Here is a 60,948-nt window from a genome sequence, read left to right as displayed (position 1 = left end):
CCAGAACGACTCCATCAGGAATGAGTCTCTTGGCCTGGGTCTGGGTCACCTGGCTCAGCGCCCCACCCTCAATCCTGCCCTGGCCCCAGTTCCCTGAGACCCTCCCTCTCCCACACGGCCTGCTGGGCTCAAGTTCCCTTTTTGGTCCCCCACTCTGGCCTCCCTCCCACAGTTGTGCAGCGCCCGCGGTCCTCCCTCCCCAGCGCGCCGGTCCTCCGGCACCCGGCGCCGCCTCCCTGCTCACCCGCGGCTCCCCCTGCGGCGGCTGGTGGGGGCGGGGCCGCCGGGATGATGCTGCACGCGGACGGCGCGGACCCGCCCCGTGCTCGGCGGTGCCCGGCGGCGGTGATGGAAATCCTGGAAACTCAGCGCTCGCGCGGGCGACGATGATGGGCTGCCATGGCCCGGGCTGGCGGCGGCGGCGGCGACGGCGGCGCGGCTGCCCCGGAGCGCGCGGGAGCGGCGCGTGGCGGCCCCGGAGCGCGCGGGGGCGGCAGCGCGGTGGGCGCCCTGGGAGCTGTCCCTGGAGGAGGTGCTGAAGGTGTATGAGCAGCCCATCAACGAGGAGCAGGCTTGGGCGGTGTGCTTCCAGGCCTGCCACGGGCTGCGGGGCGCCCCCAGCGGCCGGTGCCGCATCCGCGACACCGCAGACAGCCTGCTGCACCGGGTCGGCGCGCGGCAGGAGCTGGGTGAGCGTGGCGGGCGGCGGGGTGTGTGGCCCGCGGCTGCCAGCGGCGGCCGGGACACACCCGCGGCTCACGGGGTGGGTCCCTGGTGAAAGGGACCGCGACCTCCTTGGCACCCACAGCGCCATCCTGCTACTGGACCCAAGTCCTCCTTCCTGACTGGCTGCTGGACCTGGAGGCCCCCTGCCCTCTGGATCCGGAACCTCCGCTGGGCCCGGCACTGCCCTCCTGGCCTTTCCAGACCTGGGGACCCCTCATCGTTCCCTTCTCGTCCTCCCATCTCTCCTGGCATCAAGGCCAGCTGCTCTGCGGCGGGGCACACTTTCCTCGGCTGAGAAGGGGCTTTGGCCAGATTGCTAGTACCTGGGGTGAAGTCGGAAAGCAGGCATTATGCCATTTTGTTCCCTGCTCTCCCCTGGGCCACTCCTCCTGGCTTTGGGTTCTGGAGCCCTCAGTATATGGCTCATACAGGGCTTTGTGGGTACAAAGAGTCCTTGCCGCTCTCTAGTGACACGGAGAGGACACAGAATGTCCCCAGGCTAGCTCTTTCATGGAGGATGTGGGAGGGGCTTGCCTCCTGGGAATCTGTGCGGAATACACACCAGTTTCCTGGGTTTAATTAAGAGGGAGCAAGGAGAGTGTAAAATCTGCTCCTGGTTTTTTTTTTTTTTTTTTTATCCAAACGACTCAACAACTTAGCCCCTGAAATATGTTTGAGGTCTATTGAAAGTGGTGCGTTTACCTGGTTATGTACTTTCCCCTTTAAGTTGTTTTCTTCCCTGGAGAATGGAAGGTTTGTATATGGCACATAGGATATTACCCCAAAGCTGAAACCCTTTTGTGAGCACAAAGGTAGGCTGTGTTTACTGGTTGAAGCCTGGCCTCCCTCCAGTCCTCAGCTATGGCCTTGCACTTGCTCTGGAACAGGCTTCTGTGGAAGACGGGGCAGGAGCAGGGCAAAGCCCAGCAGAGGCAGCAGACAGTGGCTGCCTTTTACAGTGGGGAGGGGCCTGCTGTGTCCCCCCAGGAGCCTGCAGCTTTCTCCCTCAGCTTCCTCTTCCTTCCAACCCCTGCCTGTGACGCTTGCAAGTTGAATTTTGCACAAAAAGCATTGATACATTGATTTGATGGGTGGAAATAGTAAGCACCGATATTCCCACTTTACTCTCAAATAAGCTGAGGCCCAGGCCTCAGAAAGTCCAAAATCACTCAGAAAGTGGCAGAATTTGGACTCTGCACTCATGCTCTGAACCACTGTGCTGCCATGTCTTTCAAAGACTGGGCAGAGGGGCAGGTGCACAGTGACCTGCTCTCCCCTGGAGTCTGCATACTCACAGAGCTTTTCTCCTGAGGCTCTGTTCTCCTGATAAGATGCTCCCCGGGCCTACCGCAGCCCTGGAGATAAGTGATACCCTAGGGTCTGGCTCCCAGCTCTGCAGAGCAGGACAGGACTGCAGGGAGTGTATAGTCTGGCCTCTGATTTTTAAGGATGGGAAAACCCAAGCAGAGTGGGAGTGGTGAGTTGTTGCCCACAACCATAGCAGCTATCCCTGGGGTTTCCTGGTGTCTCACTGAACTGTGGGCAAGCCAAGCTGGGCTTCCTATTGGTTCTGTCCCAAATATCAGAGGGTCATGCTTGGGATGTGGGATATCTGTTTCTCTCTCTCCCCCAGGATTCTATGTGCTGCTGATTCCCAGCCATTGCCCATGTGGCTGTCATCACAGATCTAGTGGCACTTCCTGGCTGAGGAGTCAAAGCTCAGTACAGGCCTGTGCATTGAAGAGCCTTATCTCTGTTTGAACAGGGTCTCTGGTCTGGTTTCTGTTCATAAACATTCCTCACAATGGTGATGGCTTATGACTTCTGTCTGCCTTTATTTTATTTTTGGTACTGGGGATTGAATCCACGGACACTTAGCCACTGATCCACATCCCCAGCCCTTTTTTGTATTCTATTTTGAGGCAGAATCTCACTGAGTTGTATAGGGCCTTGCTAAGTTGCTGAAGCTGGCTTTGAACTCGAAATTCTACTGCTTCAGCCTCCTGAGCCACTGGGATTACAGGCATGTGCCACTGTGCCTGGCTGCCTCTCTTTTTTTTTTTAAGTGGAAGAATGGGAAATGTGTTAGACTGTGGGGTTATTTTTCAGAGGCCATTATTAAAACCTCAAGATCGGGAAAGGATTATTTTTTAAAATGGACTCAGGAAACTCCATCAGGTGAAGCTCTGTGGAGCTGTTCCATACACAGCACAGCCAGTGGTCAGATGGCCTGCAGCGCTCTCAGTGGATCCACCTCCTGCCATCCCAGGGTGGCTTGCCCCACGGGAAGGTGCTCTGCAAAGAGGGACTTGGGCATCGGCCCCTGGAGCATCCAGCTTCGGGCCCAGCTTTCTTCCAGGAAGATGCCCAGGAGACAGTGGAGGCTGGTGCTAGGTGCCCCTGGGGTGAGGGGAGCCATGGCTGTTTACTTCCTGACTTGCACTCACACTCACTTACACAGATATATTTCTATTCGTTTTTATTGGCCCAATTTTCTTTTTGGTGATGGGGTTCAAATCCAGGGACTCTTGCATGGTAAGTCCAAACTCCACCCTGGAGCTCCATCCCCAGCTCTTGCCTTTTGATGCTCCACATTTTCAGTTAGGCCCCACTCTTTATGCTTGGGGTGGACTGTGGGTCTGAGCCTGGCTGTCCCCAGGATTCTCTGAAGCAGTGTTAGGCTCCATTGCTAGTTCTTCGTTCTTGAGTGGATACAAGGCCTTCCCTTTTTTTTTTTTTTAAAGAGAGAGTGAGAGAAGAGGGAGAGAGAGAGAGAGAGAGAGAGAGAGAGAGAGAGAGAGAGAGAGAGAATTTTTAATATTTATTTTTTAGTTCTCGGCAGACACAACATCTTTGTTGGTATGTGGTGCTGAGGATCGAACCCGGGCCGCACGCATGCCAGGCGAGCGCGCTACCGCTTGAGCCACATCCCCAGCCCAAGGCCTTCCCTTTTTATGTTGTAGCCCCAGGTTCCTAACACAAAGACCATTAAAAGGCATTTGTCCAGGCCAGGTGTGGTGGCCCACTCCTGTAATGCCAGCGGCTCAGGAGGCTGAGGCAGGAGAATCATGGTTTCAATGCCATCCTCAGCAAAAACGAGGTGCTAAGCAACTCAGTGAGACCCTGTCTCTAAATAAAATACAAAATAGGGCTGAGATGTGGCTCAGTGGCCAAGTGTCCCTGAATTCAATTCCCAGTACCCCACAAATAAAAAATAAATTTATCAAAAGACACCTGCCCAGAACTGGACCACAGTGTCCAGAGGGCTGACTTGTCTTTCACTCTCGTCTCCCCCCAGCAGTGCTCAAGAGCAGGCTCTGGCCTCAGGGGGTCCGCTGCGCCTGGGCCCACAAGTCACAGCCAGGCTTGCTGCTGCTGCATGTGTGAGCTGGCCTCTGTGCCAGCCACAGACACTTCGCTGTGTGTCTCCTGGCCCAGCGTGCTCCTGCCAGGTGCTGAAATGGGACCCTTTGCTATTGAGGAGTGTGGTTGGACTTTGGGATCAGGAAGTGCACAGCTGGCTCTCTCTGCTGCTGGAGGTCCCTGAGTTCCACCGGTGGCCAGAAGAGTCTGTTGAGCTCATCTTCTTTTCACCTTCCCCCCTGCCCAGATGTGTGCAGATGAGCTTTGAGTGGTCTTGCCTTGGCTGGTGTCCTTAGTTATGCTGGGGAGAAGCTGGAGCTGGTCAGAAAGATCAGATTCTGCTTCCAGAGAGAATTCCCCTTCCCAAGTCTCCTGGCTGCCAGAACATTCCTGGTGGTTCTTATAGCTGGGTCCTTGCCAGTCCTGGCCATGGCTGGAATTACCTGTCACAGCTATGCCACCTGCCTGGCTATTGCAGGCGCTCTTGCAGCTGTGCTCTTTGCCCTTGAGGGCCACTTAGTCCAGTCATGGTGAAGGGTGACAGAGGCCATCCAGGAGGGTGGGAGCTTTCCTTCCTCACCGTGATGGGAGCCAACCTTGAGAGGTGCTTGTAGGACAGGTGCTGAGGTGTTGGGGTCACTCCTCCTGGGAGAGCTATGTTGTTAAGAGCCTCTTCCACAGCCGAGAAACCCAAAGTCACAGGAAAACAGCCACCTGAATTGACAGTTGTGGGTGTGACGATGGCCTGTGCCTTAGAGGTGTGTGACTGACCATCTTAGCCTTGGGGGTGCCAGTGGAGGCCTGTGCTGCTGCACTGCACATTTCTTGATGGTCAGCGCCTGTCCCTGAGCTCTGCTTTCTGGAAGAGAGCTGCCAGACAGTCACTGTGAGGTGTGTAAGGGGGTGAGCAAGGTGTATTTGCAGACAGATTTCTGGAATCCATCTTCTGAGCAAGCCTCACCTTGCAGGACGATCACCTTCTGTGTGTGTGACCTCTCTGACGCTGCCCATGCCAGGCTGGCCCTCCCATAAATCCTGGACATGGGCGGCCCAGGTGCCTGTCCTAGCTGGTACCACCCAACCTGTGCTGTGACTTTGGAAAGGGCTCCACATGTCCAGGAGCCTGAGGGGCCCCACGTCATGCATGAGGTTCAGCTTGCTGTCTTCTTCCAGCCGCACCCTCCACACGCTCACCAGCTGCCTGCCTGGCATCCATGGGGGGTTTCTCTGCCCCACATGGGACAGAGCTGACTCTAGTGCAGCACCAGGAATCTTGGGGCACTGGATGGTCTGGCCCTGGCATGAGGCCTGGTTAAACCCTGTGGACAGGCTGCCAGGGTTTAGCTCTGACCCTCCAGAGCGATGCAGAGGCCCGGTTAAGAGGGAGGAGAGGGGCCTGGAAGTGTGTCTGCTCTCCAGGCAGACCAGCACAAGGGGCCCGGGCAGTGGGAGGAAGCTCCCAGCCACGGTTTCGGCTTCTGTCCACTCCCAGGGAATCCCACTTTACCCCTGTGCATCTGCCTTGGTCCTTCTCCAGGGACTGAGGGGTGAGCAGAAAGGAGAGTGTGGGCATCTGTGGCTTCAGGACAGATCTCCACGACCTTCCGGCTCAAGGTGACACAAACCCATTCTCTTCTGTCTTAAGAGGGTATAGATCCAGAATAGCCTTTTCCTTAGGTCAGCTGTTGGCTGTCCTGCCTACATCTGCCACCTGTGTACCCTGGCCATGCCACGCAGAAGTCAGGGGGCCTGCAGGTGTGTACGCTCCCAATTCCACCCTCACATCTGGGAGTCATGTCGCTCTCCATTTTTTCTTCTTTTATTTTTTTCCTATTTTTAAAAATTATTTTTGGGACAGGGTATTGCTGAATGGCCCAGGTGTGCCTGGGACTTTTGATCTTCTTGCCTCAGCCTTCTGAGTGGCTGGGACTACAGGTGTGTGCCTTGGCACCTGGCTCATTCTTGATGTATTTCCAGGAAATTGTTGTATACACATCAATCTACTTCCCCTAAATACTTCAGCATGTGTGCTGTTACCAGAGCTTAGCGTTTGTTTGTAATTCTTTCTTTTGATGTGAAATTTACATATGATGGAACATGAGTCCTGGCACACCTTCCTCAATAGGTCTCTGCACCCCACCCTCTGCTGTCAGGGCCCCACTATGCCTGTTGAACAGTCAGAACCACCCCAGTGGTCAGAACCACCCTGTGCTGGTCCCTCCCACGGATTCCACTTCAGTAGATCTTTGCTGGGGCCCAGGAATGTTCCAAGTGGTTCTAGAATCCACATTCCACCCGAGGTTCTCGAATCCCCTGACTTGGGTCTCCTCTCAGATCCTTGCCCAGTGGACTGAGGGGAGCCCCTGGGGAGCGTGTGGAGAATCATGCTGATCTCAGCCCGAGGATTGGCAGAAGTGACCCAGGAGGAGGGACACACTTGTATCCCTTTGACCCAAAGAGCTCTGTGTTTGCTGAACAAACAGAGCTTGCGACTTCTGAACCTGCCTGTGGGCGTCCTCCAGCTCCTGAAGGCTGACGCTCCACCGAGGGCCCGACTGGGTCTTGCAGTTAGAGTCTTGACTGTGGAACGAGCTTTTGTGGAGAGCTCTGAAATCACCGACACTGGGTGTTTTTCACTCACCCTGACAGTGACCATGGGGGTGGTGTCTCCCCGTGAGAGGGGACCGAGGTGGTGGAGACCCTGGGCTGCTGGGAGCACACAGGGTGTTTGGGTCCAAAGTCTGCTGGCTCTGGGCTCCACCCCACCTCTGAGACAGGGCAGCACTGCACGTTGAGTGGCACCCTTTTGCACGAATTGATTTCTTGACTCTGTAGTGCGTCCACAAGACCCAAATTCAGAACTTGCAGAGAGAGTAGCATCCCAGAGCCCTGTGTTATGATCCCCACCTACTGGCCTCTTAGCCACAGTGTAAAGTTTCACGCACACCAGCACACGGGTTCTGCTCTGAAACGTAGAGCTGCCCTCTGCCCTCCCACTCCACTCCAGGATGCCCTGTTCCTGTCTCTGTTGTGTGTGTGTGTGTGTGTGTGTGTGTGTGTGTTTCCAGTGTCTTGTGGTGAGAAGGTGCTACAGTGAGTGGCAGGTGGCGTCATGCTGTGTGGCAAGGCTTTGGGGAGCAGACCTGCTACCTTGGAAGGCCGGGGCCGTGGTTTTGAGAAACTTTGGTGGTGGCCTTGCTGGGTTGCGGCCAGTTCTCCTGTCTATCAGGCTCATGTACATTGTGTTTCTGCAGCCTGCTGTGGCCACAAGATGCTCTGGGCAGGCTGTCCTGACTCCAGGCCCTGCCACAGTGCAGAAGGTGCTCTGCATACCCTTCCACCTCGGGAAGCTTCTCTGCCTCTGTTGCTGCACCTCTCTGAGGTGACACTGTTAGACGTAGGTGTCACCTCTGTCCTGCAGGTGAGAAAGTGAGGTCCGAGGGAGGACACCCAGAGCCTGAGGGCCACAGATTGGCCAGGATCTGACGTCTCCAGTCCTCCCAGGGCAGACGGGGCAGAGGTGCAGGTACCTCCTCTCACCTGCCACGCAGGGCTGTGCGCTTCCTCTGGAGGCAGCTGGGGGCAGCTGCGAAGGTCCTCTGGGCACCTCTCCTCCAGGTGCAGTCTGTCCTTCCACCATCGGAACAGTGTTCAGAGGAGTGCCGAGTGCTTCAGTTCTCCTCACTCGCCATTCCACGCAAGAGAATCTGGAGTGGGTTTCCTTTTCCCTGGTGAGGGTGTCCTTCCTGCAGGAGGAGGTGCCTGAGAGGTCCCGCCCACGGCAGGGATCAGGGAGTGATGGTGGGAGCCTGTGTCTGGCTCCATCTCCCCTCTGGAGGTCTCACCATAGACACGTGATCTCCTGGGTCCCGCTGCCTCTGTCTGCTTCTGTCTACTCCAGTGAGGGCAGCTCCGGGCAGTGGTACCTAGACTGTTGGGTGGGTGGGTCAGGAGTGTGCTTCAGCTTGGCGGGGACCCAGCTCTGCCGTTTATTAGCTGGGTGGACTCAGGCAAATCTCTGAGTCTGCCTGAGCCCCAGTTTCCTCACCACAGAGGGGGATTCCTGGCACCACCCCTACCAAGTGGCTGACAGAGGCTGGAACTTGCTGGAGTTTTGTGACCGCCTCCTGGAGGCCCCAGCTTGGCCTCCCTGACAGATCTCCTTCACCCCCCATCTCAGCAGGCGGAGCCTGCTCATCAAACCCTGGAGAGCTCCTAAGCCTTGCAACTGAAAACAATTAAGATTCACAGACACTTTAATTTTGGCATGATTTTTTTTTGTTGTTGTTTTTGCTAATATATGAACTATTTGAGACAGCAACACAAGCATTGAAAGCATTTCCACAGAGAGCTGGCTGCAGAGCTAGACTGCGTGTGCCATCAGTGTGCAGAGAGCTGGGAAGGGCTGGCCACCCTTCTCGGTCAGCCCCTCCTGCCCTTCCCGACCAGCAGCATGACCCAGGCACTGGCCTCCAGGAAGCACCTTGCTCCTGGGTCTGATGCTTCTACCTCCCCACTACTTGGAGCCAGCTGTGGCTGCCAGCTTCCCTGACTGCCTAGCAGGCAGAACGCTGGCCCAGGACAGGAGCCTGTGGCCTGCTGCACACTGCTGGCCTCTCCTGACCTCACCGATGCTGGCCTGGACTGTTCCCATTACTGCAGTGGGTGGCAGTCTCCTTTATCTTGGGCAATCCTCCTGGCTCTTGATGGCATTTTGAAAGTGTTTGTGGCATTAGCAGGTTTGTGCGGAGACCGTCCTGAGGTCTGTCTTCCCATGTCTCTCCTCTTTGTAGTAGGAGTGAAGGCAGTGAAGCTCCCATTCCCACTCTAGTGCCCCTGCACGTCGTATGTGTGGGTAGGTTTCTGCATCTCATTCCGTGGCATCCTTGGAACCTGGGGGACGGGGGGCTTGGGCAGCAACTGGTGGTCCAGATTATGGGATTCCCTGCCTTGCTCTGGCACTATCTCCCCGCCACTAGCTGTGATACCTTGGAGTACAGGAGGTCATCTCTGAGCCTCTGTCTCTTCATCTGTGAATGGGTGCCTGAGCTGCCCACTTCCTGGGTTGGATTCGGCATACATGGATGAGCACCTGCAAAATGCCACTCACTACCTGCCACCACTCAGCATCACACTGAGCTTGTACGTGGGCCTCAGATCCAGGAGTCGCAGTCCGAGGTGGACATTCCCAGCTAGGCAAAGCCTGTCAGCTCCTCTGAGCCCAAGTCTCTTCCGACAGTGTAACTCAGAGGCAGGCCACCTCAGTTCCCAACGTCACAGCTTCTCACTTCAGACCACGGCTTCTTGCCTGAAGCCACCACCTACCTGAGCTGCTCCCTCCTTTCCCTCTTTCTCCAAGCAGGCCTGGACCCCAGCCCCTGGACCCACTCACCAGCACTGCTGACCACTCTTCAGAGCAGGCCCTGGGGAGCACTGGGGTCTGCCTTCTCTAGTGCAGAAAGGGACAGTCACTCTTGGCACCCAGGTGTCCTGCCCAGAGCTGGCTCTTGAAGGGCCTTGCAAGTGACCTGGTGGCTCAGCTGGCAATGAACTTTCTGGGGTTCCTTGGGAGAGTGGGGGGATTACTGTATTTTCCTACAGGGAAATGGGCCGGGGGCGGGGCGTCCCACCTTCCCGTTGGCTCAGGTGGCCATTGCAGCTGCAGGGGTGCTGGGGAGCTGCCTGTGTGTGGGCTCCTGGGGTCGTGGTGAGCTGAGACAGGGGGAGCAGACTGTTCTTGGGTCCTGGGGTGGCTGGGGGAACCTGACTCGCTGTCTTTTCTTGCAGAGCCCATGACCACGATGGTGTCCCCAGCCAGCTCAGAAGCTCAGGTACTGAAAACAGTTTTAATGACGACTTGATCCTGTGAGAGTGAACCTGCATTGCGTAATGGACACTCTGACCATATTAAGTAAGTCCTGTAGCTGTTCGTCAAGGCAGGACAGCGCAGCACCCAGAGGGCCTCACGCGGCCTGGGAGGAAGCTGTGCATAGAGGACAGGTGGTGAGGGCCCAGCAGGGTGTCAAGGGCTCTGGGGCAGGAGCAAGGGAAGAGTTGCTACTGACCCAGAGGGAAGTAGGTGATGACCTCTGCCTGATTGGCCTCACAGGCACAATGCTGGGGGCTGGGTGTGAGTTTCAGGAGCAAAGAGGAAAACCAGCCAAGGACACAAGCCAAGGAATTCCCACCCAGCCCACATCTCCAACCCTTTCCTCCTCCACCCACCTGCCCCGAGATCACGTCCTGGATTTGTTTCTTCTCTGTGTCTTTAGACCACTGCTCTAATATAACACCTGTTTTACAGTAAACACAGTGGCACACTCAGGGGGAAGTGGGCACAGACCAGAAGAGGATATACCATCTGTTGTTGAGAACCCAGAAACTAGCAGTGTGTCTCACCTCCCATAGTCCCTCACCTTGGAATACTGCCATTCAAGTAGCACATCGCCGAGTTTATTTACCAGCTCTGTTCTTGTCCTACATAGAGATTCCTCAAACAATTGTGTGTTTCCAAGACTCCTTTGCATTGCCCTGTGGTGGTTAGTCATCCCGTTTCATGGCTGCATAATATTTTGGATAGTTTATTTTTCCCAAGTGCAGTGCTCCTGGGTGGCAGCTGGCCCCTGCTGTGCAGAGTCCCCAAGTAGTCTATTACTTGAAAACTTTCCAAAGTTTTAAAAAGATTTATAAAGAGGAGCTAGGGCCATAGTGGTGGAGCGCTTGCCTAGCATGTGTAAGGCACTGGGTTTGATCCTCAGCACCACATTAAAATAAAGTTATTGGGTCCATCTACAACTAAAAATTTATAAATATTCACAACAACAGTGTATGGGAATAGTCCAGTCAGGACTGTTGTTCTCAGAGGCCCCAGGTGCACTTGAGAGTGAGTAGCCTCAGCAGGGGAGCTGCCTGCACCTCGTCTGGACTGGGGCTACTCGGGCTGAACGAGGTGCCCACAGACCCCTGCAGCTTCTGACCACCCCCAGGCTGCTGAGCCTGTCCAGTGCTGGAATGCCCGCAGGGCTAGAGGTTCTGAGCCTGGCCAACTGCCTAGACTTTTCCTTATGGGGAACGAGCATTCTTGACTTCCAGAGAGTTCCGATGACTGGAGGCACAGAAGACCTTTCATTGACGCAGCTGTCAGATAAGACTGGACTGCAGTTGGCACTTTCCCCAGTGTGGCACTAGCTCGGGGCCAGGCGGAAGAGGGGGCTCTCCTCCTGTGCCTTCAGTCTGTCCTCCTGTCCAGGGATGGGCGGTCTGCATGAGAAAGACCGTCAGAGCCAGCCTGGAGCTCGAGGCAGATGGAGTAGGAGTGAGATGCCCTTCCGACCTCCTCGCTCATTCTTGGCCCCTACACAGAGGCCAAAAGGATCACCGGGAATTCGAGGGGACTGTAACTCCTGACTGCCCCCATCACCATGGTACCCAGGAGGGGCCCTGAGGCCCTGCTGGAGCCCCCCTGACCCTGGGCTTCGCCTGCCTGGGCTGGGTTCAGGCTGGCACCTGTCAGGTGTGACCCTCTGCTAGAGTTTCGTGGCTGTGGCTGTTGCTCTAGAGTCTAGGGTGTGGCTTGGAGCTCTGTCCCTGATGCTCATCTGCAGAAGGCACAGACATGCTGAGGTGGCCTCCAGGGGCCACCCTCGGCCCCACTGCCGCCCTGCACTCCTGCTGGCCCTCCGCCTGGCACTGGGTTGGCCACCTGTTCTTGCTCGGCATGGCGCAGGCCCTGCCTCCCCAGGCTCCCAGAGGTGGACACACAGGAAGCTAGAGGCCCTGAAGCAGGTGACCCAGAAGGTTCCCGGAGAAGGCAGTAGCCTCCTTGTGAGGGACAAGGCTGAGGACTCTACACAGCAGACCCAGGCCTGGCCAAGCAAAGGCCCAGCTCTTTGCAAGCTGTGCCCAGGCAACCTGACCTCTCTGTGCCTCTCTCCCCAAACTGCAAGATGAGAGATGGTGTCGGTGGGTTGTCCACAGCCAAGCAGAAGAGTGACACCAGGCTCAGCCCAGGCTCTGACTAGGAGAGTGTCTTTGCGTAAATGCATCCTTGTGATCCATGACATAAAAGAAAAGCATGAAAGTCCGTTAGCACTAAGAGCAATGCCCAGCAGATCACAGGGAGGTCGTATGCTGGGGATGAGCCCGGACCTGTGCAGGCTAGGGAGTTCGAGCCACCGAGCTGTACCCCACCCTTTTCATTTCATTGTGAGACAGGGGTCTAACTAAGTTGCCCAGGCTGGCCTTGAACTTGTGAGCCTCCTGCTTCAGCCTCCTGTTTGGGATTATCAGTGTGGCCACCACACCTGGCAGGAGTGTCATTATTTATTTGTATTTTTTGCATGATTTTCTAAATAAACAGAGGTTTATTCAGGAAGTAGATACCCATTCAGGGGAGAATGTGGGCTCTCTAGATGAGAAGTCCCGCCTTGGGCCAGGGCAATGCTATAGAGGGCTGTAGCTGGGGCTGGACTGCAGGTGGCCCAGGGTGGAGCTCTGAGCTTCCTCCTTCCACAGGGCATGCTCCAAGGGCGTATGGCTCAAGACTTAACAGCTCTGGTCCCTGCTTCTCCTGGATCCTGGGCGGTTCCTTTGAGACTTAGTAGATATCTTTTTTTATCCTAAATTTTTATCTTATTCCCCCAGAAACTTTGCACCCTTTGTCTTAAGGGCTGTGAGAGGTGATGATCTTTCTTCCTCTCTATTGGCACTGGAGATCTGACCTAAGGGCACTTCACCACTGGCTACACCCCCAGCCCATTTTGTTTTTTTCATTTTGAGACAGGGTCTCACTACGTTGCTGAGGCTGGCCTTGAACTTGTGATGCTCCTGCCTCAGCCTCCTAGCTGCTGGGATTCAAACATGTGCACCGAGCCTGGCTAAACATCGGTCTTCTGTGGCTGCTTCAGGCTGGCAAGGGGTGATAGCCATGCCTAGTCAGGGATCAGAAGTCTCCTCCTTCACTCATCTGAAGGAGGCAGCCACTGGCCTCAATTATGGGACTCTTGCCATCTTCTGAACATGGAACTCGGATGATTTGCCAGTCCTCCCCACCCACCCAGATATCTGCAAAGTCAGTACCTCTGAAGATCCCGTGCAGGTCACCAGGAGATGTCACAGAGAAGATCGTCTTTGGAGCAAGGTCTGAGGAGTCGCCAGAGGGAAGGGGGAGCTAGACTTGGGACCATGGGTTTCTTCACTTACCTGATGGAAGCGAGTTTCAGCAGGAGTCAGACAGGGGCTCCCTGGGGACGTGATGCGTCCAGGGGAGAAGGTGGGCCACCTTGAGGCTGAGGCTGGGGTGGCCCTGCTGTCCACTGCATTCAGCAGAGCTGTGGCCTGTCACAGTGCTGGGAGCACACCCAGCCCTCCAAGGGAGCCCGTGGGCCAGGGCGAAGGGGGGAGAGAGTGTAAGCCAGGGATAAAAGTTGGAGCCAGGCAGGGAGACATGAGAGTTCACTTGTTAGAGCTGACAGATAATGGCCATCTCGATGGGGGAGGGCAAACGGGCTGGGGTCCTGGGACTTTCAGGGGGAAGGCTCGGGAACCAGAGCCTGGTGGGCCTGATGAGGGTGGGCATGAGGGTTGGTGTGAGGAGTGGTGAGCCTTTCTCAGGAAGGTCCTGGGGCAGGAAAGCAAAACTTTTCTCTTAAAATGGCGGCCGTCACTGAGGATGGCCTTCCAGATGCTGAGCAAGGACCTTGTGCAGGGCAGGGCAGTCCCCATGCAGCGGTGTCAGGACCCACTCCCCCTCCACAGACCTCTGGTCCCCAGGCCCCTAAAGGCAGACTATGGAAACAGGGTTCCCTGCCGAGAGGCGCTGAGCCCAGAGGCCTCCACCACGAGACCTCTCGGATTTTAAAAATGAGCTTAAAAAACAAACAAACAACAAACACTTCCTGTGGGCAGGGGTGTAGCCGAGGTGGAGTGCTGGCCTAGCATGCTGGAGGCCTGGGTTCAGACCCAGTGCCACAAACCAAACCGAACCAACAGGTGAAGAACTCGGAGAGCCTCAAGCTTATCCAAAGCAGGCAGAACAGCCCGGGGTGCCTGGTTCACTGGGCACCACGGCACTGGGTCCCACCCACCCTGCCCGGTGATCCCCTCGTCTTACCCACCACCCACTCCAGTGTGATGACTTTTCAGGTCAGACTTCACCATGTCTGGCTTGGGGTCAGCCAGCTTTCCGCCTCTGAGACTCAAGTACCTGGAAAGGTTCATCTTGTATCACAGTGTCCGAGTTTCTGTCCATGGCAGTTGGCCCTGTGGCTTTGGGCCGGTGTAGCTCAGGACTTCATGGTGGGAGCACAGGGCAGAGGAGGGAAGGGCTGGGCTGCACTCTCCCTCCGAGGGCACACTCCAGCAGAAGACCTTGCAGTGGAACCTCTGGAAGGTCCACCCCTCTCAGTGGCACCCCAGTGAGGATGCCTGTGGGGAGCCCCTGACTCTCTGCATCTGATCAGGCTCAGCTCCCCGAGGCTCCTGGAAGGGACGGTGTGTCCTGAAGGCTCTCTGCCCATCCTGTCCCTTGGATCAGCACGTGGGACTGCGTTTTGGTTCCTCTTTGCTGTGTGGTAGCATTCCCTGTGAGTGTCCCAAGTGCGCTCTCACTCTCAGCTGGAGAACGTTCCAGTGGCCGCGCTGGGGACCCGTCAGTTCAGCATCTGGAGAGAGCTGCTGAGGCACTGGTCCCGTCTGTTGGATTGCGACGGGCCAAGCTGTTCTGCAAAGTGGTGTGCCACAGGCAGTCCCTTCAGTCACGCACCTCACCGTGTTGTACCTGGTGTATCCCCTCAGTGGGCCGTTGGCTCCTCCCTCCTGGCCTCTCACTGGGCCTGGCCACTCCCCGCCTGTGAAGGGGCTGGCAGCCTCCCAGCTCTGGGGCGCCCTGCACTGTTCCCTGCCGCCTGCCGCCAACCCCTCTTTGTCCTGCAGATGGTGCAGTCGCTGGGCTTTACCATCTACCGCGCACTGGACTGGGGCCTGGACGAGAGCGAGGAGCGCGAGCTCAGCCCACAGCTGGAGAGGCTCATCGACCTCATGGCCAACAGCGACCTCTAGGACAGCGGCTGTGGGGCAGCGGACGAGGGCTACGGGGGTCCAGAGGAGGAGGAGGAGGTTGCAGACAGTGGCCCCTGGGCCCTGCGCACCTTCTCCCAGGCCATGCGGCTGTGCGCTGCGCGGCTGACCGACCCTCAGGGCGCGCAGGCCCACCGCGCACTCTTTGTGGAGACGCTGGAGCTCCAGGCCTTCCTAGCCAGGGTGCGGGAGGCCAAGGAGGTGAGCTTGGTAACACAGTGCTGAAGGTGGGGCCCACGGATGGCCAGACCCGAAGGGATCTGGGGGGTTACTAGTGGGTACCTTGCCCCTCAGGTGGGAGTGCCCCAGCTGCTCTGGGCTGTGTGCTGAAGCCTCATATGTTTTGGCCAGGTTTTTGGAGAAGGGAACCAAGGCCTAGGGAGGCAGCAACTGGCTCCTAGCCTCTGCCTGAGCCTCGTTCCTGCTGCCTTAAGCCAGCTGTCATGATTCTGTGAGGGAGTCCTGCTTGCTGCCCCCACCTGCTCCCCAGGTCCCAGTTTCTTCTGAAGACAATGCCAATGGCAGCCCCTTTCCACCTCTCAGAACCACACAGATCCTTCAAGTGGGGTGGGTGGGCAGTTCCGTGGGGGTACCTGTGGGTATGTGCTGTGCCTGGCCTTGCTCTCCAGGTACCCCTCTAAGGTTGGGCCCATTTTGCAGGTGGGCAGATGTAGGCTCTGGGAGGCTGGATCCTTTCTGGGAGCTGCAGAGCCAGTATAGGGCAGGGCTGGTCTCCCTGGGCTCCCAAGCCACAGTTCTCCTCTGGGGCTGTCCTGATCCCCCTGGACCTCAGGGATGGTATGCAGTCTGCTCTCCCAGCTCTCAGCCCCTCCTGGAGGAGTTGGTGCTATTCAAAGGGAGCTGATGGGTTTGTTTGGCAGTGTCCTAAGTGCAGCAACCCTGGGCCCATCAGCTTTCCACAGAGGAGAGAGGGGTACCTGGAGAGGTCAGAAAGATTGGCTGCACTCCTTTGCTTAGGTGTTGGAAGGTATTTTGGGAGTTACCTGGTATGGTCCCTGACTCTACCTTCACCTTTTTGGGTGCTTTTTCCTTCTAATACAGAGGGGTTCTTGGCAGCTTCACTGACCCTTGGGTCCTAAGAAAAGGCTGGAGCTTCCAGCCTCCCCTGCAGCTCTCACATGCCGAGATGGGGAGGTTACCAGCCTGTGCCCAGTTCCTGTGGTCATCCCACCTTCTCTCCAGCTCTTCCTTGACATCCTAGGGGTATTCTCCCGTGACTCCAGACAGTTGGTGGTCCTGATGCTTTCCTCCTTCCTTGAACTTAGCCTGTGTCTTTTGTTGCTCAGTTTCTCACCCAGACAGCAAGGCTCCTATTTCAGCAGGAACACACAGCTCTGGATGTCGAGCCATTGGCCTGAAGTTCAGGGAACTGGTGGTAGGGGGCACAGAGACAGGTCCCTCGGTGGGGTGCAGCTATGCTAGTCTAGGCGGGCATTTTGGAGAGAAGCAGCCTGCTCAGGATGGGAGAGCCACCCTCCCGCCCTGTGCCACTGGGCTGGCCAGGCCCCACCTGGGGACTGCTATTAGAATGGCATGACTTGTGCTTCTCTGAGCTGGCAGTACTTCCTAGAGTGTCTCAGAGCCATTTGGCAAGTAGTTTGGGGTGCAGCCAGGGTAACCGGTTCTGTCTTGGTCAAGAGTGGCTGTGGGCTGAAGGGCAGATGCTTCTCCAGGACAGGGGAGTCAGAGCAGTCAGGCTCTGACTCAGGCTGAGATGCAGGGCAACCGAGGCAGCTAGTCCAGCAGCCTTCCCCAAATTCTCAGCCCAGAACAGTCACCTGACAGTCCCTAATGCCAGGATGTTTCCTCGCCCTCACCATGATGTTGGCATTTTTCCTGGTTTGGGAATGATCCCCCCCCCGTACCTGCTGGCAACCACACTGGCCTGCACCCACCACCATCTGCTCAGTTTGAGGACCTAGCCTGTGCCATGTTGCGGCAGGTCTAGCTGCAGGTTCTGAGGTGCAGGGTTCCATGTGGCCTCCTGTGGGGATCGTGGTGGAGGAGCAGCTGTGAATGTCTCAGGAGAATGCGTGGGCCATAGCTGGCCAAGGTGCCCCTGAGGAGGTGTTGTGTGCACTGAGATCCGGGCTCCCAGCCCTGCCACACTTCCCTGGGGTATGTGGATGAGATGGGAGGAGGTGCCACATGGGTACTAGATTCTCACCAGCCCCTACCCAGAAGGAGCCACCTAGAGCTGACAGACAGGTATTTGTCTGGTTCTGAGGTGGAGAGCGTGGTTCTCCCAGACATCTTCCCGAGCCCCACAGCCTGGGTCAGGACTCCACAGGTCCCCTTTCAGCTGGTTAGCAGTAGCCGTGTGGTGAGGAAAGCCCATGTCCCATGTCTGCCATCTCCCACCTTCTCTGGACTAACCAGATGTGTGGTCTCAGATGCTGCAGAAGCTGGGGGAGGATGAGCCTCAGGTGGAGAAGCCGCTGGCGGAGCTGGACAACCTGGGACACACAGACTGGGTAAGACAGGAGAGTCACCCCAGGGCTGTGCCCGGAGGCTGCACAGGCTGAGGGCCCTGTCTGTCTCTGGGGCAGGCCCGGCTGTGGTTCCAGCTCATGCGGGAGCTGTGCCATGGGGTGAAGCTCAAGAAGGTGCAGGAGCAAGAGTTCAAGCCCCTGCCCACCAAGTTCCAGCTCACCCCCTTCGAGATGCTGATGCAGGACATCCGCGCCAGGAACTACCAGCTGCACAAGGTCATGGTGAGCGCCAAGCTCCTGCCCGCCTCTGCTGGAGGCCCTGGCTCCTTAGGCTGAACACTGAGCCCCTTACTGCACACAGATCATGAATAAGGCAGGTGTGGCCCTCGGGGCCCACAGCTCAATGTTGTGTTGGGGACACAGTTTGACAAAGAAGATGGGGAATACGGAGATCGCCCGGGAGGCCTTGAACTGAGGCTGCAGGGCTATTCCACCTAAGGTGCACCCAGCAGCCCTGGCATGGGCTGATGCCACTCTTGGAATTTTATGATTATCATTAATTTTACTGCTGAGTCACATCCCCAGCACCATTTATTTATTTATTCATTCATTCATTCATTCATTCATTTATTTTGAGAGTCCCACTAAGTTGCTTAGGGCCTCACTAAGTTGCAGGGCTGGCTTTGAACTTCTGATCCTCCTGCTTCAGCTTCCCTAGCTGCTGGAATTACAGGCGTGTACCACAGCACCCAGCTACTCTTAGAATTTTAAATGAACAGGTTCATTCATTCCCGTGACAACCCTTTGAGGTGGGTACTAGCAAGCTCCTTTCTAGAAGAATCCAGGGTAGAGAGAGATCAAATGGCTGGGCTTAGAGGTGTGAGTACTGGAGGTGGTAGCTGACTACCTGCCGTGTACCTGTCCTAGAGACAGCTTGGTCCCAGGGAGCCGATGCCATCAGAGGCAGGTCAGAAATGAAGGCCAGGCTGTGTCAGGGGCTGAGTGAGCCCTCCCAGTCACCAGCAGACAACCCCGACGAACTCAGGTCAGCCCCGGTCTAAGCTGGGGCTTCTTTGCAGCAGGTCGATGGGGACATCCCCCCACGAGTGAAGAAGGATGCACATGAGCTTATCCTGGACTTTATCAGCTCCCGGCCTCTGCTGAAGCAGGTGCCCATGCTATGCCTCCTGCAGGGTGTTCCAGCCCTGGTGCTGTCTTGTGTCTCACCTGCAAGGGGGGCCTGAGCATACCTCTGCCGAACCATGGGGTGGGCTCTGCTCCCTGTCTCCTGGCTGGAAGGTTGGGCATGGGCCCTGGGCCTCCGTCCTTCTAGAAGGATGGTGCTGGTCACCTCCCCGCATGCCTGTTGCAGGCAGAGCTCTTTTAGGTAGCACTCCTTCCTGGAGATCCAAGAGTTAGTGCCATGTGTCCTGTGAACCTTGAGTATCTCCCCACTCCTGAGCATCCCCTGTCACTGTCTAAGTCCCTCCTACCTCGGGCTTCATCCTCTTTGCAGGTCTCAGAGAGAAGGCTGTGCCCCTTGCCACAGAAGCAGAGGACCCTGTATGAGAAGATCCTGGAAGAAATCAAGCAGGAGTGGAGGCTGTGCCCTGTGGGGGACCAGCGCTTGGGCACCCGTGGTGAGCAAGAGGAGGGGTGATGGGAGAAGAGACCCCAGGCGGCCCTGGATGAAGTCCCCCACTTCCCCTGGTTACGCCACAAATCAGGAGTTGGTGTCGGCTCCATGAGCTCCTGGGCAGAGGAGATCCCAGTTTGTAGTCTGGCCTTGTGAAGTTCAAGGTGCCCTGACTTTACTCTGGGTTTTGACCTGACTTTGTACTTTTTGCTATGATAAATTTCAACAATTAGGCAGAAAACAAAATAAAACCGAAGTTTTGGGGTCTGGGAAAATCAGGCATTTATTCAGATGTCTGACACATGATCTTCCCGGTCAGAGTGGAGACCATCTGCAATCCTTGTACTCTGTCTCTGAGAGGCTAGCCTGCACTGCCCCTCGGGTTGGGTGTCCAATTTGTTAGTGACTGACGAGCCCTCAGGCTCCCATTCTGTAAAGTAGGGAACTAAGCCAAACCCTGTCTACCAGGCTGGCCGCACGGGTCCTGTGCGCCTCCTCCCCACTCACGTCCCACCTGCCTGGCCTCCTGCCTCCCAGGGTTCAGCTCTCTGCCCTGTATCCTCAGTGCCTGTTCTGGCTATATCAAGTCCACTTCCTGCATCAACCTGTCCGTTCCTGATGCTGGGAGCAGTGTGCAGCGCTCGCGACCCCGAGTCCTGCTCAAGGCACCCACCTTGGCTGAGATGGAGGAGATGACCACATCTGAGGTCAGATCCCACAGAGATTCCTGAGGACCAGAGGGGGCCACAGTGCTCAGCTGGGTGGGGCATCCACTTCCAGGGCTACTGGCCAGTGGTGGCAGGGGGGCTTAGAGCCCTTATCCCATCGTGGCAGCTCAGAAGTAGCTTTGGGATGCTGGGACAGTGGCCTGGGACCACTTCTTCCCACAGCAAAAAAAAAAAAAAAAAAAAAAAAAAGCTGAGAATAGATGTGACCCATCATCTGGGTCCAGAAGGCTAATCAGTCCCTGGTTGATAAGAAAAGCTGTCACTCTTGCTGCCCTCTGACCACAGCCCTCCCCTTCCCAAGAGGACAGGAGATGACTCCTGTGGTGGTCCTCTTGGTGGGCTCAGCTTTCTTCTGTACACCTCTCCGTGACTTTCCAAAGACCTCAGGGGAGGGTTGGGTTTTTAAGGCACTTGCTATGAACTTTCTAGTAGATGGGAACCCCAGCAGTGGGCAGAGGGCAGCCTAGGGTGTCTGTGGACCTCCTAGCACCCCTGGGTCCTGTGCCTCGGTCAGGGATGGGCAGGGCACTGGGAGCATCGTGGCCAGGGCAGGGCTCTATCTGACGTGTCTGCAGGAAGAAGAGTCTCCCTGTGGGGAGGTGGCGCTGAAACGGGACCGCTCTTTTTCGGAGCATGACCTGGCCCAGCTCCGGAGTGAAATGGCCTCTGGCCTGCAGCCAGCCACACAGCCCCCAGGAGGGATGGAGCCACCCTGGCCCCGAGCAGGCAGCATGCACACCTGGAAACCCAGCACCCGAGACCAGGGCAAGTGCTGCTCCCACCTCCTGCCTGACCTTCCCCTCAGATCTGCCCAGGGCAGCTCAGGCCCAGGCCCTCCTGAGCAGGCAGCTCCCGAGGGTACAGGAGCTGCTGCTTGCAATAAGACCTTCAGTCTCCCACTGACACCCCCTTTCTCACTTGAGGACATTTTCATTTACTATAAAACATTTCCTCAAGAACTCGATTCTCCAGCCTCACTGTATCTCAAGGCAGCTGACACACAGCAGGGAAGCTGCCTGGCCAGACACCAGCCAGCTCAGTCCTCTCTGTGGACAGAAGCAGGAGTCCCTCATAGGCATGTGGGTCGTTCCACAGGTTCCTTTCCCGCTGGAGTACACAGAGCATCGGCTGGTGCTTGCGGCCAGGCAGGGTTAGTTATTCTGAGAGCTGTCAGGTAGTGGGTTGTCAGCCCCCAGGGATGGCCGGCCTCTTGGTGGCCTGCATGGTCCCCTAAGCAGCCCTGCAGCCTTCTGGCCACTCTCGGGACAACCCATTGGTCCTGATGATTCCCTTTCTGGGTCGGAGGCTGGGCCAGGCCTTTCTACACCGTGTGCTGCCCAGGTCTCTCCCTGGGCCAGCTGTCCCTTTTCCCCTGCCCTGGAGCCTCCAGCATACATGTGGGCAGGGGACACTCCTGGTGTGTGCCTGCCAGTGCTCAGACTGCCTGCTGCACCGCAGGTGCTTAATGTTGGCTTGTCATGGGGCTCAGTAGAAGGACCCTTCTGAAGAGCATGGACCCTGGTACAGGTCCCCACACGGGGGACATGCTTTCTACTTGACTCAACTTGATCATCCTAGCCCACAGAGGCACACACCACCCCCTTCACCCACAGCCCTCCAACCAGCACTCCACCAGGTGACCCTCACAGGCCTGTGTTCTTTCAGGTTCCTGTCCTGTGAGTGTCCAATCCCAGCCGGATCCCAGCTCCCCCCAGCTCAGCAGCCTGAGCTCAGCAGACAGACTTGAGGCTTCTGCACCAGACACCAGGCACCTGTGGTTGGTGAGTGATGGTCCTGTGGTGACCTCTTGAGTGAATCTTTATGATGTCTGAATACCAGCTGGTGCTAGGGAGACCCAGGCTCCATTCCTGGGGTCTGGCTGGGTCTGGCCTTCTCCCCGAAGCCTCGGGTTGTGCAGCTGGTGCTGTCTGGGACATTGGTCTTTGCTGCCCCCTGCTGGGGCACATTGGCACTGTGACGCCAAGGAGTGTGTGAGTTGAGGCAGTTGTGAGCCCTGAAGGCTGCATCCTGGGACTTCTGCCTAACCTACCTGCTGAGAGATGAGACCCTAACCTGGCCAAGATTTCCCTGGTCTATCAGCAGAGACCAAGTCTGATGCAGGGTGGTGCAGAGATTCTGCCTACCCCTGTTCTGAGGCCCCTGCCCCAGACCTGTCAACATATGATTCTATCAAGCAAGGTGACAGGAATGAAAGGAGCTTCAGAGGCACACAGGCAGGTGGAGGGGTGCTGGGTATGGTCGGCAGCAAGACACCCCTCTGAGAATGGGTGTGGAAATGCTTTGAAAAGTGTTCTGTGTGAAAGGAAGGCAGTGCTGTTGATTTTAACTGGACGGTGACCCTTGTCCCTTCAGGGTTAGTTACTGTTCCTGCATTAACATTCCTTCTCAAGCTGCACAGGCCCGTAACCCCAGCCATGGGAGGCTGAGGCAGGAGGATTGCAAGTCAAAGCCATTCTTAGCAACTTAGTGAGACCCTGTCTCAAAATAAAAAGTAAAAAGGGCTGGGGATGTGATTCCCTCAACTAGGGAGGCTCAGAGTGTTGGGTTCAATTCCTGGTACCAAATTTTTTTTTAAATAAACAAACAAATAAATCAATAAACAGGTAGGTGTGACTTAGCATGTGCAAGGCCCTGGGTTCGATCTCTAGTACCCTACTCCCCAAACAGTTATCCCCATTTGGCTTTTTAAAAATTAACATTTAGGGGCTGGGGTTGTGGCTCAGTGGTAGAGTACTTGTCTAGCACACATAAGGCACTGGGTTTGATCCTCAGTACCACAGAAAAATGAAATAAAGATTGTTTGTCTACCTACAACTAAAAAATGAATATTTAAAAAAAATTATGGGCTGGGTTGTGGCTCAGCGGTAGAGAGCTTGTCTAGCACATGTGAGGTCCTGGGTTCAATCCTCAGCACCACATAAAAACAAATAAAAAAATAAATGTATAAAAAATTAACATTTATTGTCAAGTGTGAGGGCTACACCTGTAATCCCAGGTGAGGCAGGAGGACCACAGTTCAAGGCCAGCCTAGATGAAGTGCACATACCTGTAATCCCATCAACTCAGAAGGCTGAGACAAGAGGGTCACAAATTCAAGGCCAGCCTCAGCAATTTAGTGAGGCCATAAGCATCTTAGCAAGACCTTGTCTCAAAGTAAAACATAAAAAGAGCTGGGGATGTGACTCAGTGGTTAAGCATATCTGGTTTCAATTCCATATACATATATAATATAATTAAATAAATATATATATATATATATATATATATATATATATATATATATAAAACTTAAAAAGGAACAGTAGTGCATACCTGTAATCCCAGCAAATAGGGAGGCTGAGACAGGAGGATTGTGAGCTCAAAGCCATCCTCAGCAATGGTGAGGCACTAAGCAACTCAGTGAGACCCTGTCTCTAAATAAAATACAAAATAGGGCTGGGGATGTGGCTCAGTGGTCCAGTGCCCCTGAATTCAATCCCTGGTATCCCCACCAAAAGTAAAAATAAAAAATAAAAAAAGGGCTAGGATGTAGTTTAGTGGTAGAGCATTCCTGGGTTCAATCCCTAGTACGCTCCCCCTCCAAAAAAAAAAAAAAAAGAAAAAAATCAATATTTGTTATTCCTTAAAGCTTCTGAATGTCAGATCCTGAAGCAGCCCAGCAGGGCCCTGGCTGTGTCTTCCAAGCTTGCAGTTGGGTTATCAGCAGGGGCTGCAGTGTCATTTGAAGGCTGTCTGGGGGCTGCAGGAGCTGCTGCCCAGACAGCTTCTCTCACGCTAGGGGTATGCCACTCAGAGCCTTGGGGACCACTGAACATCCTCACCACATGGTGGCTGCGTCCCCCAAGCAAGTGGACCAGGAGAGGGCCAGGTGAAAGCTGCAGTGTATTTGACAATCAGGTCTCAGCCATGCTTCCACTATTCATTGCACGTGAGTCACCAAATCCAGCCTGTTCCCAAGGGGAGAAGAATGGAGAACCACTTCTGGGTCCAGGAATCAGAGACATGTTTTAAAATTCAGCTTTAACATTCTGGAAGGGCTTCTGAAAAGTTTGACTATCAAAATCAGAGCTGGTGGCTGCCAGGCTTGCTCTGGCACACACGGTGCCTCCCCTGCCTGCAGGCCATGGTTGACCTGACAGCAGAACTCCTGGCCATGGCAATGGGCACAGAGCCTGGACCCAAAGCCAGAGACTCTAGGCCAAGTGGAGAGAAAAGCAGGGTCCAGATCCCCTCCCATGCCACGAAGCTCCATACGGACAGCCTGCTGAAGACCCAGACAGGACGCCCTCCCAGCTCTGTCTCTGGCACTCACAGGCTGGGCCCTGGGAACACAGCTGGCCTTTTGAGCTCTGTGTGCCCACCACCGGGCTATGGGCTTTATATATGTTACCTCAAAGGAGCTGAAATCCACCCCATGGACAGAGGAGTGAAGCTCAGTGAGGTCCACAACAAGTTCCATGCTGAGCACTGGGAGGTGGCACCAGGCTGACTCCGTGCCATGCTGGATGGACAGGGCACCTACTGCGTGATCAGTGGAGAGGAAAGAGAGCTCAGTTTGTAGACTTCCAAGGGGAGGAAGATTTGAAATGGACTCTGGCAGTCTTTTGGGGGGAGGGGGTACCTGGGGTTGAATTCAGGGGCACTGGACCACTGAGTCACATTCTCAGCCCTATTTTGTATTTTATTTAGAGATAGGGCTGAGTTGCTTAGCGCCTCTCTCTGCCTGAGGCTGGCTTTGAACTTGCAATCCTCCTGCCTCAGCCTCCCAAGTCTCTGGGATAATAGGCGTGCACCACAGCCTGTCCTCTGGTGGTGTGGATCAGCCCAGGGTGTGTGTTTTCAGGCAGCTGGGGAGCTGGGGAGCACGGGCAGCCAAGGGTGGGGACCGGGAGCTGGAGAGCCAGCAGGGGAGTCTTGCGGCAGCAAAGCCTCCTCAGAGAAGGCGGGAGCTGTCTGACTTCAGAAAGCCACAGAGTGCTTGGCCCCAGGAAGGGATGCAGCTGGTGGGGCCCTGCTCTTGGGCTGCGTGAGCAGGACCCTCTGTGCAGGAGTTCCACCACCCCGTGGAGAGCCTGGCCCTGACTGTGGAGGAGGTGGTGGGTGTGCGTCGAGTGCTGGTGAAGGCCAAGATGGAGAAGTTCGCCCAGGACTAGGAGCTCTTCAGCAGCCTGAAGAGGGGGAAGGTAGGGCCTGGGGACAGCTAAAGGTGGATCTCTCCTGATGGGAGGTCAGGGGCAGGCCAGTGTGGGCAGGACCTTGGTGGGCCGTGAACACAGCTGAGCCCCAGCGTGCCTTCCCTCACAGATCTGCTGCTGCTGCCGAGCCAAGTTCCCACTCTTCTCCTGGCCGCCCACCTGTCTCTTCTGCAAGAGGTGAGCCTTCAGTGCACCTGGCTACCAATTAACAAGGAGGAAGAGGAGTGGGCCTGTGGTGGGCAACCCACATGATGGTGGGATGTTCTGTCACCTGCCGTGGCTGTTGAGTCCTTGAGCTTGGTCAGTGCCACTGAGGAGGTATTTTTCCTTTGCATCTATTAGGGGTGGATTTGTGGGACTCAGCCTCCCCCCATGGATTCCCACAGTGGGCTTCCTGGGCAGAGCAGGCAGGGGCTTCAGTGGAAATAGGGACTTGTCTCTTGGGCATCGATTTCCTTCATGTGTTGTGGGAAGCTGCCTGGGCTCTTAGCCAGACACACAGGGGCCCTCTGGGCAGGAGTCTGCCCTTGACTTGCTTGTTTGTGGTGGCTCTGTGGGCAGGTGGGTTAGCCCTGGACCCTCCTGGTGGCCTAGGAACTCTGTGGGCTTTTCTTCTCAGTAGCAACGCCAGCCTTCCTGTAGACCTGCACGTATGTGCTGAAGCAGCATCTCCTTGGCTTCTCGAGGCCGGGAGGACACATGTGAGGGTCTCTCTCCTCCCTCCGTGCTCCTCCCTGTGACTAAAGACCAGAAGATGGTGGTCTTGGGGAAAAGTAGGCTGAGGAATGGAATTTTGAGTTCTATTTAAATTAAACATAAATAGCCAAGAGGCTCTGACCTTCAACCCAGATGGGGTCACAGGCACCTTCCAGCTGGAACAAGATGGCAGAATGGGAAATGGTGGTTTCCAGGGTACTGGCAACACACAGGAAGCATCTAGGTCTGGGGTCTGAGCCAGGATCTCCTCAGGGCAGGAGGCAAGGCTGAGCGTGGAGGGAGGACTGGCAGCAGAGTTCTCAGGGCACAGCCGCATAGAAAGCCCCCAGAGAGGTCTCCTTGAGCCGCTGGAGGAGAGGTGCGAGGAGATGGCTGAAGCTAGGGACAAATCCATCCTAAGGCAGGCCCTGGCAGGCAGCCCCTGTGCCCATCTGCTCACCACTGGCTCTGTAAATAAAGCTAGTCAGAGCACACCCACAGCCACGCACTTACGCATTTCTCATTTAGCCACATCTGAGATGTTCACTGTCCTGCCCTTTACTGAAGTGTTCACTTACCTGTGTCCTAAAGATTCAGTGGAACAACCAGGCAGGGTGGCACATACTGTGATCCTAGTGAATGAAAAGGACTGGAGATGTCTCTCCATGGTAGAGCCCTGCTAGGCTCAATTCCCAGTACCACGTGGCAGGGGCACATGCAGACTTAAAGGAAAGTGATAGGTACTCAGGGCCAAGTGTCATGTCGGTGTCCACTAGCTACCGCTGGAGTGCCATGATTTTGGAGCATGGGGCGGAAAGGCAGGTGGGTCTTGCCACACAGGTGAAGAGTAAGTCACTGGAGTCGGCATTTCTCCAGGCCTCACAGGTCATTATGGAAAGACCTGAAAGGACCAAACTGCTTCCAAGTATCTTCATTGTTTCCCAGAACACAGCTGAAGAATGGGAATCACCGAGTGCGGTGGTGTACACCTCTGATCCCAGCAACTGAGGCTGAGGCAGGAGGATCGGAAGTACCAGGACCATAAAATAAATAAATAAATATAAAGGAACAAAACATACACAAGAAAAAAAAAATGACTTGGTATCCAATCAGAGATTGCCAGGCAAACAAAAAATAAAAAAAAAATAAAACAAAATTAATGACAACTGGGCTGGGGCTGTGGCTCAGCCGTAGCGTACTTGCCTGGCATGTGTGAGGCACTGGGTTCAATTCTCAGTACCACATATAAAAAAGAAATAAAATGAAGATCTATTAACAACTAAACAAACAATTTTTTAAAATTAATGATAATGTATTGTTGAGTTTTTGGTACTAGGGATTGCACCCAGGGGCCCTTTACCTCTAACCCGCATCCCCAGCCCTTTTTATTTTTTATTTTGAGACAGAGTCTTGCTAAGTTGCTTAGAGACTCACTAAGCTGATGAGGCTGGCCTCAAACTTGTGATGCTCCTACCTCAGCCTCCCGAGTTGCTGGAATTATAGGTGTACATCACTGTGTCTGGCTGTTATTATTTTTTTAAACATTTTTTTAGTTGTTGATGGACCTTTATTTATTTATATATATCAAACCCAGTGCCTCACACATGCTAGGCATGTGCTCTACCACTGAGCTACAATCCCAGCCCCTGTTATTATTTTTTAATATGGTGCTAGGGATGGAACCCAAGGGCTTGCACATGCTAGGCAAACGCTCCAATACTGAGCTAAGTCTGCAGCCCCAACCCAGGGGTTTGTTGATGGAAAAATCAATGTGGGACATTCATTCCAAAGGACATAGCCCATTGTTCTAAAAAATGAGTCTGGATGATTTCTCACACTATGGAGAAGAGATGTTGGTGTATCTTTATAGAATAGCTTACACAGTACCTCTCTTCCAGTTGTAAATAATTTTGTTATTTGTCTAGAATAGTTTGGAGGATGAAGGCTGTATTGCTAACAGAGGTCACCTCTGTGGGTGGGTAAATTGTAACACTGATGTTTGAATCTTCTATAAGAAAACCTTTCCGTATAACATTGGACATTGGACTACAAGCATGTTCAATGATGCTAGAAACTGAGCATCTCAGCAAGAGGCCTATGCTTAGATGGTGCTTCTCAGTGAGGCAGGTCTGGCACACCCCAGTATGGATGCATGAAGACTACAGCCAGATGCACCAGGAGCAAACTGAGGGGCTGAGGGGCACTGGGTGGGAGACCAGGAGGAGGAGAAAAAGAGCCAGGAGTGAACCATGAAAGCCCAGAGCCACCTGGCATCAGGCAGACTGCACGGGTAGTTGCAGGGTCTGGGGTGGGACCCAGGGGCCTGGAGGCAGTTGTGCCTTCCTGGGCCTTTTCACTGCCTCTTCTGTTCTCTTCCAGAGCCATCTGCACTTCCTGTAGCATGAAGGTGAGGATCTCCTAGGATCTGCAGGGTCTCTCCCAGCTGGGATGGGCATGGACCAGCGCTCCAGCCCCACAGGCACCTTGCCATCACTTCCTCCAGGAAGACCCTGCCCTACACTTTCCAGGCCTGCTAGGCTTTTTAGGAAGCAGTGAACATTCCATGTGAGGAGGTCGCCCCTCTTGAAGCCTCCTTCCTGGGAGTGCCTTCCCCCAGATCTGTCGTTGCATTTGTGGCCCGGTGACATGCAGCATGCACCAAGGTGAACAGACAGTGTCGCTCAGAATCGTGTCTGTTGGCCTCAGCTTGGAAACAAGACCGCTGAGGAGGGCCTCTGCCCACCTGCTTTCACACCCTCCTCACGATCCACCCTTGATAGTGCCAACTTCCTCCTCCCCGGTGTTGAACACCGATTGTGTCTAGGGCTCACATTGCACCCTTCCTGGTATAAAGGGGTACAGTTTCCACTCCTAAGAAGTCCTCTCTCATTGAGCAGAAGACACTGTTGGGGTGTGACAGGAAGGAGGTCCTGTTGGGTATCGAGCCAAAGTGCCTGTGGGGCCTGCCACGCCTCCCTCTGTTGCAGATGAAGATGCCTTCTAACAAGTGTGCACACATCCCTGTCTACACACTGGGTTTTTAGAGTCCTCAGAGGGCACCTGCTGCCAAAACCACGAGGGCGGCAAGGCGAGACGTCTTCCAATGTGTTCCCTGGCCTGGGTGCTGGTGTCTGTGGTGGTCAGGCTTCTGCAGTGACTTGGGAGCAGGAACAGGGGTTGGCCTCACCTGTGTGAGGACGCCCCCTGGAGGTGTAGTTCAGATGGCTTTGGAGGGGTAGGGAGGCAGAGTGGTGAGATGGAAACTGAGCTGGGGTGGTCAGGACCCAGAACTCCAGTTCCTGTCCAGAGCCCTTCTGGGATGCTTTTTGCTAGGCATGTTGCTTCCCCAGGTCTCTGTGGGTTTGTGGTGGTGAAGGGGAGAGGCAGGCAGCAGGAGAGCCCAGGGGACTGCAGGGCCCCCAGGATATGTGAGCCCTGCTGGCTCCCCAGCCTGACAGTCCTCTCTGGGTCCCCACCCACCCCAGATCCCTGCAGGGGCCTCAGTGGTGAAGTGTGGAGGAGGAGTTCCCCCACATCTACGCCACGGCTGCACCCTGAAGGATGTCTGCAGTGACTGCACCGGCTTTGTGTCCCACGTCGTGTGCTCCAGCCGCAAAAGTGTGGAGTTCTCAACGCCACACCGCGCCGCAGCCACCACTCAGTCCCTCTACGTCCCCAGCAACAGGACTCTTGACTTCCAGTGATGGCCCAAGGTGGCCAGGCCTCCAGGAAGGGACCTGGCTCCAGCCTGCTCCAGGCTGAGGCTCTGCTCCCAGTGCTGGGCCCGGCTGCCCGCCGTGCTCCTGAGCTGTGCATGGACATATACATACCAGATGCCTTTATATAATAAACACACAGCCTATATATTTATACACATGGTTTCCTGGCCCCATGGTTCATTTGGGGCCAGGCTCCCTCCAAGACCCTGGCCTGGTGCTTCCTTTCAGGACTCCTTGGAGGAGCAGGGAGGGGAAGGGATAGATTTTCTCACTGAGAAGGGAGGGCAGAAGGCTCTAGGTGGTAGGGCTCCAGGCCTCTGTTCCAGTTCTTGTCTCCACCTCAAGAGTGAGAACTGGCAGTTTTCCCTCCCTGGGAAGATGTCCAGGCTGGGATACGGCACCTGGGTTCCCAGGTGGAGCAGAGCACCCTGCCTGTCTCTGCTCTCCTCAGGGGGTGTGTTAGCCAGCTTTCCACAACTGTGACAAATATCTGAGACAAATTACTTAAAAGCAGGAACAATTTATTCTGGGTCCTGGTTTCAATCAATGGTGGCTCAGCCCCATCACTCTGGGCCTGTGGTGAAGCAGCAGCATGGTGCGCAGCATGTGGCCGAGCAGAGCTGCTTACCTCCTGGTGGCCAGGGAGCAGAGTGAGAGGAGACGAGTCCCAACAGGTCCCCCAGTGAAGCCCCACTTCCTGAAGTTCCTACCATCTATTAATAGCAGCATCGGCCTGGAACCAAAGCTTCAACATCTTGCCTCTGGGGGGCGCCTGAGATCCAGACTCCCCACCCACCTCCATCCCAGGTCTCCAGAGGCAGGTGCCCGTCCCACCATGCAAAATGCATTCAGTCGGTCTCCAAGAATCCCCTGGTCTCTACAGTCTGAGCATTCCTCACAAGTCCAAGATGCTGCAGGTATGGCACACATGCCTATGATCCCTGCTATTTGGGAAGCTAAGACTGGATGATTGCAAGTTCAAGGCCAACCTAGGCAACTAAGCGAGGCCATGTCTCAAAATAAAATAGCTTAGTGACAGAACACTTGCCTAGTGCTTAGGATCCCATGGGTTCAATCCTAGCAACACAGGTACACATCCAAAATTCTTCTGAGACTCGGGCCAACCTTTACTGTGAGCACCTATTTAAAAAAACAACAGACCTGGTTACATATGTCCAGTATACCAATGGTACAGGGTGAACATTCCATTCTGAAGAGGAGGAGTAGGAGAAAACCACAGAAGAATCAGACCAAAGAAAGACCAAAACCCAGCAAGGCAAACACTGAGTCCTGTAGCTCCACGTCTGGCACCTGGGGCATGTTGTGGGGGTGGGTGATGCCCTAAAGGGTTTGGGCTTTGCCACTCTCTTGGACTGGCTCTGCTTGCTGCCTGCAGTTTTCATTGGGAGATGAGCCATGCTCCTGGCATCTCTTAACTTCTCTCGCAGCTTCACACACTACCCTTCTGGGGCTTCATGCTCAGGTCCCAACCCTGCCACACACTGTCTGGCCCCATCACTCTGGGCGTGTGGTGAAGCAGAAGCATAGTGCACAGCATGTGGCAGAGCAGAGCTGCTTACCTCCTGGTGGCCAGAGAACCATGACCCCAAAACTCTTGTATTCTGCATTCCTGCAAAACCAGCATCACAAAGATGATGCCAAGATCTGCCACCAGCTCAAACAGTAGCAGGGCCCACCTGGACCGTGTGGCCCTGTGTAAGCTGTGCACGCTCTGCTATGAGTTTATTTTTTACACCCTTGAGCCTGAGATAGGTGGGGTCTGGCCGATTCCTGAGGTGCTCTCAAATATCTTTCCTGTTGTTCAGATGCAAATGCAAAGTCCTTATTTGTTTGTTTTGGTGCTGGGAATTAATTTAGGACCCTCCTACATGCTACCACTGAAATACAAGCCCAACCATTTCTTATTTTTAAATTTTGAGACAGGGTCTCACTGAGTTGCTGAGCCGGTCTTGAACTTGCAAACTTTCTGCCTCAGCCTCCTCCCAGGTAGCTGGGATTACAATTGTGCTTCTTTAACTTTTTTTCCCCTAGTACTTGGAATTGAACCCAGAGGTGCTCTACCACTGAGCTACATCGCTAGTCCTTTTTTTGTTTCTTTTGTGTTTTGAGACAGGGTATTGCTAATTTGCCCAGGCTGGCTTTGAACCTATAATATTCCTGGCTCAGCCTCTCAGGTTGCTGGGATTATAGGTGTGCACCACTGTGCCCAGCCTGCAATTTATTTATGTTAATGAATGAATTTTTGTGATACATGGGATTTAACCCAGGAGTGCTCTACCACTAAGCTACATCTCCAGCCTCCTTTGTAATTTTATCTTTTTGGGGATTTTTTTCAGGGTAGGGGTACTGGGGATTGAACACATGTGTGCTTTACCATTGAGCCATATCACCAAACCTTTTCATTTATTTATTTTTTTAAATTTTGAGACAGGATCTTAACGAAAATGTTGAGGGCCTCACTAAGTCTCCTGAGTCATGGGAATTACAGGCGTGTATCACTGTTCCTAGCTCATTCTATCTTGAAACAGGGTCTTGCTAAGTTGCCCAGACTCTCCTCCAACTTGGAATCCTCCTGCCTCAGCCATCCAAGTCAATTGGATCACATGTCTATGCCACCGTGACTGGTTTGGCTTTGTTTTAACTTAAGTCTTCAGCAATCACAACTTCGGTGGCCCAAATTACACATGGTTCTTTTCTGGCCAAACTGCAAGTTTTTCAAATCTTTCTGCTATGTTTTTTTGCACACAATTCTCATGACAACCCTGGCTAAAATCAGCCAACAATGCCCATGCTGTAGCTTGAATGCTGTGCTGCCTTGAAATTTCCCCCACCAATAAAAATAAAAATAAAAATAAAAAAATAACACTAGTCCATCCCCTTTCAAGGCAGCCTCACACAGTTTCAGGGCATGGACAAAATGTAGACAAGTTCTTTGCCAGAGTTTCATCCATGTGGCCTCTGGTCCAATTCCCAACAGTCCTTGTTCACCTGAAACCTCATCAGTGTAACTGGGAAGGAAGGTTCCACTCCTTGTCACGCTCCACAAAAGCTCAGGAGACAGACTGCTGAAAGGAAACAGCCTCGAAGCCGGCTTTGTCTCAAATCTCCATCTCTGGGGGCTCATGAGAGCAGTTTTTAGAGGGGAGAAAAAGGGCACAGTGGTTCAAAAGGCAGAAAATCCCTTTTCTAAGAGCATGCTCACCTCTGTTGCCTCCTTATCACATTAAAGGGAACCTTGACCTCCTGGGATCAGTGTCTGCATTTTCTTTTTGGATTGACAATTACCTTTTGAGCTGAGGTGAGGAAAGACTTAGCAGAGGGCTTTCTTTAGAATTTACAATACCATGAGAAATAGATGGGGTAGTGTAGGGACGAGGTTGACAGAGGAGGAGAAAGTAAATTGAAGAAAAACATCTTTCCATGGGAATTGAAGGGAATACTTTTGTTTGTTTAAAAAAAAACTCAGAATTATGGTTACATCAACACAGTCTTTAATGTCTACATTCCTATCAGCATTCTAGCTAATGTGCTCCAACCAGAATTGCCCATTATTCTCAGATTATGGCATTCTAAGCTTTTCCTAGAATGCTTCTCTTAATTTTTAAGTTCCTCCTGGAAACCAGCTCTAGAGGCTCTGACCCCACTGTCCCACACCAACTCTGTGTGCTAGTCAGCTTTCCACCACTGTGATAGACTGCCTGAGACAAACAACTTAGAGCAGGAAGTATTTACTTTGGTCCACAGCTGTCTCTGCTGCTCACACCTCTTGTTACTTTTGGATCTGCAATGTCCCCCAAAGTCTCAAAGCTTGGTCCCTAGGTGGTGGCACTTTATCCAAGATGGCTTGGCCCCGACACTTTGGATCTGTGGTGATGCAGCACATCATAGTGGCGAGCATTCGGCAGAGCAGAGCTTCTCACCTCATGGTGGCTAAGAAGCAGAGAGTGAAAGAAGGAGCTAAGGTCCCAGTACCCTCAAGGACATGCCCCCAGTGAGCCACTTCTTCTGAACAGGCCCCACCTCCTAAAGCCTCCACCTCTTCTCAATAGTGCCACCACCTAGGGACCAAGCTTCGAGACTTTGGGGGACATTCAGATCCAAAAGTGACAAGAGATGTGGGCAGCAGAGACAGCTGGGAAGGCTCTGAGGGGTGGGATTATCCTGGGAGGCACTCAGGCACCCTGGGTCTCCATCTGGGAGGCCAGAGGCCAAGCCTGTTCTCTGACTCTGCCCCAGTCATTCTTCCCTCCAGGCCCTACCACACCTGGTTCCATCCTGACCACTCATTCCTCGGTGGCCCCAAGGGCCCGGTGACACTGGGTGGTCCTAGTACAGGGAGAAGCAGCTCTGTAAACAGGTGCACATGGCCACTCTTGGCCTCACAGCCTGGGATATGTACAAAGACTGAGTTATGGCAGTTAGTATATTTTCTCAAGGTGGGAACTTGGCTCTGAAGGACTACCTGTCTTTCAGGACAGAGAAAGCCTTCCCTGGCTCCACTATAAGGGTGCCCATCACAAAATGAGGTTCCAGGGCCCACTTCTGTCCATTAAACCTGGTCATCTTAGGGTTGCACACAGAAGAGCTGCTGAGGTCACTGGCTGCACCTGCTGGTCCAGAGGACCCTTTGGTCTCATTTCTCAGCCTGTTGCCCTCATTCTCCAAGGAGATGATGTGCCTGGGGCTCATGGGAGCTGGTGGCTCCAGGCAGGCTCTGTGCTGAGCACCTTCCTCCTCACACACACCCTGAGGTGGTATGGTCCTCACTGCACCTTTCAGATGAGGAAAGTGAAGTATCTGGACGCTCACTCAGGAATATGCTAAGACCTTAGCTGAATCCTGTTGACTCCAAGTTGTAACATCTGCCCAGGGTTGGAGGAGACCCAGAAGGAATATGACTGGTAATAGATGGGCTTGTGGGAAAGAATATTCCTATCATTTGGGTTCATGAAATTCAAACACATAAAATTAGAGCAGCCAATAAAAATCACCAACTCCCACTACTTTGAGCCCCCTCACAGACTGCGTATACTCACATTTTTTTAAAATTTATTTTTTAGTTGTAGTTGGACACAATACCTTAATTTTATTGTTTCATGTGGTGCTGAGAACCGCTGAGCCACTACCCCAGCTCCTTGTCCCCATATTTTTATTCCTGTTTAAAATTAAGAAAACAGGCAGACAGGGTTAGGAATTTTCCTGTCAGAGCTGGTAATAAAAAGATTATGTTTAAAAATTAATAAAAATTACAAAGCTCATGTTTGTGCAGCACTCTCAAGGGTAGATGTTCCTGGGAGCTAAATACTATTGCCAATACTTCCTGATTCTACAGATGCAGAAATTGCACCGGGCAACACATCTGTTCACATTGCCAACCATGGGTAGACCCAGGTTCTGATCCATACAAGCAATGAAATCCCTTGTACAAATAGTGGAAACATATCTTGGGCTGAGCTCAGGGGAGCTGCCTACAGCACCCACACAAAGCTCTTCCTGAGACTACTCAGGCAGTGAGTTCAAATTCAAGGAGAGCAACCAGTACTTCGGTCTTCAAAGCCAGCCTTAGCAATGGTGAGGCACTAAGCAACTCAGTGAGACCCTGTCCCTAAATAAAATTCAAAATAGGGCTAGGGATGTGGCTCAGTGGTCGAGTGCCCTGAGTTCAATCTCCAGCACCAAAAAAAAAAAAAAAAAAAAAAAGATTTGAAGGAACATAACTGACAGCTTCTATAACTCCTATTCCAGACTCCTTCAGACTGGTCTCTAGAAGTCTTCAGTCATTGCCCAACACTTCGCTTGTCCCTCCACACAGAGTAACTCAAGATCTCCCTTCGCGCTTTGTGGGGTGGAAGGGTGTCTGGGAATCAAACTCTGGGAAGCTTCTCGGTTTAGATGTGCTCACTCCTATTCAGTAGAGAACTATCTCTTTGCAGCGTAGAGGTGTGTGATGATAGAAATGAGGCTGGGGTGAGCAGGGGCGGTGTCAGAAAGGAGGGGGTCCCCTCACTGCAGAGGGGAGGGTGGGGCAGCGGCGTTCAGGGGCAGAGTGCCAGGGCAGAGTGCGGCTGTTGACTGCGCTGCAGTGAAGGGGTGGGGCAGGGCTTCCTGATTCGGGTCTTCCTAGATTTCATAGTCTAGCATCTCCAAGACCTTTCAGTTTATTCATAACACCTCTGCCTAACCGGGGATGTTGCATCTTGCTCCTTCCTGCCTCCCTCACCTAGGTGTCTGCTACAGGGAGGTAAAGGAAAGTGAAATGCCCGCTGGTCCCACAATGTTTTCCCCTTAGCATGGGCCTCATCTGTAGTTTCTCGTTTGTATGGGTTACCTGATAGTGGCTTCTCTGAGCTGGCAGGTAGCATGACTGTTTTGCTCACCTTGTTATCAGTCTCAGTTGCCCCTGAGTTTTTATCAAGTTGGCAAGTTAAAAGGCTATAATGTTAAAAGACATTGTGGAGTATGGAAATTGTCCTTAGATAGTTTGGGGATTTGCTTTAAAAGTTGTTGACCTTGCCACTTAAGAGCTGGTCTAACCCCATAGTCTGGTGGAGGTGGGACTGAAGTCCCTTCTTTGAATTCTCTGTCTGTACCCGATCTCTTTTGTTTCTAGCCTGAAAGTAACTCTCCCCAGCTTTCTATTTCTTTCTATCTTTTTTATTATGGAAAATTTCAAACACAGAGATATGGTAGTACAGGTACTTCATGTGTCCGTCCCCGGGTTCCCTAATTATGGACACTTGGCAACTACTATCTGCCTTGGACTTTCACTCCCATCTCTCCAGGGATGACTTAAAAACATCCCAGACAGCACACCACTTGCCCATAAACTTGCCAGTCCTGTTTCTGACAACTCTCAGGATGCACCACTTTTCATCCTGGCCCATTATTACCAGCTCAGGATCAGTTGTGAAGTCTGCCACTTCACAAACCTTTTGTCCTTATTCAAATGCCCTTCAGATTGTCTTTAAGAATAACTCCCAGGCGGAGGGCATTTACATGTTCTGGGTACCACTCATTTCTTCCTCACAGTCTGGGAAGGGGGGTGATGTTGACAGCAGCGGTGACATCTTCAATTTATACTGGGCTGTGGCTCAGTGCTGGATCCCTTGCCTCAGGCATTGGAGGCAAGGGCTCCATCCCTAGCACTGCAAAAGAAGAAAACAGAAAAAAAAAACCCACATACACATAATTAAATGTAGGCTTTTTTATTTGAAACTTGTGCTCTCTAAACCACACAATGATATTGTCCCTGCTGGTGAAAATTGGTGGGTGAATAGAGAAATAGAGGTGTTCAGGGTTATGAAAAAAAAAAAAAAGAAGAGATGATTGTATGTCTGAATGGGAAAAAATGATGCTTATGTGAATCCCTCCTTGAAATCACTCTGGTCCAAGAGATTGGCTTGGGGCTTTGTGATTGTGTAAGCCTTCTGCTTGTTGTGTGGGGTGTTTTGTTGTGTTGTTTTTGTTGTTTAGTTTTGACTTTTGTACTGGGGATTGAATCAGGGGCATTTTATTACTAAATTGCTAAATTGCTGCATGTCTCACTGAATTGCTGAGGCTGGCTTCAAACTGGTGGTCCTCCTGTCTCAGCCTCTCCAGTTGCTGGGAGCTTGCATTGTGGTGCTGGGGATTGAGCCCAGGGCCTCATGCATGCTAAGTATCCTCTTCCACCAAACTGCACCCCTGGCCCCTGCTTTTTGAGGATATTAGTATCACTGGCTTAGGTCTCCTTTCCAGTCTCTGGATTTGTGCATGAGCTCTATATCTGTATCCATGTGTCCAAATGCACCTGACCTTACAGACTAGGGCTTACCTGCTCCTCAGGCTTCCCTGTCTCTGTTGAAAACCACATGCCAAGATCAGCCACCTGCAAGATGTCCCTGGTGTCTTGACATTTGTGCAAACCATTGAAAAGTCCTGCGTGGCTCTAAGTGCACAGGATCGTGACCCATTCTTCCCAGTCTCCACCTCTGCTTGTCCAGGCTGCCTAGACAGCTCTCCTCACTCGCTTTTCTAGTCTGCTCTGCTCAGCCACACTGCCCTTCCTTTGCTGCCCTCTATGCCTACAGTTCCCCACGTTCAAGTACCAACACATGGCTGGATCTTTCCTCCCTCAGAGGCAGAGTCTCTTCCCCATCACACCGACATACAGTCTGATTATGGTCACAGTTGCCCTACAGTTCCATTCCCTCTATTCTGGCCCTTTTCCATCTCCTGGCAGTTACCTGCGAACATACTGTATACATTACTTGTTTCTTCTTTGTGTTTTGCATGGGTTGCTTCCTGGTTCTGAAGTGTCTGCTTACTGAAAGGACTTTGTTGCTAGCTGTGTGTCCCCACCACCCAGCAGGCATGCACAGAGCTCCTCCTGGAAGACCGAAGGCATGTCTTCCTCAGGGTGCAGGCTCCTGGGCTGTAGAGTCAGTGACTTCCATTCCAATGTGGGATCCACCTCTTCTGGATGTAGGAGCATTGATGAGATACCTGATGAAAGCTTTGGGGATGCTTTCCTTGGCCTTGTAGGACTGTGGTGAAGACAAGCTGGGCCCTCAGTGGGCACTCAGCAAGCACGGAAATGATGTGATGTTGAAATGGAGGAAGCAAGAGAGCTTTTCTAGAAGAAAAGCCTCCCGGGGAAATGGACGCAGACACCTATAGGCCTGGTCCCCACCTGCCGCCTAGAGTGTGGACCTTGGTGTCATGCATGGCTCATGGGTGTTCCTTTGGCTTTGGTTAGAAATCACCTTTACTGTCTCAGTCAGGGAGTCCTAAAGACAGCTTACTGAAGTTAAGTCAGATGAAGTGCAGTCAGATGCACCCCAGGGGTATGTAGTGAGTCTTCACAGAGGCATGCACAGCATGAGTGCCACACCACATTCTGATAGCTTGCCACCCTGCAGCCTGTGCCCTCTTTCCCTGCGTGTGTGTGAGTCCTGCCTGTGTCTGCATTTCCCACCAGCAGAGTCTTCCAGAATGTGCTCTTTCCTTCTGTCCTCGCTTGCTTAGCCTGTGCTTTTTAGTTTCATGCAGGCTGTGGGTTTTCGCAGTCAGCTCCTTCTTGCTGAGTAGCAGTGTATTGCAGGGTGTTCATCCGTGGTGTTTCAGGGGTCTGACTCAGTTCTGGTTTAGGGCTGCTCTGCCTGGAGTTGCTGAGCTCTAAGGACAGGTGTTTTGTGGGTTTGGGTTTCAGTTTGGCTGATGGTGCATCTACAGGGAGAACTGCTGCATCGGGAGTGGATGCGTATACTTGGACCAGCAGGTGCTGAGCGCTCCTCCAGCATTTTATCCCACCTGCCTATGGGCTGTGTGAGGCTGAAGGTGCTCCAGCCTCCAGGGGATTGGTGTTGGCAGCCTATGCCCCCAGCCCTCAGCAGGGACAGTGCTCCTCACTGGCTTTTGATTTACATTTCAATAAAGATGTTGTTGGGTGTCTTTCCATGTGCCTATTGTCCATTTGTTTGTCTTCTTTTTATTAATAATTTTTAGTTGTAGATGGACACAATATCCTTATTTTATTTTTATGTGGTGCTGAGGATCGAACCCAGGGCCTCGCATGTGCTAGGTGATCGCTCTACCGCTGAGTCACAACCCCAGTCCCTGTTTGTCTTCTTTTGTGAACCGTCTTTTCACATTTTGCTACCTGTGGTGGATTCCCAGGCTGCTCTGTGAGCATGGAGCACTGACACCTGGGCAGACATGTGGCTGCTCATCTCGCTGCTGCCTATGGATTCCAAAGAGGTTCTATTCAGTCAATTCAAGTGTTCTATGGGTTTTTGCCCTTATAACTCATAGGTGGAAATAATAGGAGTGTTTTCACATGCACAGGCCCTGGTTTGATCCCCAGCACCATGCATATGTGCCTGTACGCACAGCATTTGTTAGTGTTCTGTATGAGGAAGCAGAGGTGTGCATGACATGGAGCTGCTTCATGACTGCACAGCCGGAACGTGAATGCATTGGCCTGACCTCATAACTGACCTAAGTTCTGTGGTGGACGGGCTTGCTTACAGGGGGAATGTAACCTGATGCAGTTGGCCCTCCATACCTGCAGCTCCCACCAACCACAGGTAGAAATGTGTCTCAAACTCACAGCTGTGCTGCTTGTGTGTAGATGTGTTTATTGTCATCGCTCCCTGAACAGCACAGTGTGCAGGCTACTGAGACAGGATTTGAGTTAGGTTAGGTATGTGGTGATGCAGAGGAGAGGCAGAACACACAGGTGTGCACAGGCTCTGTGCAAACACGACACATTCCATAGAGGGGACTGGAAACATTCTCCCACCCCCCTGCACACGCACAAATGCTAAGGGGTGACAGTGCAGTGCAGCCATTGTGAAATGATGTTATGCAGCAGGACGTCTTAGTATTTGGGACAAGTGGCTACTTTGACATGCTGGTGGAAACCAGATACCTAAAAATCATGAGTTTACTTTATTGCATTGAAAAATTTTCCCTCAGTCCCTTTCAAAGAATTGCGTGTGTATGTCTGTCTTGTTTTCGTGTTCAGTATAGTTGCTGTTCCCTGATGGTAATTGAAATACGTTTAAATTGTGCTATTAAATAAATTTTTTTTTTAAAAAAATAAATTTCAGTGTTCAGGCTGCTGCTGTTAGGCTGGAATAAAGACTTGAAATGCTGTGGTGGTTTTAAACTTGTCAACACTGTGTCATCTTTATTTTTGATAGTCATTTGATTTTTTTTTCCTTTGGTACTGGGAATTGAACCCAAGGGTGCTTAACTACTAAGCCACATCCCCAGCCCTTTTTAAATTTTTTTTTTATTTTTTAATTTTTTTTAGTTATAGATGGGCACAATATATTTATTTTATTATTTTATTTTTATATGGTGATGAGGATTGAACCCAGTGTCTCACGCATGTTAGGTGAACGCTCCACCACTGAGCCACAACTGCAGCCCCAATTTTTTTTTCTTTTGAGACAAGTTCTCACTAGGATGCTTACAGCTTTGATAAGTTGCTGAGGCTGGCTTTGAACCTGCGATTAGCCTCAGCCACTAGGATTATAGGCATGTAAAACCACACCTGTGATAGTCATTTTATTTAAAAAAAAATTATTTGTCCTGAACTTCTCAGAAGATGATATACAGTCAGTCAAAAAATATATGAAAAAGTGTTCATCATCACTAGCAATTAGAGAAATGCAAATCAAAACTACTCTAAGATTTCATCTCACTCCAGTGAGAATGGCATCTATTATGAATACAAACAACAAGTGTTGGTGAGGGTATGGGGAAAAGGGAACACTCATACACTGCTGGTGGTACTGCAAATTGGTGCAGCCAATAAGGAAAGCAAGTATGGAGATTACTTAGAAAATTGGGAATGGAACCACCATTTGACCCAGCTATCCCTCTCCTCGTTCTACACCCAGAGGACTTAAAAACAGCATAATACAGGAATGTGGCCACTCAATGTTTATAGCAGCACAATTCACAATTGATAAACTGTGGAAACCACCTAGATGCCCTTCAACAGATGAATGGATTAAAAAAAATGTGGCATATATACACAATGGAATGTTACTCAGCAATAAAAGAGAATAAAATCATGACATTGCAGGTAAATGGGTAGAGTTAGAGAAGATAATGCTGAGTGAAGTTAGCCAATCCCCAAAAGCAAATGTTGAATGTTTTCTCTGATATAAAGAGGCTGATTCATAGGTAGGGAAGGAGAGCGTGAGAGGAATAGACAAACTCTAGATAGGGCAGTGGGGTGGGAAGGGAAGGGAGGGGAGGGGGCATGGGGTTAGAAATGATGGTGGAATGTTATGGACATTATTATCCAAAGTACACGTATGAAGACATTAATTGGTATGAATATACTTTTTATATAACCAGAGATACAAAAAATTGTGCTCTGTATATGTAATAAGAATTGTAATGCATTTCACTGTCATACATAAATAATTAAAAAAAAATATTCTAATTAGTTACACATGACAGTAGAATGCATTTTGACAGGGGCTGGGGCTGTGGCTCAGTGGTAGAGCGCCTACCTAGCATGCATGAGGCACTGGTTTCCATCAGCACCATAAAAAAATGAAATATTGTGTCCATCTAAAAACTAAAAAATATTTTTTTAAAAAAAGAATGTATTTTGACACATCATACATAAACGGAGTATAACTTCTTGTTTTCTGGTTGTACATGATGTACAGTTTCACCGTTCATGTAGTCATATGTGCACATAGGGTTATAATGTCCAATTCATTTTACTGTTCTTCCTACCTCCATCCCCCCTCCCTTCCTTTTACTCCCCTCTATCTAATCCAGAGCGCGTCTAGTCTTCCTAGCCACCCCACTCCCACTTGCTATGAATTAGCATTCACATATCAGAGACAATATTCCACTTTGGTTTTTCGAGATTGGCTTATTTTGCTTAGCATCATATTCTCCAGCTCTGTCCAGTTATCAGCAATGCCATAATTTTATTCTTTTTTAAAGCTGATTAATATTTCATTGTGTGTGTGTGTGTGTGTGTGTGTGTATATATATATATATACCAATCACATTTTCTTTGTCCTTTCATCTGTTGAAGGGCACCAAGGTTGGTTCCATAGTTTAGCTATTGTGAATTGAGTTGCTATCACCATTGATGTGGCTGTATCATTATAGAACTTAGTCCTTTGGGTATAAACTGAGGAGTGGGATAACTGTGTAAAATGGTGGTATCACTCCAGATTTTCTGAGGAATCTCCATGCTGTTTTCCAGAGTGGTGACAACAATTAGTCATTTGATGTTGATTGCATCAAGAACAAAACTCCCTGCTGGGCATAGTGGTCATGCCTGTAACCCCAGTAACTCTAGAGGCTGGGACAGGAGAATTGCCTCATCAGACTTGAGGACAAAATTATTTTACCATGAACAAGAACAATATTAGAAAATTATAATCCTTATAATATGCCCCCCCCTTTTTTTTAGTTTGAAGTATTGGAATTGAACTCAGGGGTGATCTACCACTAAACTATACCCCCAGCCCTCTATTTTTCACTTTGTCACTGAGGTTGCTCAGGCTGGCCTCAAATTTGCCTTCCTCCTGACTCAGCCTCCCAAATAGAGTCTCTGGGGTGACAGGCATGGCAAGTCGTCTTCACATCTGGCTCAGCTCTACTTCGCCATGTACACTGTGACCCCTGTGCAGAAATGCCCTCGGTTTGTTTCTCCAGATAAACGTCGAGGATCTTGAGGACGACCCGGTGGTGAACGGAGAGAAGTCTGGTTGTGTGTTAACAGATGCTGCAGTGTCAGGAAACAAAGGAAGGATTCAGCGTGGAAACCCAGAGAAGGAAATGTGGCCAGGGCTGCACCCCCAGAGCAGGTATGGGGACCCCGTGGTAACAAGGAGGCTGGCATGTCAGGGAAGGGCTGTGGCATCCTGCCACGTGCCACCTGTGTCGGCTTTTTCTTGGAGGTATAATTTTCTGAATTTGCTTTGGCTGATTCCGTGGGAACCCTGATGAAGTTTGTGCTAAAGTCCTTGAGATCAGTGGCAGCCCCAGGGGTACTGCATGCAGGTCCCTGCCCTGCCTGCTGCCCACTGTGCTCCAGGCAGCTCTGTGCCTTCTGGGAGCAACCACTTCTGGTGAGGAGCTTCTTGCTGCCCAGAGGAGCTGGCCCAGTCAGGGGCAGTTTGGCGCCCCAGGCAGCCTGGACTAGCTCTGCAGCAGGGCAGGGTGGGAGAGAGAGGCCACACTGACAGCAGGGGGTACGAGCAGGGTCCTGCTGCAGAAGGATGTGAGGGGCCGCAGGTGCTCCAAGTGGTGCTGGCTTGCTGCTTTGGTTCTCAGTTTTTAAGATTTTGCTTCTCTCTCCATTTATTAAAACATTTTTATTAGTCTAATGCAAGTGGAAAACTCTGGAAGAAGGAAAAGAAGCAGAAAAATAAGAAAAACAGTACAGGAGAAGCCTTGGTATGCAACCAGACTTGACTGGCCCCTGCCCAATCCCTCTGTGCCCCTTGGGCCGTGTCCTTTACGGTGGTGCTGGGAGAAGACCATTTTATTTGATGTCTTCATTTTTTTCCTGTCAGGAGTATAACTATCTAAGAGGTCAAGGACAAAGAAGAGTCACCTACAGTTTTGCTTGTGATTTGCCCCTTTGTTCCTTGGTTGTCATGGCCTACTCCTGGTCTCCGTGTCCCAGCTGCCCTCTGCAGGGAGAGTCCTTTCCCAGTCCTGCTCCCTGTTGCTGTTCACCCAGCCTTCATCCCGCCAGTGCATGAGGGGTGCTGGGTGTGGAAGCCCACAGACCAGATCCCCCTCAGTCAGCACGTTTCCGTTCTTGCCTTGATCCTCTTTGTCTCATTGTTCGTCCTGAAGAGAGGTGGTAGCTTTGTTGCTGTTTAGTTGGAGTCACAGGTCCCAGTTCCATTCACCTGAGGATGTGAGCTCACCTGTGAGACATGAAGTGTGGCTCTCTGGCCCAATGGTTCCCAGGGCCTTCTGGATTAGTGATGGTTCTGAGCTTCCTCCTATAATACATCTCCTCCTTCTGAGTTAGATCATCTTTTAGAAAGTACATACCAAATAACTTTTCAAAGTAACTCCTTGTTATTGGTTGTCACAGCACTTGGAGTGAAGCCAGTGTGGCGATTAACAGTTCCTTCTGGGCTTTTAGGAAAGTGGGTTGGAGGATATCGACCGCATCTTGGAGAGGATTGAGGATGGCAGTGGGCTCAGCCGCCCGGGTCCCCCACCACTGAGCTCCAGGAAGCATGTCCTGTATGTGGAGCACAGGTATGGCCTCGGCCTCTGATTTTGACGGGGAGGAGTGATTTAGAAAGAGGACAGTTTGCTGTATTTATTTATTTAGAAGTGTTAAGAGTTCATTATTAAACATTTAGGAAGTAGAAAAAAAGGAGAAAGAAGTAAGGAAAAGACATCTGTGTTTCAAAGGACTTTTTTTTGGTACTGAGGATTGAATCCAGGGGTGCTTTACCATTCCCCAGCCCTTTTTATTTTTTTGAGGCAGGATCTCACCAAGTTGCTTAGGGCCTCACTAATTTGCTGAGGCGGTCCTCAAATTTTCGATCTTCCTGGATGCTAGGATTATACCCAAGCATCACTGCACCTGGCTCCTTTTCATTTTTGATTTTGAGACTGGGTATTGTTAGCTTGCTTAGGGCTTGCTAAGTAGCTGAGACCAGCCTCTAACAAGGAGTCCTCCTGCCTTGGCCTCTGAGTAGACACGGGTGTGGCACCATCAGGACTTCCAAACAGCTTGCCTTTGTATGTCTCATGAGGCGTTTTGAGCTGTACCAGTGTAGTGTCACCCTTGGACGATCACCCATCTGTTGGTTTGGTGGGTGCTTAATGAAACCTGATCTTTGCCAGCTTTGACAAGCAAGCTGCCTGTATCGTTGAGGCCCTCCACTCCGTGTCAGGGTGCATGCTCCCTGTACGAAGCCTGGCAGATGAACACTGGACCCGCAGGGGAGACCTACCCCAGGTTCTCTCCTAGCAGTGACCCACTGCATCCCTTGGGTGCCCCATGGGGCCAGCAGTGGTCAGGTCCTATTGCAGGTGGCAGATTTAAAGAAAGCAGGCCTAGAAATCACCTTTCAAGGCCAAAATCATTGTTCTTGGCTGGACTCTTACTTAGCTTTCTGCAATTTCGAGTCATTGTAGGAAAGCCTGACTTAATTTTTCTTCCTCACATTTCCCACATTCTAGACACTTGAATCCAGACACAGAACTAAAATGGTATTTTGGTGCTCGAGCAGTCCTTGGGGAGCAAAGGTAAGGCCCACAGTAGCTGCATTCTCAAGCTGTTTTTACCTGCTTTCATTTCTTATGGGTGGGGGAGCCATTGAAAACCCTGGGGGAGAGTACTGAAAGCCACACTGGACAGACGGAGCCCTTCCAGGGCCTGGGCAGGTGGCTGAGATGCCAGGAGGCCAGGCTGTTTCACACCTTCTCAACTGTACACCCCATATTTTTAAAAAGGTCCAACAAGCTGTTAAACTTTGAATCCTGAAATTTTAGCCAGATCCATTTTGTTTCTCCACCAGCAGGAAAAATGACAAAAAGTTTGGGTTCTGAGATCAGTTTTATGTCACCTAACTCGTTCCTGGCTAGTCAGCTTCTGCAGTGTCAACTGATGGTGAGCAGGCAGTGGAGTGTCCCTTGGCTTTTCCAGGGGAAGTCAGGGCCCATCCTGGGACTTTCTGTAGGAGGTGGGATTTCCACTCTCCATCTCCGTACCAAAACATCCGGAAGCTTGTGTCTTTTTAAGTATGTGTTTTCTGATTATAGAGCTGAATGCTTTTTGTTAAAGCTCTGAAGCAGTGTAGAAATGTTCCCTCTTATTCCCATCACCTGTGGCCATGTCCCCAGGCCTTTCTGCACGCCTCTCGAGGTAGCTGTGCTGGCTTTGGCATGTCGGAGTCCCAGGTGTCTTCTGTGCCTGATGCACAGGGTTCTTTGTTAGGCTAAGGATAGGCCTGTCCACACCTTGGCTGCAGGCCCCCTGCATCCATGCAGCCCTCCGAGAAGTGGCCCACTGTGGGTTTCCTCGAGTACCTGCGCCTTGCCCAGCTGCCCTCCCAGGAACGGTGCCGCCAAGGCCCACCTGCACTGGGTCGTCCTCAGCTACATCCGCAACCACACAGTGCCTTGAAACTGCGTGAGGTGTGCACGTGGCGCCCTTGTCTGACTGGTGTCTGTTGGGTCATGAGTGGGCCAAGGATTATTTTCAGACTTCGTTTGTTCCCACTTTCCTTGTGTTTAATAGTTTTTGCCTTGTATTTTTGTTTTTAAGTGTTTGAATAATCATAGGTTTCTGACTTGTGTGTGTTTTGGGTTATTTGTGAAAAGCACTTACATGAGCCACTACCTGCGCTGCTCAGGCTGAGTTCTGCCGCTCAGCCCAGCTCTGTCTGTCTGCCGCTGTGTTACATTTTTGCATCATCTTATTTTTGTTAATTATAGTTATTATCAGTCATTAGTTAATTATTACATTTGTTTTTTAGTTTTTGTGGTTCTAGGGAGTGAACCCACAGCCACACACCTCTGAGCCACACACCTCTGAGCTGCCCCCTGCATATTTCAGTTTTATGTATCTATTTTTGAGATGAGGCCCTCCATGCTTCCCAGGCTGGTCGCACACTCATGAGTCTGCATGGGCCTCCCCCTCAGCTTCCCAGGCAGCCAGGACCACAGGTCTGTAATCAGGTCATCTCACTTACTACCTTTATAGGAGCACACTTTTTTGTTGTTTGTTTCTTCAAAAATTTAAGTCCTACTGAAGTATGTCCAGTGAAAAGCTGTGGTTCCCTCCTTCTTGGTCCCCCACCCTTGTCCTGTTGTTCAGAGACCAAACCTTAGCTCCTTTCTGTTCCTCCCTCCTGGTGACCATTCAGGGTTTCCATATAGCTGTGCACTGATCTTTGGGGGAAATCTGACTTCCTCCTGAGACAGATGGGGTCTGCTCCCTTCCCCCTGTCTGTGCTGTCTCCACACCCCCTGTGTTGCGACCCTTAAGGTGCTCCTCCTGACCCTCCCTCCAGCATCCGTCAGGGCTGCCTCCTCCCCTAGACTTAGGGCTGGCAGCTCACCTCAGACAGACCTGGCAGTGCTCAGGATGCTGTAGACTTCCAGGCACCGGTGGTTTCCTTTCCACTGCTTGCTGCATGTGCAGAGTTGTGCCATGTTGTGCCTCTCAGCCTCTGGCCATGCTTTTCTTTTTGTGTATTTGTTCTTCTCACACAGTTTTCATGTCTCTTTTTGAGAAAAGAAAGATGCTGTTTTGTCCTGTTCCGGGTAGTCCAGCTCCTTATTCCTTGTTTTGTTTTAGTGAAATAGGGCACTGCTAAAAAGCCTAGAGATTGGTCTACACACATCCACATCCCATTACTCAGCTCAGGGTGCAGCCCTTCCAGGCTTGGCTAAGATGCCACCTGGCAAGGGAGCCAGACCCCCTAACAGCAGCTAAGAACTCTTGCCCAAAGGGGGCCTGGTACCCTCAACTTGTCACTCACCCAAGAGTCACAGGGAGCTGGGTGCCTGAGGACCCTCAACACTCTGCTCTCGGTCTTCTTCCTTGCAGAAATATGCCAATTTCCTCCTCAGTTTTCCTCATTGTTTCCATGTTTTCCTTTTCAAAGATTGGAGTCATATTGCTGGGCTCTGGGTCAGAGGTCCACTTCCCTAATTTGCCTCTGGCCATTGCCAGGCATTCCTCCTGTGCAGCCTGTCCCACAGGAAGCAGCTCGTTTGCTCAGGGAATTTCAGTGGCCCTGAGCTCCTGCTCTGCACCATGTTCTAGGGTTTCACTTTTGTTTCCTTTTTGTCCCTCTTGCCTTCGTGCTGGACTGTTGGCCTCCCTGTTCCCCTGGACCTGATGGTAGCTGCTTTCACAGGTCGCAGCTGGGGTCCCCTCTTCACGCAGCAGTGCTTTGCTCTCCCTCCGTAACCATAGGAAATGGTCCCTCCACACAGTCACACAAAAGGAGCAGAACCCCTGCCCACTGCTCTGCCTCCAGGGAGAGCTGGAGGGATTGGGCGGCCAGCCTGGCCCCTGGCCCGTGGAGGTAAAGCTGTGCCTGTCTCCTCCTCCCCAGGCCGCGACAGAGGCAGCGTGTATACCCCAAGTGCACGTGGCTGACGACCCCCAAGAGCACCTGGCCGCTGTACAGCAAGCCAGGTGAGTCTGTCACTCCTGCAGCACGGGGCTGGCATGCTGTCCTCAGTGCCTTCCGGGTGGGCCTTGCAGCACCATGTGCAGCTGCATGTGAGGTATGGTGTTCCTGAGGGTGCAGCAACCTGTATGTCCCCAGCTGGCCTGACCTGTGCAGAAGCTCTCAACTTCCTTGCTGTCTGCCTCGTCCTCTGGGTGCCATGCTACAGGAAACAGCTGAACAGAGGCTTGCATTTTTAAGTGTTTTTTTTTTTTTTTTGTGTGTGTGTGTGTGTGTGTGTGTGTGCTGGCACTGAGCCGGAGCCCTCCAAGCCACACATGCCAGGCTGGGCTCTGCTGCTGAGCTGCATCCTCAGCCCTTGAGTTTGTTTTCACATTATGATAATTTGGGGGCTGGGGTTGTAGCTTAGTGGTAGAGCGCTTGCCTAGCATGTATGAGGCCTTGGGTTCGATTCCTAACACCACATAAAACTAAATAAGCAATATAAAGCTATTGTGTCCAATGACAACTAAAAATATTTTTAAAAATCAATAATGTATGATGGTTTTACGTTTAAAGAAAACAGCCATGCAGAAGGTGCAGGGTAGGAAGTGAATGCCCTCTCTGGGCATCGGCTGCACAGCGTAGAGAAGCACCCAGACAGCCCTCTGCAGGTTGATGGGGCACATACTGTAGAAGAGGTCGTGGGTGTGTGAAGGACATGTATGGAGGGTGGTAACCAATGCACCTCACCTGCTGTGCCTGTGGGGTTGGGGATTCTAGAAGAATCCCCTTGGACTCCCAGTGAGGATCGCCTGGGAGTTCGAGACCTGTGCTTGTAGGATCAACCCTGATGCCTCTCATGTATCTTCTGTTCCCACCAGGCCTCTTGCCCTTCTAACAAAGGAACCCAAACATGGTAGAGATAGGGGCTCATTGTCTCAATCTGCAGGACTTGGACCTTGGGCCGGGCTCTCAGGAGGGAGTAGCTCAGGGAAAGCCCATGAGAACCATTGGCCATTTAGCGGTTGTCTTAGCAGACTGAGGTTTTCAGGTTAACCATAGGAAATGGTCCCTCCACACAGTCACACAAAAGGAGCAGAACCGTATTTGGTCAGGGGTTACACATGGCCAAGGCCTCTGACCTGGCCCTGTGCCCACTGCACGCCTCCTGCCCCAGCCCCTCACAGCCACCCTGGCTGCTGGTCCCAACCAGACGTGATCGGGCACCCAGATGAACCTCCATGCTCCCATCCCTGAGGTTTGTTGTCCTGGGCCACTTAGGCTCCATCCTTTCTCGGAGCTCATCTGAATTCTATAGAGAAGTGAGTCTTTGTGGAAAGCAGACGGAGGCCAGCTCCCAGGACAGCCCAAGCAAGCAGTGGGAAGCAGGCCCAGGTGTTCTGAGAGAGTCCCCGGACGTCAGCCTCTGGCCCAGAGGCAGCCCAGCCCCAGGCCTGGGTGACCTGTGAGACCTCTCAGATCGAGTGGGTTGGTATCACAGAGTCCTTTCTGAGAACAGTACAAGGGAGACTGTTGGGGCTACTGTGTTCTGTAGAGGCGCCATGTCCTGGCCTCCAGCACACCCTCTCTGTGCACTCTCACCTGCCAGGTCTGTCTATGCGGCTGTTGGAATCGAAAAAAGGCCTTTCTTTGCCTCACACAGTGAGGAGTACCAGCAGGCACAGCACAAATTCCTGGTGGCCGTGGAGTCCATGGAGCCAAACAACATTGTGGTGCATGGGCCCCGCAGCTGCCAGTGGGTGGAGGGTCAGTGCCCGGGGAGCTGCTCCCCTGGCAGTGGGGCCCCCGGACCCGAGGGGCACTGTGGAGAGACTTGGCACTCAGGTGCTCTCCTGCTGGGAGCTGCGTGTAGTGGCACTATGGTCCTTCCCAGGTGCTGCCTCTGTCTTGGGCCTCACTGGGGAGGTAGGGGGAGCATATAGATCCTGCTGGCCCCATGTCCCCCACGTAGGGGGGGCGGGAACCTGCTTGCTTTCAGTCCTCTGTCCTGAGACCTGGGAGCCAATACAGCCCCACTGGGCAGGCAGTGTCTCCAGTTCCCACCTGGAGCCAGGTCCAGGCCTTGGCTGGGTAATAGCTGTGCACACCTGGAGTCCAAAGGGAATTTCGTCTGTCACCTGGTGATCACGTCTCCTGGTGTGCACAGGTCCTGGTGGACTGCAGGGGTGTCCTGTGGGTCCCTGCCTGTGACCTTCCTCCCGAGCTGCCCTTCTTTTCTGGTAGGTTCTGCTCCAGACAAGCCCCTACCATGTGGACTCACTTCTGCAGCTCAGTGATGCCTGCCACTTTCAAGAGGATCAGGAGATGGCACGAGACCTCATAGGTAAGACCCAGTAGGCAGTGCAGCCTGCCTGTTCTCGCCACTAGAGCAGATGCAGGTGGCAGGACATTGTCATGTAGCACTTTGTGGAAGGTGTGTCATGCCTGGTTTAGTGTGTCCCAGAACTGGGCAGCCATCACTGCAGTCCATTCCAGGAAAACAGCCTGCCATCTTCTATCTCCCCCCAGGCCCCAGAACCCCTGACTTCTGGCCAGACTCTCCGTGGCCATACCTGTGTGGGGAGCCATTCAGTGGAAGCACTGTGCGTGGTCTCTGCCCATGGTTGTGTTCCCCATGTGTGGTGTGACCCAGGTTTGCGTGTGCTCTTGGCTGGATAGTACTCCCGCTTTGGACAGACGTGGTTGGTGAATCCTTCATCAGTTGGTGGTTCTGGTTGCTCTTCCGTGTGTGCGTGCACGCTGCTGTGGGTGTCTAGGCCGTGTTTGTATCACCTGGGGACTGGGCATGAACAGGACATGTGGCAGTTGCACCCCATGGTGTCGAGGGCGTTTCTCATTCAGGCTCACAAGTTCTGTGGCTGCAATTAATGCCGTGGCACTAGGGAAACCTAGGAGGTCCCATTACAGGGTCCCAATTCTGTGACCCCTTCTTTCCAGTGCTTCGCTTGTTTGGGGTCTTGGGAGTTGCAGGCGCCTTCTGTGGCTGACTCCTGCCTCTGTGTTGCTGCCCACAGAGCGAGCGCTGTACAGCATGGAGTGTGCCTTCCACCCCCTGTTCAGTCTCACCAGTGGGACATGCCAACTGGACTACCGCAGACCCGAGAACAGGTGAGCTGCCTCTCCTGAGGGCAGCCCTCCCTGTGGGCCTGGGATATTTCTGCAGGCCTCACAGGCCTGTGTCTTCATTCTTAAATCAGTGATGCTTAAGTCAGATTCAGCCTGACAGAACAGACCTGGGTCTATGCTCTGCTTTATGACATTTCTGTGCTGACCACCTCTGGCATCAGCCCCAAGGCAAGCCTGCATGACCGCAGCAGTCTCCCTGCTATCCTGTGTATATTCTTGCTGCTCTGGGCAGCGCTGCTTGGCTGTGGCATGGCCCCCACCTTATGGCCACCATGCCCTGTCTCAGTGCAGCAACTTGGCTGCACTGGGCACTCTGTCTAGACTTTCTCCACTGGTTTCTTTTTCTAGTAAACTCTCAGTTCTAAAAATAAGTCTACAGGATGACTAAAGTCACACAGCTTTATGTACCCAACAGTAGCGCCATTGAAATTTGAGGGTAAATTAAGATCATAATTATAACCATTTTTAGCTCATTTCCCTTGAATAATAAGTAGCAAACCAAAAGCAAGATAATGATTTCAAAAAGCTTGGTTTTCAGGGAGCTGAGGCTGTAGCTCAGTAGCAGAGCTCTTGCCTAGCACATGAGAAGCACTGGTTTGATCTTCAGCAGCACCACATAAAAATAAATAAAATAAAAAATATTCTGTCCATCTACAACAACAAAATTTTTTTAAACCCTTTTTTTAAATATTTATTTTTTAGTTGTAGATGGACACAACACAGTGCCTTTTTTTAATGTGGTGCTGAGGGTCAAATCCAGGTCCCGCCTGTGCTAGGCGAGCGCTCTACAGCTGAGCCACAATCCCAGCCCCAACAACAAAATTTTTTAAAAAACTTCCAGTACATTTGTGTGTGTTCAGCTCTTCAGGCACACACAAAGCTTCCCCCAGACACAAAAGGCATTCGCAGACTCGTATGAGGACCTGGACACTGGCATGGAGCCAGGTGGCCCTCAGAGGCTGCTCTGCTGTTTGCTGCCACTTGAACTCACATGGACCTTTTTGGATGTAGGAGCTTCTACCTGGCCCTCTACAAGCAGATGAGCTTCCTGGAGAAGCGTGGCTGCCCTCGCACCGCACTGGAATTCTGCAAGCTCATCCTGAGGTGAGTGTCCACCAGGGATCCACTCCAGCCAGTCCTCACGGCAGGGGCTTCTGGGCTGCAGAGACCCTGGGCCCTGACATTTTCCTTGCTCTCTTTGCTCTTCCCTCACTGTGCTGCCTGCGAAGCCTTGAGCCACATGAGGACCTGCTGTGCATGCTGCTGCTTGTCGACCACCTGGCCTTGCGGGCCCGGAACTATGAGTACTTGATCCGCCTCTTCCAGGAGTGGGAGGTAGGTATGCGCTTGCAGTGTGACTAGTAGCCATGGTGAGGCCATGAAGCAGAGCCAGGGTGGGATCCAGGGACCTCCTGCCCTTTAGTCTCCCTCATCTCTGCTGTTGAGCAGAATCAGGTCTTCCCAGAGGGAAGCAGCCTTGCATCAGAACCCCAAGATGAGCACACAACTGCATCGAGTGTGCGTGTAGAGATGGTGCTTAGTAATGGACAGTCAGGCAGACCACAGAGCTGGGCATGCTAGGCACAGAAAGGGACAGCCACTCAGTGAGGGAGGTTGTGATGCAGGGCTGACAGGGACCCTAGGTCCTGAGTGTGGGGACGACAATCTGGGTAGTCACGATTGGTTACATGTTCCAGGTCAGAGTCGCACATAAATGCCACCTGCCATCCTGGGGCCCCAGACCCAGGAGAGTGGGGTTTGTCTTGGGCTCCACTGAGTGCTAGAGAGCATGCACTATCTTGCTACAGGTGGGGTGTGCACACAGTCGAAGCAGCAGTGTAGGTGTCATGGGTCAGGCTCACGTGTGAAGGTCAGTCTCACCTCTCGCTTTAGTGTAGCCGCTGCAAACTGAGTGGGACAAACAGCTGAACAGAGCTTGTCCAGAGGGGGCTCAGGCCTAGGAGGGGCGGAGGGGGAGGGGCCTCTACTTGTTCTACTTTTCTGCTTGAACCTTTCACAGTACATATTTTTCGTGAATAAAGAAAACCATTTTTCATAAAAAATAAGTAATGGAAAACAGGTAAATCATTTAAAATCACATAACTCTTTATACAGTTGACCAAGAAGTCTCACTTCCAGGGATCTAGTTTACAGAGATTCCAGGAGCTCAGGAGAATGGCTATAAGAAACCCACGGGGTCCCCAGAACCAGCCACAGAGGAATGTTTGTGGTGGTTTATAAGATTACAGAACTCTGTGGAGACGAGCATTCCCTGTTAATGGAAAAGCATGGAGTAGATCATGTCTGTTACATCACACACAGAGAAAGGCGGGGAAATGTTTGAAGAGGGTAGTGGCCCCTCTAGGTGGGGGCAGTATAGCTTGGCTGCCTTCATTCTGGACCCTGCTGTGTGGGGAGAGGGAGTCGCTCCTGTCCCCCACAGTGCTGAGCCTGAGGGGCTCAACAGAGCTCTTTTCCCACTGACGTTGCCCTTCTGCACATTGAAGACCCCCAGGTGGAGCAAGTCCTCCATCCAGGTGTGGGGGTGGCCCGCTTTGTCAGCTCACTGTGGTGCCCCTGGTCCTCACAGAAGGAAGGCCCCTCACCTGGCCTCTTGCTCCCTTGTAGGCTCATCGGAACCTGTCGCAGCTCCCAAATTTTGCCTTCTCAGTTCCATTGGCATACTTCCTGTTGATTCCGCAGACAGACCTCCCCCAGCATGAGCTCAGCTCTGCCAGAGAGAAGGCCTCCCTCTTGATCCAGCAGGCACTCACCATGTTCCCTGGAGGTAGGTACCACGCTGGCCTGTGCAGTGGTTCTTCCTGAGGGTAGAGACCTGGTCCCAGCCCTGCCTTGTGCTTAAAGAAAGATGTGTTCTCCAGCCAGCCTAAAAACTTCTGATGTTGCAATTAGCTGATTATCCACCTCAGCAGGCCAACTGCATGCCAGCCAGGTGGGAGGGGGCCTTGGGTGAGGGACAAACTGTGTGTCCACTAACTTTGCAGTTAGTTACAGGGCAGGAGAGAGATACAGGGTATGCACATTGGTGTTTAGTGTTAGGGAGAGAAACAGCAGCAGAGGGTTGAGTGGGGCCTGGACCTGATCCAGAGGCAGTGTGTGGTATGGCCCTGCATTTCCAGGGTGCCCCCCCACACACTAGGCCTCTATCTGCACCCAGGGCAGGCCCAGGGGGCTGCTGCCTACTCAGGCGGCGGGTGGCGAACCTTCTCCACAAGCACACAGGAAGTGACCCTCTAGAGGAGGCTGTCCTTGCACTTGAGGGTAGGAGTGTTTGTGACAGAGGTGTGCACACACTCAGTGACTGCCCCTCTGAGGGGAAGTCCCAGAGTCAGCACTGCTTTGTTGGCTCTGACGAAGCCATGGAGAGGCCCCAGCACTGGGTGGACGCGAGCACAGGCAGACCCACCTGCAGTGTCCAGAGCTCCCTGTCAGGAGCAGAGCCAGCTCACCAACTCAGGGTTCAGCCCATCATCCCAGCAGCCACCTCTGTCCCCCTCGGGTTCAATGCAACTGGGAGCCCTCGGTAGGCCAGCCGAGGTGGGGGACACAGGGCCATGGGGCCCATGTTGAATAACAGAGCTGCCATGGCTATCCCTCAGGAGAGACCCTACTGCGGCTTGTCCCTGGGAGGCAGTTGGTAGGCAGGCTTTCCCAGCAGCTGCCTCTGGCAGGGTCTTGTCATGTGGGCAGTGTAGGGAGGCCCTGCCTACTCAGCCGGAGAGTACTGCATGGGGACAGTACTAGAGCTGGAGAGGCCCTGACCCAGAGGACTGGACACCCAGAGCCCGTGACCATGTGTTGGCCACTGTCCTTACCCTGGGGCCCTGTGGGGTCACCTCCTCCAGGGCACTGGCCGACCCCACTCCCACCAGTCTGTCCTAGGGTCTGTTGCTCATACTTGAAGGGTGATGGCAAGTCTCCCTGAGATGTGGAAGGGCACTTGGAGGACAAGGGTCTGCCTCCAGGGTGCAGAGGTACCTGCTCATCCTTTGTGGACCCCCATCCTCAGCCACTCCCCCTGCAGCAGCTCGGAACGCTGGTCAGACTCAAGGACCCCGTGGCCTTGCAGCCTCTGTGATGTCACGACTCCAGTCATGTCTGTGATCAGGGCCCACAGGGCCCCGGGTCCTTGTCCTGGCCACTGAGCACCTGAGCCTCTGCTTCCTCCTACAGTCCTCATGCCCTTGCTCGAGTACTGCAGTGTGCGGCCCGATGCCACCGTCTCCAATCACCGCTTCTTTGGACCAGATGCTGAGATAAGGTAGAGCCTTGGTGCCCTGCTGGGATAACTCCTGGTGGGCATCTTCGTCGCCTCCTGGGGGCCCTCGCTTACCCTCAGGGCAGTGGAGGGGTGCAGGTGCACTCTGCACCGCAGGGTCAGGGTGTGTGTGTGGCTCTGTCTCCTGGAAACCTGCTTCAGCCTGGTGGCAATCTCGGAGACAGGAAATCCCTGGGGATGCTGGTTACTGTCCCCTAAGGAAGGCCTGGAGTCTGTGTCCACATATGGGTCACCTTACGTCTGAAGAGAAACACTGGTGGGTCAAGTAAATGGCCTCTGGCCTAAGACATGAGGTTCACGAGATGCCTTTTGACAGGAGTGGGCAGCAGGACTTAAGGTCAGACAGCATGACCCACAGGCACTGGCTGTGGGCAGAGGGGCTCTCATTGCTGGTATGTTCCATGTTCTGCATTGGCACGTATCACCTTTTTCATGTTTCTCATAAAAAATACAGAGGAGTCAGCCAGGTGTAGTGGCACAGCCTATGATCCCAGCAACTCTGGAGGCTGAGGAGGGGGATCCAGCCTCAACAAATCACCGAGACCGTGTCTCAAAGTAAAAAATAAAGGGGGCTGGAGTTGTGGTTCAGTGGTGGAGCACTTGCCTTGAACTTGTGAGGCACTGGGTTTGATCCTCAGTACCACATAGAAATAATAATAAAATAAAGATATTGTGTCCATTTAGAACTAAAAATATATATAAGATTTGAAAAATAAAAAGGCTGGGGATGTGGCTTAGTGGTAGAGTACCCCTGGGTTCAATCCCCAGTACCAGAAATAAAAAGAAAACATAAATGAAAGAAAAACATGTTATGGGGGTCCACCCCAGAATCCCCGTCCCCTAGCCAGCCTTCGTCCTCTGCACTTGCTCTCTGCAGACACAAATGTACACTGAGCAACTCAGTCAGCTGAGGAGCACAGACAGCACTGATTCAAAGTCGCAGACCTGTATGCCCTCCCTTCAGGAGGTGGACTGTCCATCAGTAGCTGAGAGACAGCCTCTTTTTGCTCCAGAAGGTCCTGCTGGGGGGTCTGCTCACAGGCTTTGCTCCCACAGTCAGGCCCCAAACTGACACAGGCTTTGCTCCAAAGCCAGCCCCCATGCTGCACCCTGATCTTGCTCCCACAGCCAGCTCCCTATCCCTGACCTTGGCCTTGCTCCCACAGCCAGCCCCCTGCCCTGACACTGGACTTGCTCTACCCAGCTCCACATCCCTGACCTTGGCCTTGATCCACCCTGCTCCCCATCTCTGACCTTGGCCTTGTTCCCACAGCCAGCTCCCCATCCCTGACCCTGGCCTTGCTCCCACACCCAGCTCCCCATCATTGACCTTGGCCTTGCGCCACCCAGCTCCCCATCCATGACCCAGGTCTTGCTCCCAAAGCCAGCCCCCTACCCCTGACCTAGGCCTTGCTCCACCCAGCTCCCCATCCCTGACCGTGGGCTTGCTCCCAAAGCCAGTCCCCCATCCATGACCCAGGCTTTGCTCCCACAGCCAGTCCCCCATCCCTGACCCAGGCCTTGCTCCAACCAGCTCCCCATCCCTGACCCTGGCCTTGCTCCCACACCCAGCTCCCCATCCCTGACCTTGGCCTTGCACCACCCAGCTCCCCATCCATGACCCAGGTCTTGCTCCCAAAGCCAGCCCCCTATCCCTGACCTAGGCCTTGCTCCACCCAGCTCCCCATCCCTGACCGTGGGCTTGCTCCCAAAGCCAGTCCCCCATCCCTGACCCTGGGCTTGCTCCCAAAGCCAGTCCCCCATCCCTGACCCAGGCTTTGCTCCCAAAGCCAGTTCCCCATCCCTGACCCAGGCCTTGCTCCCACAGCCAGCTCCCCATCCCTGACCCTGGCCTTATTCCCACAGCCAGCCCCCCATCCCTGACCCAGGACTTGCTCCCACAGCCAGCTCCCCATCCCTGACCTTGGACTTGCTCCACCCAGCTCCCCATCCCTGACCCAGGCCTTGCTCCCACAGCCAGACCCCAATACCTGACCCAAGCCTTGCTCCCAAAGCCAGCTCCCCATCCCTGACCAGGCCTTGCTCCACAGCCAGCCCCCTATCCCTGACCCAGTCCTTGCTCCACCCAGCTCCCCATCCCTGACCTTGGCCTTGTTCCACCCAGCAACCCAGGCCTTGTTCCCACAGCCAGTCCCCCATCCCTGACCCAAGCCTTGCTCCACCCAGCTCCCCATCACTGACCCTGGCCTTGCTCCCAAAGCCAATCCCCCATCCCTGACCCTGGCCTTGCTCCCACAGCCAGTCCAGCATCCCTGACCCTGGCCTTGTTCCCACAGCCAGTCCCCCATCCCTAACCGAGGCCTTGCTCCACCCAGCTCCCCATCCCTGACCCTGGCCTTGCTCCACCCAGCCCCCCATCCCTGACCCAGGCCTTTCTCCCACAGCCAGCTCCCCATCCCTGACCCTGGCCTTGCTCCCACAGCCAGCTCCCCATCCCTGACCTGGGCCTTGCTCTACCCAGCTCCCCATCCCTGACCCTGGCGTTGCTCCCACAGCCAGTCCCCCATCCCTGACATAGGCCTTCCTCCACCCAGCTCACCATCCCTGAACCTGGCCTTGCTCCACCCAGCCCCCCATCCCTGACCCAGGCCTTGCTTGCACAGCCAGCTCCCCATCCCTGACCTTGGCCTTGGTCTATCCAGCTCCCCATCACTGATCCAGGTCTTGCTCCCACAGACAGCCCGCCATCCCTGACCCAGTCATTGCTCCACCCAGCTCCGCATCCCTGACCCAGGCTTGCTCCCAAAGCCAGCCCCCCATCTCTGACCTTGACCTTGCTCCACCCAGCACCACATTCCTGACCCAGACCTTGCTCCTACAGCCAGCCCCCAATCCCTGACCCAAGCCTTACTCCCAAAGCCAGCCCCCCATCCCTGACCCACCTTGTAAGTCTGTACCTTGCTCCCACAGTCAGTCCCCCATCCCTGACCCAGGCCTTGCTCCACCCAGCCCCCTGCCCTCACCCTGGCCTTATTCCCACAGCCAGCTCCCCATCCCTGACCCTGGCCTTGCTCCACCCATCTCCCCATCCCTGATCCTGGCCTTATTCCCACAGCCAGCCCCCCATTCCTGACCCAGGCCTTACTCCACTCAGCTCCCCATCCCTGACCCAGGTCTTCCTCCCACAGATCGCTCCCCATCCCTGACCCAGGCCTTGCTCCACCCAGCTCCCCATCCCTGATCCTGGCCTTGCTCCACCCAGCTCCCCATCCCTGACCCAGGCTTGCTCCCAAAGCCAGCCCCCCATCTCTGACCTTGGCCTTGCTCCACCCAGCTCCCCATCCCTGACCCAGGCCTTGCTCCACAGCCAGCTCCCCATCCCTGACCCAGGCCTTGCTCCACCCAGCTCCCCATCCCTGACCCAGGCGTTCTCCTCCCACAGCCAGCTCCCCATCCCTGACCCTGGCCTTGCTCCACCCAGCTCCCCATCCCTGACCCAGGCCTTGCTCCACCCACCTCCCCATCCCTGACCTTGGCCTTGCTCCACCCAGCTTCCCATCCCTGACCCAAGCCTTGCTCCAACAGCCAGTCCCCCATTCCTGACCCAGGCCTTGCTCCACCCAGCTCTCCATCCCTGACCCAGGCCTTGTTCCCACGCCAGTCCCCCATCCCTGACCCAGAGCTTGCTCCACCCAGCTCTCCATCCCTGACCCAGGCCTTGTTCCCACACCAGTCCCCCATCCCTGACCCAGGCCTTGCTCCACCCACCTCCCCTTCTGTTACCCAGGCCTTGTTCCCACAGCCAGTCCCCCATCCCTGACCCAGTCCTTGCTCCACCCAGCTCCCCATCCCTGACCCAGGCCTTGCTTCCCTACCCAGCTCCCCATCCCTGACCTTGGCCTTGCTCCACCCAGCTCCCATCCCTGACCCAGGTCTTGCTCCCGCAGCCAGTCCCCTGCCCTGACCATGGCCTTGTTCAACACCCAGCTCCCCATCCCTGACCATGGCCTTGATCCATCCAGCCCCACATCCCTGATCCTGGCCTTGCTCCCACATTCAGGTCCCCAATCCTGACCTGGGTCTTGCTCTACCCAGCTCCCCATCCCTGTCCCTGGCCTTGCTCCCAAAGCCAGTCCCCATCCCTGACCCTGGCCTTGATCCCACAGCCAGCCCCCCATCCCTGACCCAGGCCTTCCTCCATCCAGCTCCCCATCCCTGACCCTGGCCTTGCTCCACCCAGCCCCCCATCCCTGACCCAGGCCTTGCTTGCACAGCCAGCTCCCCATCCCTGACCTTGGCCTTGCTCCACCCAGCTCCCCATCACTGACCCAGGTCTTGCTCCCACAGACAGCGCCCCATCCCTGATCCAGGCCTTGGTCCAAATTTATAAACTGCGCATGTCACCACGCCCCTTGATGAGAAACCGGAAGTGAGGCCAGAGCTTGAGTCCCTTTCCGGAGGGGCGTTAGCTCAGCCTCCCTCACGTTCCTTGTGGCTTCCTGAGAGCAGGAGCCCTCCACGCCGCCCCTGGAGCCGTTGCCTAGGCTGGAGTGCCAGAGGAGCTGCGCCACTAGAACTGTTGCCGCTGGAGCTGTAGCCGCCATGAAAGCGGCCCGAGCCGCCGCCAAGGCTGTCGCGGGAGCCCACACGTAGGGAAACCAGTGCTGCAGCTGCTGCCGCCCTGAGCCCACACTGTAGCCTTCAGAGCACAGGAATCTGTAGAGCCAACGCCAAGTCGGAGCAATGCTGCAGGAGCACAGGAACCCTGGCAGCCCATGCCGCCTCAAGAGTGTGGGATCCCCTGGGCCCATGTGGAGCTTATTCTGGCTTCTGGATTCATAGCCAACCAACTCCCAGGTGCCTGTAGATATAGGGATTGTTTATAGTTGTGGGGGCTCAGGGTAGCATTCCCATGTCTGGACCCAGAGTGAGTGGGTGCACACACATGGCTGTGAGGACCTGTGGCTGGAGTATGCATGTATTAGAAAGTATATGTATATATGATTGTGTGTGAACTGTTTTTGTGAGTCGGTATTTCTTTGATTCATGATGAGTATGTGTGAATGAATAAGGCTATGATTATGTGTGTATATGTGTGTGTGTGTCATGTGTGTATAACCATTGCCTTGTCAGCCCCCCATCACTCAGTCTGGCATCACCCTGCAGGCATTTTTGCATCTTACAAGTGGCCAGCCCAAGATGATGCATGGTTGTATGTGCATGTGTGTGTGTATGTGTGTATTAGGGGTTGAAGCATGTAGTGGCAGA

General features: G+C 53.3%; 2 pseudogenes; both read left to right on the top strand.

Moving 5' to 3' along the window:
• Window positions 1-399: 399 nt before the first annotated feature.
• Window positions 400-29,598, top strand: LOC144256249 (protein spire homolog 2-like; annotated as a pseudogene).
• A 12,837-nt stretch (window positions 29,599-42,435) lies between these two features.
• Window positions 42,436-56,937, top strand: LOC144256018 (ribosome quality control complex subunit TCF25-like; annotated as a pseudogene).
• The last annotated feature ends 4,011 nt before the right edge of the window (window positions 56,938-60,948 follow it).

This window comes from Urocitellus parryii, chromosome 7, assembly GCF_045843805.1.
Source record: "Urocitellus parryii isolate mUroPar1 chromosome 7, mUroPar1.hap1, whole genome shotgun sequence".
In the NCBI taxonomy this organism is placed as follows: Eukaryota; Metazoa; Chordata; class Mammalia; order Rodentia; family Sciuridae; genus Urocitellus; species Urocitellus parryii.
This window is presented reverse-complemented; position numbering and strand designations above follow the sequence as displayed.